General features: G+C 43.3%; 2 protein-coding genes across 2 annotated transcripts in view; both read right to left on the reverse strand.

Annotated features, from left to right (window-relative positions):
* The window catches only part of LOC139000091 (zinc finger protein 211-like), an 11,971-nt gene extending 543 nt beyond the window's left edge, over positions 1–11,428 (reverse strand). The window contains exons 1-3 of the mRNA XM_070402369.1: positions 11,215–11,428; positions 10,201–10,327; positions 1–3,860 (exon numbers count right to left, since the gene is read on the reverse strand). The exon at positions 1–3,860 is cut by the window's left edge and continues 543 nt beyond it. Of these exons, the coding sequence (XP_070258470.1) occupies positions 2,383–3,860; positions 10,201–10,327; positions 11,215–11,247 (1,638 nt within the window). The 5' untranslated portion in view covers positions 11,248–11,428 and the 3' untranslated portion in view covers positions 1–2,382. The remainder of the gene's footprint in view (positions 3,861–10,200; positions 10,328–11,214) is intronic.
* Positions 11,429–15,615: 4,187 nt separating this feature from the next.
* LOC139000313 (zinc finger protein 737-like) lies at positions 15,616–49,609 on the reverse strand. The gene is made up of 5 exons (XM_070402551.1): positions 49,577–49,609; positions 48,358–48,484; positions 27,846–28,003; positions 26,216–26,342; positions 15,616–17,272 (listed from the first exon to the last, which is right to left on the reverse strand). The coding sequence occupies exons 1-5, from the start codon at positions 49,607–49,609 to the stop codon at positions 16,023–16,025; spliced, it is 1,695 nt and encodes a 564-aa protein (XP_070258652.1). The 3' UTR covers positions 15,616–16,022.
* Positions 49,610–72,089: the final 22,480 nt, after the last annotated feature.

Raw genomic sequence — 72,089 nt, forward strand, 5'->3', positions numbered from 1 at the left:
TTGATATAAAGAATTATACAGAAATGTTTGTATCAGTTTTATTAGAAACTAAAGGCCTGATGCACGAAATTCATGCAAGGGGCTCGGTCCTCACAGCTGCAGTGGCTTCCCTCAGCCCTAGGGGCCCTGGCTTTGTCCGGAAGGTCACCTGGAAGGACGTACAGAAGGTTGTCTGGTTGACTGGTCTAATTAGCATATAACGCTTTTGTTATTATAGATAACAAATGATTCAAAAATGGATAAACTATTGGTGATATATTCAAAGGTAAGAATATTTATCAGAAAAAAATGAGTTAATGCCCTAACTGGTTTGGCTCAGTGGATAGAGCGTAGGCCTGTGGACTGAGGGGTCCCAGGTTCGATTCCGGTCAAGGGCAAGTACCTTGGTTGCGGGCACATCCCCAGTAGGGGGTGTGCAGGATGTTTCTAACTCTCTATTCCTCTCTGTAAAGAATCAATAAAATATATTTCTTTAAAAAAAAAAAGAAAGAAAAAAATGAGTTACTAATATATCTTTACAAAATTTCCAAGTATTTATGAAACATAAATTAAAGCAGAAAAATACTTAGAAAATGCAAAGAGATCTATTAAAATGGAATTTAAGTCAATGGTTACTTGGAAAGCTGGAAGAACAGGGACAGATTTAAAAAAGGTCATAAAGCAAGTGCACAGTGACAGATATGGTCAGTGTTACGAGTATGAGAATGATTTCACTTTCACGCACACATCAAGATTTATGAAACGCTATACTAAACACATGTATTTTACTCATTATAGCTTTTAAAAATGGTTCCAGATTAAGAAGTGTGTTTGTTCCACTGTATTGGAAAAATAGGCTTGGCAAATCTATATTCAATCCACCTTCTTATACCCTCTGGGCAACTGTCTTGCCTAGTGACAGAAAATTTAACAAACAATGGAGCACTTTCAACCAAACCAACAAGAATGCTGGCTGGGTCACAAAAGCCACATCCCTGGACTAAAGACACCCTTTACCTTCATCTTTGTTTTTCTGCCAGCTCACCAATGGCTCTGAGGGGAACATCTGAGAGGCTACAGGAATCCACAAAACCTCTTGATGATAACCAATGACAATGACTGCATCCACAGAAGATAAACATGCCTGGAGACCCTAGATGCTCCTATACACTTTTCCTCAGAACATTCCTGGATGCACGTTTCTATGAGGAACATTCCATCTAGTGAGCTGTATTCACCTCCAACACCAATTATGCCAGTGGTTCTGCATGGAAATGGTTTCCACTAACTGCTATGGTCCTCCAATCAGTTACCATCACCCATGGAAATGTAGGCATTAGGGCACATGGCCCTTTGTAAGACATGGGGAGCAGGTTCCCTTCAAATGTCTTAGCATCTCTTCCTTGAAAACAGGAAAAAAAATTCAGTGCTCCCAGACATACTTGAGGCTGTCACAGCTACCCCCTCTTTGGAGTGATCTGTGTCTCAAAACATCCATCTTCACATGAGGACCAGAGAGTCCACAGTGATTCCTGGGAAAATATGGGTAGCAGTGTAATTTAGGCAAAAACTGCTGAGCTAATTTCTGCACCATACTGTTCCCTCCAGGGCAAAAAATGTTTGAGATCTCAAAAACGCTTCTCACCTCATCATGCTTGGAGAGCCCAGATCTCCTTATAAACTAACCCACATAGTAAATGGAACATCCAAGATTAAAGACGTCTTAGTAAAAAGCCTTCATTATTTTACAAACCAAAAGACACATGAGACTGGCAGTTCGCCAACACTAACGTGTTCTACGTGGCAACTCCTGAGAGTGAAAAGAATTCACAGTTCCTAAGGGATCAGGTATTCCTAATTTTCGTCAACAAACCAGACAACAGAGTTAGCTTCCCCGAGCACATGAGGATGGTGACCAATACCATCTGTAGGGACCTTACACGGGGTGCAGATGAAATACCTTCAGCAACAGAAATACGCAGTGACGATATGGCAAGACATTTGTATGTTAGAAAGTGCAACATACACATATGGTTCAAGTATAAAAAACAACAGCAGAAACACTTGTGGGGACTTTACATAATGTAAGTGTTTAAATATGAGATATAATGCAGACAAATTAGATTTTGCAATTTTTTTATGCTATTGTTAAGACCTGAGGAACATATCCTACAAAACTAAGAAACGTCTCACAAATTTAGAATTTGGATGAGAGATATCTTATGTTAACTGCACTCATAAGGGGTTTCTCCAGTATGAACTCTCTGATGATATTGGGAGACCATTGATACTTGTAAAAGACTTCCCATATTCACTGCTTTTATAAGCCTTTTCTCCTGTATCAACTCTCTGATGACTATGAAGATAAGTCTTAGTGGTAAAAGATTTCCCACATTCACTGCATTAGGAAGGCCTTTCTGCAGTGTGAAATTGGTGATGATAATGGAGGCCATTCCAAGTGGTAAAAGATTTCTCACATTCACTGCATTTATAAGGCTTTTCTCCAGTGTGAACTCTCTCATGACGCCGAACCTCACTGCTAGTCATAAAAGATTTCGCACATTCACTGCATTTATAAGGCTTTTCTCCTGTGTGAACTCTCTGATGACAACGAAGATAACTGCTAGTGGTAAAGGATTTCCCGCACTGACTGCATTTATAAGGCTTTTCTCCAGTATGAACTCTCTGATGACGGCGAAGATCACTGCTAGTGGTAAAAGATTTCCCACATTCACTGCATTTAGAAGGCTTTTCTCCAGTGTGAACTCTCTGATGACACCGAAGGCAACTATTACTGGCAAAAGATTTCCCGCATTCACGGCATTTATAAGGCTTTTCTCCAGTGTGAACTCTCTTATGACGACCAAGGTCAGTGCTAGTGGTAAAAGATTTTGGACATTCACTGCATGCGTAACGCCTTTCGCCAGTGTGTAAACTTTGATGATTACAGAGACTACTGCTCCGGGTAAAAGATTTCCCACATTCACTGCACTCATAAGGACTTTCTCCAGTGTGAAGTCTCTGATGACAATGAAGGCTATGCATTGTCGTAAAAGATTTCCCACATTCACTACATTGGAAAGGCTTTTCTCCAGTGTGAACTCTTTGATGACGATGAAGGGTAGTGTTACTGGTAAAAGAATTCCCACATTCACTGCACTGATAAGGCCTTTCTCCAGTGTCAACTCTCTGATGACAACGAAGGCCACTGCTACTGGTAACAGTATTCCCATATTCACTGCACTCATAAGGGTTTTCTCCAGTGTGAACTCTCTGTTGATAATGAAAGCTAGAAAACTTGGTAAAATAATTTCCACATTCACAGCACAGAAAACACTGACTTCCAGCATGGAAACCTTTATCCTGTATAAACGTGTGATTGCAGCCAACTACTTTGTTATATTCTTTTCTTGTGTAGTTTTTTTTTCTCCTTTGAAACTTTACCCCACACTTCGAAATCTCTTTTGGCCTGTCCCTGGTCTGAGTAGCCATTAGGTGAAGATGTCCTGGCCAGGAATGTATACCCTGACCAACCTCCCCACAGGTGAAATGACTCTGAGACACCTTGAAATTGCAGCTATTTGCAAGTGAGATCCTTTCCAGGCCTCTAATGGAAGTCTTCTCTCTCACATGCTGCTGGTGACATTTTGCACTGAAATAAAATTGTTTTGCACATGTCCCACACCTCAACAGTATCTGTCTGTATTGTGTTCCCTGCAGCTCCATCACTTGGAAAATATTTCCCAAGACTACCCCACAACTCTCACAGGGGTGGCTCTTCTGGGAAGACAAGGCTAACTTGGGAAGCCTTTCCTGTGACAATTTTACAGAAATCTTCTGTTCAGTCGCTGCCTCCACATTCTCTGCTCCACAGCAGCAACCTGAATAAAAGAAAACGCTGGTGAGGTATATGCTGACCTTATGAAAACAGACTATCTTCAACACAAATGTTTATTGGTCATGACTAGGCCTGATGCGATAGGAAATGGCTGTTATACACTTCTTGGCCCCAAAGGTCAGTCAATGGTGAAAATCTCCCCCAAGGGAAGGACAGAAGCACAGGACGGGACACAAAGAAGAGAGGGACACAAAGAAGAGAGGAAGGGTCTGCTAGTTGTTCCTCCACAAATGGCTTCCGATAGGACCTTTCATGCTGGTGATGTGAGTCTGTGTAGAATAATTCGAATGTGCTCAAACCCATAAAAAGCAATTGTATTAGAGCACTTGATGTTCTACCTCAATACAGTAATAGGTGTGCACTCTAAGGCTCTGCAGGCATGAACCAACAGTGGAGGACACTAAAGAGAGACCCGTGAACGAGGTAGAGGTGAAAAGTTTAGAGAGGTTAGGTTATCCAAGGACTGGGAATCCGAGTAGAATAAGACTGATCACTATTAAAACTGAGTTGTTGACAAAGTGTCAACAAGAAGCAAGGACAAGTAGAATTGTGTGAGAAATGAGCAATGGTAACAAAACACTGTTGAACCAAATGGGTTCCTAGTTATGAATCTAACAAAGCCCAGGTGTAAAAACCTCCCTAACAGCCCTTTACTCAGGCAAGACAGCCTGTTGATCCATTGTGTCATTCATAAAGTCATGTTTCTACTGTGATGAAGAAATGATTATTCCACCTAATTCCCAGTAGAGTCATTGCACAGGATAAATGATAGAAATCGTAAAAGAAACATTGAAAAGATCGATGGTTAACACTGTGGTACAAGAGGGAAGCACAGATGAGATCACAGGCAAAAGAGCTATGGGAGTGACATCATCAAGAGGGCAGAATAAGAGATATGAGAATCTTTCCCCATCCCAGAGTAAGGAGACAGCTATCCATGAACAAAAACCCACAGGAAATGGGAATAAGAGTACAATGAAAACAAATAGTATTACAGAACACCAAATAAGGACAACTGCATAGAACAAGTGACTGGAAAGACTAGGTGAACAAACGTATTTGAAGACAGCTAAAGTGAGAAACAACGATCAGAGTTATCTCTATCAACCACTGTGCTTCTGTTATCATTCACCATAGTGGTCTATTACTCAAAAAATACTGGAAATTTTGTTTTCAAAAATCAAAGAATGGCTCTAGCCAGTTTTGCTCAATGGATAGAGCATAGGCCCACAGACTGAAAGGTCCCAGGTTGGATTCCAACACTAGGGTCCCAAATTCAAGTCCGGTCACAGGCACATGCCCAGGTTTTGGACTCGATCCCCAGCAGGGGGCGTGCAGGAGGCAGCCAATGATGATTCTCTCTCATCATTGATATTTCTCTCTCTATCTATGTCCCTTCCTGTCTGAAATCAATAAAAATATATGAAAAAACTAACAACCACAGAATACCCTGGCCAGTGTGGCTCAGTTGGTTGAAGTACCATCCTGTGACCCTAGGGGTCTCGGATTCAATTCCCAGTCAGGGCACATATCAGTATGCAGGTTCCATTTCCAGTTAGGATATGTGTGTACACAATCGATTGATATTTCTTCCTCATACTGATGTATGTTTCTCTCGCTCTCTCTCTCTCTCTGCCCCCCACCCCCACCTCTCTTCCTCTCTATCTGAAACTGAATATAAAAAATAAATAAGAGCTCTAGCAGGTTTGGCTCAGTGGATAGAGCGTTGGCCTGCGGATTGAAGGGTCCCAGGTTCGATTCCGACCAAGGGCACATGCCTGGGTTTCGGGCTCAATCCCCAGGAGGGCACATGCTAGAGGCAGCCGATCAATGATTCTCTCTCATCATTGATGTTTCTCTCCCTCTCCCTCTCTCTTCCTCTCTGAAATCAATAAAGAAATATATATATTATATATATTAAATAAATAAATAAATAAGAATTCCAGCCCTAACCGGTTTGGCTCAGTGGATAGAGTGTCGGCCGTCGGCCTGTGGACTCAAGGGTCCCAGGTTCGATTCCAGTCAAGGGCATGTACCTCGGTTGCGGGCACATACCCAGTAGGGAGTGTGCAGGGGGCAGCTGATTGATGTTTCTCTCTCATTGATGTTTCTAACTCTCTATCCCTCTCCCTTCCTCTCTGTAAAAAATCAATAAAATATATTAAAAAAAAAAAAAAAAAAGAATTCCAAGGTAGTCAAATAAAAAAGAGAACTCAAAAAGGTCTAGGGACAAAGTAAATGAAAAGACTCCTACCAAAGCTCATGTATAAAATTCAGAAAATGCAATTCTAAGGGGCAATTTTATAGGGATAAATGCCTACAATATGAAAAAAGACTTAAAAAAATACTGGCACCTCAGAAAACTAGAAACACAACAAGAAAGTAAACCCAAAGGTTGCAAAAGAAAGAAACAATAAATATTAGAAAACATAAATAAAAAGAACACAAGACAAAATGCAAGAATACCTAACAGGTATTTTTTGAAAGATACAATATTGGAAAAACTTTAACTACACTAATGGGAAAAAAAAACCCCAAATCAAAAACCAAGCCTCAAATAAACTGTAAAGAAATGAAAGTTAAGACATTTCACCTGACACTATGAACCACAATGCATCCTAAGAGATGTTGATATTAGCAGATGACATGACCCTCCATAGAGAAATTTGTCAAGATCTATGAGCTTCTGAAATTAATAAACAAATTCAGAGGCCCGGGCAGGTGGCTCACTTGGTGAGTGTGTGGTCCCTATGCACCAATGTTGTAGGTTTGATCCCCCATCAGGGCACATGCAGGGGAAAGCCAATAATGCATAGATGGGTAGAACAGCAGATTAATGTTTGCCACTCTCTCTTTCACTGTCTCGCTTCCTGTCTTTAAAATCTATATATATAAAAGCCTAAGTGACCAGCTGACAGGCTGACCAGCTGATACCTATGATGTGCACTGACCACCAGAGGGCATATGCTCAACACAAGAGCAGAAACCCCAGGCATGAAAACATGGAACAGACCGGTGAATCACTGAGGGAAAGGGAAGAGGAGAGGGAAGGAAGAGATTACCAAGGATATTATATGCATATCAGAGGTCCAGTGCATGGATTCGTGCACCAGGAGAATCCCTCGGCCTGGCCTCCAGGGTTTGGGCCGAAACCATCTCTCTGACATCCCCTGAGAGGTCCTGGAATGCAAGAGGGTGCAGGCCATGTTAAGGGACCTCCCCCCCCCCCCCGGCCCCAGTGCACAAATTGATGCACCAGGCTTCTAGAAAATAAATAATGGATTACTAGTATGGCTCAGTGATTAAGCATCAACCCACAAACCACTAGTAGGAGGTCACAATTAAATTCATTGTTCAGACATATGCACAGGTTGTGAGCTCAATCACCAGTGTGGGTAGTGAAGGAAGCAATCAATCAATGACTCTCTGTCATCACTCCTGTTCCAATCTCTCTCTTCCTCTTCCTCTTCCTCTCTAAAATCAATATATATATACATACACATACATACAGTTTATACAACGAATAAATAGCCCTGGCCCATGTTGCTCATTGGTGAGAATGCCGGCCTGTGCACTGGAAGGTCATGGGCTAGATTCCCAGCCAAGGGCAGGTACCCTGGCTGCAAGTCTGATACTGCTACCAGTATGGGCAAATGTGGAAGGCAACCAAGCGATGTTTCTCTCTCTCTGTCTCTCTCAATTTTCTCTCTCGAAAAGAAAATCTATGGAAAAAATATTCACACTACCTGAGTGAAGATAAAAAAAGAATAAAGAATTAAATTCAGAAAAGTTACAGGATGCAAAATAAACATACAAACATTAGTTCCATTTCTACACATTAGTAATAAATTCTTTGATAGAAAAATGAAGATAGTCAAATTTAAAATAGCATGAAAAAAAAATAAGATAAAATATAAATAAATTTGACCAAAAGGTGGAACATCTATACATTGAACCCAATAATCCTATATAATAAAGAGCTAATCAGGAAGCGGCTGATCGATGTTTCTCTCTCATGGATGTTTCTAACTCTATCTCTCTCCCTTCCTCTCTGTAAAAAATCAATAAAATATATTTAAAAAAAAAAAAAAAAAGAAAATGGTCATCACACCCTCGTGCTGTAATGACTCAGACACTAAACACTGGGGAAGGACACGAAGGGGGGGCAGTTGGAGGAGATCAAACTGGCAGGGGGAGCAGTTGGAGGCAATCAGGCCGGCGGGGAGGGGGCGGGGAACAGTTGGGGTGATCAGGTTGGCAGGCAGAGTGGTTAGAGGCGATCAGACAGGAAGACAGGTGAGAGGTTAGGAGCCAGTGTTCCTGGATTGGAGAGGATGCAGGCTGGGCTGAGGGACCCCCACCCCTGTACACAAATTTTGTGCACCGGGCCTCTAGTACAGAGATAAAAGAAATGGAAGAAAACACAAATAAGTTGAAAGACATCCTGTGTTCATGAATTTGAGAAAGAAATATCGTGAAGATAACTATAGTACACAAAGCTATCTACAGATTAAATGCAATCCTGATGATTACTCCAATGGTACTTTATGGGCACAATCCCCAGTGGGGGACTTGCAGGGGGCAGCCGGTCCATGATTCTCTCTCATCATGGATGTTTCTATCTCTCTCTCTCTCTCTCTTCCTTCCTCTCTGAAATCAATATATATATATATATATATATATATATATATATATATATAAAAGAGAGAGAGAGAGAGAGAATGAATCTTGAAATGTATAGAATGAAGACATCCACTAACAAATGAAATCTTGAGTGAGAACAAAGCTGGTGGCATCACACTTCCTGACTACAATTTATTATAAAGAGAAAACAAGCAAACAGTGTGTTATTGGAGAAACACAGACCCATAGATCAATAGAACAGAACAAAAAACAACGAAATAACACCCAACACATACTTTCAAGTAATCTGTGACAAAGCTGCAATACACAGAAGAAGGGAAAGATAGTTTCTTCAATGAATGGTGCTGGTAAAAATCAACATTCACATGCAAAACAACAAAACTGGACAACACTGATAAAATTTAACTCAACCTGCAGGACAGAATTAAATGCCAGTGCTACAACCCTAACTGGTTTGACTCAGTGGATAGAGCGTCAGCCTGTGGACAGAAGGGTCCCAGGTTCGATTCTGGTCAAGGGCATGTACCTTGGTTGTGGGCACATCCCCAGTAGGAGGTGTGCAGGAGGCAGCTGACCAATGTTTCTCTGTCATTGATGTTTCTAACTCTCTGTCCCTCTACCTTCCTCTCTGTAAAAAATCAATAAAATATATTTTGTTAAAATAAAAAGTCAGCGCAACTTAAAGGTCCTTCAAGAGAACCTAGAGGAAAAGTTTTGGAGATTTGTTTTAGACAGGATTTCCTGAATGTGACACCAACTCACCAGAAAAAATAGAGAAAACAAACATTCCAGACAGCAAAAAATAAAGAAAAAGCTTCTTTATTGCACAACAGCAATAAACAAAATGAAATGAAAGGCAACCTAGAGGGTTGGAGAAAATACTAGCAAATCATATGAAGGAATCATTTGCAGAGGTTGTGGATTCAGTTCTGATCAGCACAATAAAGAGAATATTGAGATATAGATAGAAATTCACACAAATAGTTGAAGTTCCCCAGGAATAATAAAGGTATGTTAACACTATACTGCAGGCTAATAACAATGCAATAACTCTGTCTCAAAACAAACTCTACATAACTTCATTAAAAATAGTTTATTGCAAAGCACTAGTAACAAGCATCTGAGCTTGCTAGAAACATGGTGGCACTAGAGTTGCTGAACACAGGGTTGCCAAAAACATGGACTTTGTAGAAAAGCGAGTGTGGGGAGCAATATCTGCAAAGCACAATTAAGCACATGCAAAATTATGTGTTCCTGTATGTAGTAAGCAATTAATATATAAAATATACAAGGTAGTTAGAAGACTCTTTAGCCAAAAAATAGTTAATAAACAGGATAAGGATGTAGAGACAATTCTCCAAAAAATATGTATAAGTGACCAACAGGAATATAGAAAATGCTTTCCTCACTAATCAAGGTGGAATCCCTGAGGCTTCCTGTAACACTACCAACCACAAGTCCTTCCCTGTGAGTTTAGTGCATCGGGGAGTATTGGGACTTCAGGAATAGAAGGGAACAGAAGAAACAGACCAACCCTCCCCTGGACAGCAACTACCCAGAAAAGTGGAAAAATCAAGCAGTACCACAGTCTACCTGGGAGGACAGAGGACACCCTGGGGGATGGGGCCTGGGAAATGGCAAAGCCAAGTCCAGGTCACAGGTGACAGTGAGGGTCTTACCCTGCGAGGATATCAGTTCAAAGTTCTCCAGCATCACATTCAGGTACAGCTGTCTCTGACCCTCATCAAGGAGGCTCCATTCCTCCCTGGAGAAGAACAGGGCAATGTCCTCAAAGGTCACGTCAACCTGTCAGAATTGAGACAATTGAACCCAGAGCTGCCTTTCTGAGAACCAGTAATTCTATTCCTTACACATCTGCCCCGCCCCCCGCCCCCCCCCCAACCACCTGCAGGGCACCTGGTTAATGTGGACACCAGGCCCTAATGCCAGTGCAGGCTGCTCTCTCATCACAGTCCCATTACTCACTGCATAGCCCTCAGCAGAGCAGCTGGGTTGGGTGGGAAGGATTGGGGGAGGGGAGGGGAGAGAGCAATGCCATTTAAGGTCTGGGCGATGCCTGCAGGGTCCCAGCCTTCCTACCAGGCAACACCACTGCAGTCTCCTAGATCCTGCCTCCAAGACAAAGCCAAGCGTGGGTTTATGCTTCATCTTTAAATCCACACACCAGGTCCCGGGACCATCAGCTCACACTTCCCCCAGATGTGCACACCACTGGGTAATGTTTACCCCCTTCCCATGTTCAGACCCCAGGTTCACTCCCTCAGCTCTGCCCACTTCCTGCTCCAATGCCACTGGATCTCGCTGGACTCACCCATGAACCTGGCATATGGCGTGTAGAGAGCTTGTAGTCCAGCCGGATCCAGGACCACCCCAGGCCCCGGATGGACCCCACAGCCGGGAAAGCCCCGAATGAGGCTGTGCCGTCCTCCCTGCAGCCTCTGCTCTTTCCGTCAATACTCACAGCCACATCCTCAGGGACCTTCAGATGCAAGTCAGCCCCGTCCTCTCTGCCCGGCACTTGCTGTGTCCTCAGAAGCCACAACACTCCTCTCTCCCCTCCACCTTCCTCACGGTCCTCCACGCGGGACTGAGCTGCAGGACGGGACAGGCGCCCTCCCCAGGCTGTGGTGTCTGTGTGAGGAGGCGGTGAGGGCCTGGGGGACTCAACTCACCTCAGCCCGTCTCCTCGGCGGGGGCGCCGCCATTGCCCTCTGTGGGCTGAGCCGGGCGGGAGCAGCGGGAGGAACCGCTCAGGAATGGCGGTCCCGTCCGAGGCCTGGCGCTTCAATCCCACGTGTGAGCTGTGCGCACCCCTGCAGGCTCCTACCACGGCCTGTGAGGCGGAGACCACCACTCTCCAGCCTTCTCCCCGGGACCCTGCGACCAGGAACTCCTGAAACGAGCCGCCAGACGAAAGAGACAGAACACAAAATCCGACCAGGACTACCGGTCCCGCCCTCCAGAACTGGAAAAACGGAAACGCCTTTTCTGAGCTTCCATTGGCTCAGCCTGGTGGCATTCCACGCGCGGCCTTCTGGGTAATGTAGTTCTTATGCTCCACGGCCAGGATCCTGTATTTCCTCAGCTGCCCCCAGGACTGGTTTTGAGGGCAAATAGCCCAAGGACACACCAAGTATACTCAGGGCCCTCCAGCGCCTTCAGGGGAGGGGATTATCAGGGAAAGTTTGTTTCTGAGTAGCCTGCGTGGCTTCATTTAGCTGCGGGTTTTGCATATCTTTCTTTAGGACCTTCTCTTTCTGAATGGCAGGCATTGTTTCTTCATTCATGACTTTTGGCATGTGTCTCCTTCAGGCAATATGTAGCTGGGGGAGGTCACTCAAGTCTCTAATTGCTTCTACCTGCCTCTATTGACTCCATTATACAAAGTTAATGTCACAGAATAGACACTCATACTTTAAAGGCATCTGCCTCTGATGCCATCCGAAGTGCAGCTCTGCCTTCTGCTGCAGTGTGGATAAGATGGCCAAGAGACATGTGAAAAAATGCTCCAAGTTACTGATCATCAGAGAGATGAAAATTCAAACAACAATTAGGTATCTTCCCCACCCTCAACCTCCTCCAGGGCTCCCCAGTTTAGTGTGGACACCACACCCTAATGCCAGTGCAGGCTGCTCTCTCATCACAGTCCCATCAATCACTGTTATTGCCCTTGGCAACAACAGATGGGATAGGAAGGACAGCAGAGAAACACCATCTAAGCTCTGGGTGATGCCTGTAGGGCGTCAGCCTTCCTGCCAAGCAATACCACTGCAGTCTCCAAGATCATGCCTCCAGGAAAAGACAAACCTGGGCTTATGCTTCACCCTATACTCCCAACACCAGTCCTAGCTGGTTTGGCTCAGTGGATAGAGCATTGGCCTGTGGACTGAAGAATCCCGGTTAGATTCTAATCAAGGTCCCATGCCCTGGTTGCAGACTCCATGCCCAGTAGGGGGTGTGCAGAAGGCAGCCTATGGATGATTCTCTCTTATCATTGTTGTGTCTCTCTCTCTCTCCCTCTCTTAAATCAATAAAAATATATATATTTTAAAAGTCCCGATACAAGGTCTCCAGGACCATCAGCTCACACTTCCTCCACATGTGGGCTGGGGGGCATGGATCCAGGCTGCTGCTCGGCACCTGCACAGGCACAAGTGGCCACGGGGCAGGAACATCCACTTGGCACCTGCGCCCATAGGCCCGGAGTGGCCGGGGGCATTCTGGGACCCTAGCTGCTCAGGACCTATGTGCGGGCCTACAGGCTAGGAGTGACCTAGGTCCCGAGGATGTTCCCAGGACCCAGGCTGCTTGTGCCTATGTATGCAAATTAACCACCATCTTTGTTGGGTTAAATTTGCATACTCTCCTGATTGGCGTAGTGAAGGTATGGTCAATTTGTATGTTTGTCTATTATTAGGTAAGATAGACTAGCGGCCCAGTGCACTTGGAGGGGGGTTCCTCAGCCCAGCCTGCATCCTCTTGCACTCTGGGAGCCCTCGGGTGATGTCCAACTGACGGACATCCTTAGCGCTGCCACAGAGGCAGGAGAGGCTCCCACCACCGACTCTGTTCTCACCAGCTGTGAGCAGGCTTCTGGCTGAGCGGCGCTCCCCATGAGAGCGCACTGACCACCAGGGGGCAGCTCCTGCATTGAGCTTCTTCCCCTTGGTGGTCAGTGCGCCTAACAGCGACACGTCTTTCTGCAGTTCAGTTTATTTGCATATTAGCCTTTTATTATATAGGATGCTTTGTACCAGCTTTTTAGAAATGACCAAATACTCATTTGGATAAACTACTGGTGATATATTCAAAGTAAAAATATCATAAAAAAAAGATGAGTTACTAATATATCTTTAATAAATATCCAAAAATTTATGAAAAGTAAAGCAGAAAAATACTTAGAAAATGCAAAGTGATCTACTGAAATGGAATGTAAATCACTGGTTACTTGTTAGTCTGTGAAGCACATGCACACATTAAAAAAAGTCATGAACCAAGTTTACAGTGACAGATATGGACAATATCTACGTATAGAAAAGCCTAAGAGACCAGGCGCTATGATGCGCACTGACCAGCAGGGAGTAGACGCTCAATGCAGGAGCTGCCCCCTGGTGGTCAGTGCGTACCCAAAGCAGAAGCGCCACTCAGCTCACCTATGGGGCTAGATGCCAGGCTTTCAGCTGGCAAGCGCAGCTGTGAAGACATGAGCCTCTCCTGTGTTCACTCCCCCTGCACACCCCTACCCCATCCTGACCAGGACCAGGATCAAGACCAGCATTGAAACTGACTGAGCACGAGCTCACTGCTGCTTCTCAGACATGGGCGTGCCAGTATTACCTTAGAATGGGTGCGCAGAGACCACAGCGGTGCAGTAGCACTGAATCAACTGAGCACCGGTGGCAGCAGCAGCAATGGGACCAGGATGAGTGGGAGCATCATGGCACCTGGCCTTGGCTCAGGCTCCTCTCTGGCCACCTGCCAGTTGGTACTTGGGAGATGATGGATGCGTTTCAGATCAATCCCCGCAGACCACACCAAGTGACCTCACCAGTGTATGAATCTGTGCACCAGGACTCTTATGAGTATAATAATGGTTTTAGTTTCATGAACACATCATGATTTATGAAACAGTATACCTAACCTGTACTTAACTCATTATACCTTTTTAAAAATGATTCAAAATTTAAAAACGTGTATGTTTAACTATATTAGAAAAATAGGTTTGGCAAGTCTATATTCAATACACCTTATGCCCTCTGGGCGCAAGTCTAGCCTCAATGACAGAAATGTAACAATAAAGAACTTTCGCCCAAACCAACAAGAATGCTGGCTGGGTCACAAAAGCCACATCGCTGAACTACACACTCTTTGCCTTCGTCTTTGTATTTCTGCCGGTGCACAAATGGCTCTGATGGGAACATCTGAGAAGATACAGGAAGCCACAAAACCTCTTAATTATACTGAATGACAATGACTCGATTGACAGAAGATAAACATGCCGGGAGATCCTCAATTCTGTGTACTCGTACACACCACTCCTGTTTTTTCCTCAGAAACATTCCTGGATGCAAATTTAGATGAGGAACATTCCATCTAATGGGCTGCAATCCTCAGCAAAACTCACTAGGTCACTGTTTCTGTAGTGTAATGGTTTCCTCTAACTACTATTGTACTCCCAACCGTGACAGTCACCCATAGAATTGTAGGCTTTAGGTCTCAAGGCCCTCTGCAATACCTGGACAAGAGATTCCCTTCAAGTGTATGGGGATCCCTTGAAAAACAAGAAAAAAATTCATGCTTCTGGAATATATACTTTAGGTTATCACAGCAACATCCTCTTTGGAGTGATCTCTGTGTCCCAAAGCATCCAGACATCACATGAGGACTAGAGAGTTCACAGTGGTTCCTAGGAAAACAGGGCAGGAATGAAAATTTGGCAAAAACTGCTCTGGAAATTTCTGCACCATACTATTCCCTCAAAGGCAAAAATGTTTGAGACCCCATATATTTTCACCTGATCATGCTAGGAGAGCCCAGATCTCCTTATAACTCATAAACAGCAAACCCAAGATGAGAGAAGTCTAAGGAAAGAGCCTTTATTACTTTACAAACCAAAGGGACATGAGACTAGCAGTTCTTGCATTGATGACTTAGGCTCTCGATAAATTCATCACTGGCATCTAGGGAAAGTGTGCTCTTAAGAATGGCAGTAGCTCTGTAATATTATGTTTTATGGGGCCAAAACTAATAAGTCCTATGTGCCAACTGGTGAGAGGGAAAACAATTAAGAAGGGCTCAGGTAATCCTAATTTTCTTCAACAAACTACACAACAGAGTTACCTTCCCTGGGAATAAGAGGATGGTGATTGATGCCATCTGTAGGGGCCTTATAGGTAGTTCAGGTGAAATACCTTCAGCAACAGAAATATGTAGTGACATAGATCTGGCAACACATCTCTGTATGTTAGAAAGTGAAACATAGATACGTACAGTTCAAACAAAAATAAAAACAACAAAAACACTTATGGGGACTTTATTTTATTTTATTTTTTTAAAATATATTTTATTGATTTTTTACAGAGAGGAAGGGAGAGAGATAGAAAGTTAGAAACATCAATGAGAGAGAAACACCGATTAGCTGCCTCCTGCACATCTCCCACTGGGGATGTGCCCGCAACCAAGATACATGCCCTTGACCAGAATCGAACCTGGGACCTTTCGGTCCGCAGGCCGACGCTCTATCCATTGAGCCAAACCGGTTTCGGCTTATGGGGACTTTATATAATGTAGGTGATTACATGTATGAGATACAATTCAGGCAAATGAGACTTCACAAATTTTCTTATACTATTGTTAAGACCTAACTAAAAAACTACATTTTGTACACATCTAAGTAATTATTCTCATTTGGACTCATATGTGCAGAGCAAATTTAGAAATTTGGCTAAGACATATCTCATAGTTTTCTCCAGTGTGAACTCTAATGATACTGGAGACCACTGCTACTTTTGAAAGATTTCCTACATTCACTATAAGACTTTTCTCCAGTGTGAGAACGTTTATGGTAACAGAAGCTACTCCAATCAGTAAATGACATCCCACATCCACTGCATTTATAAGGCTTTTCTCCATTGTGACATCTCTGATGACGACGAAGCTCACTGCTAGTGATGTAAGACTTCCGGCATGCACTGCATTTATAAGGCTTTTCTCCAGTATGAACTCTCTGATGACGAACAAGGCAGGTACTCCAGGTAAAAGATTTCCCACATTCATTGCATTTATAAGGCTTTTCTCCAGTGTGAATCCTCTGATGACAATGAAGGGCAGTGCTACTGGGAAAAGATTTCCCACATTCACTGCATTTATAAGGCTTTTGTCCAGTGTGAAAACTTTGATGATAACGAAGGCCGTTGCTATGGGTAAATGATTTTCCACATTCACTGCATTTATAAGGCTTTTCTCCAGTGTGAACTCTCTGGTGACAATAAAGGTACCTGCTAGTGGTAAAAGATTTCCCACATTCACTGCATTTATAAGGCTTGTCTCCAGTGTGAACTCTCTGATGACAATGAAGGTGAATGCTAGTGGTAAAAGATTTCCCACATTCATTGCATTTATAAGGCTTTTCTCCAGTGTGAAGTCTCTGATGACGACGAACCTCACTGCTAGTGATAAAAGATTTCCCACATTCACTGCATTTATAAGGCTTTTCTCCAGTGTGAATTCTCTGATGACAATGAAGGTAATACCTCATGGTGAAAGATTTCCCACATTCATTGCATTTGTAAGGCTTTTCTCCAGTGTGAAATCTCTGATGATGACGAAGCTCACTACTAGTAATAAAAGATTTCCTACATTCAATGCATTTATTAGGCTTTTCTCCAGTGTGAGAACTTTGATGATAACGGAGGCTACTCAAATTGGTAAATGATTTCTCACATTCACAGCATTTATAAGGCTTTTCTCCAGTGTGCACTCTCTGATGACGACGAAGCTGACTGCCAGTGATAAAAGATTTTCCACATTCAATGCATTTATAAGGTTTCTGTCCACTTTTAAAGCTTTGATGATAATAGAGGCCACTGACACTGGTAAAAGATTTCCCACATTCAATGCATTTATAAGGCTTTTCTCCAGTGTGAACTGTCTGATGATGATGAAGATTACTACTGCCAATGTCTTCCTCAAATTCCTTTCTGGTGTAAAAACTTTTTCTCCTTTGAAACGCTAATCCACCCTTTGAAATATCATTTGGCCTGTCCCTGGTCTGAGAAGCCTTAAGATGAAGATGTCCTGACCAGGTAAGTGTCCCCTGCCCAACCTCCCAACAGGTGAAATAATTCTGGTAAACATTGAAATTGCAGATGTTTGAAAGTGACATCTTGCCCACACCTCTAATCAACATGTTCTCTCTCACATGCTGCTGGTAAGATTTTGCACTGAAATAAAATTGTTTTGCACATGCCCCACACCTCAAAAGTATCTGTCCCTGCAGCTCAGTCAAGTGGAAAATGTTTCCCCAAACTAGTCCACAATTCTCACAGGGGTGGCTCTTCTTGGAAGACAAGGCTAACTTGGGAATACCTGCCTGTGACACTCTTACAGAATCGTTCTGTTCAGTGGGTTCCTCCACATTCTCTGCTCCACAGCAACAACCTGAACAAAAGGAAACGCTAGTGAAATACATGTTGACCTTATGAAAACAGAATATCTTTACTACAAATGTTTATCTGTCATGACTAGGCATGATTTCATAGAGTGATTTTCAGACAAATGAGTTGGACTCTAAGGAAATAGCTGTTATACATTACTTGGCCCCAAAGATTAGTCAATGGTGAAAATCTCATCAAGGTAGGGACAGAAACAGAGAATGGGAAACACAGAAGAGAAGAAGGCTCTGCTCACTGATCCTCTACAGACGGCTTCTTTTAGGACCTTTCATTTTGGGAATCTGAGTCTGGGTAGGAGAATTTGAATGTGCTCAAACTCACAAAAAGCTAATGTATTGGAGCACAAGATGTTCAAGGTCAACACAATAATACATGTGTACTCTAAAGCTCTGCAGGCATAGACTAAGGTGGGCTGGCCATAAACAGAGAACTGTCAAAGAGGTAGAAAGGCAATGTTTAGAGAAGTTAAAGGTATCTGTGCACTTGGAATCCAGGTAGAAATGAACACTCTTACAACTGAGGAGTTGGCAAGGTGTCAACAATAAGCAAGTACAAGTAGAATTGGGTGATGAATGGGTCATGGCAACAAAATGCATTTGAACAAAATGGGTTCCTAGTTATAACTCTCGCAAAGCTTTGGTGTCAAAACCTTTCCAACAGGCCTTCACCAAGGCAAGACCACCTCTGGGTCCACGCTGTCATTCATCAGGTCGTGTTTCTTCTGTGATGCACAAATGATTCTCCCCCATGAATCCCAATTGATTCAGCACATGGGATTCAGATGATATAAGTCCAGAAGAAAAAACCAAAGAGATGCATGGTGAGCATTGCGGAAGAACTGCAAAGTGCAACAGTGATCACAGGAAAAGAAATCTATGTGAATGACAACAGCAAGATGGCAGATACATGATAATCCTTTCCACTCTCAGAACAAGTAAACAGCTATCCAGGAATAAAAACCACTACAAGTGGTTAAGAGTACAATGAAACCTTGGCCGGTTTTGCTCAATGCTTGGAGCACACACAGAAGGGTAGAGGATTGATTCCTTGTCAAGGTCACACCGGTGGAGGTTAGCTCCTGCCCCATCAAGTGGGTGTGGGAGGCAACTAGTCATTATGTCTCTCTCATATCAATGTTCCCCAATCTCTCCCTGTTCACTCCTTTCCACTCTCTCTGAAAAGCAGTTGAGGACAAAAGAGCGAGGATTAAAAAGAAAAGAGTGCAATTAACACTCAAAGGAATTCAATAGAGCAAAAAAAAGCTGAAATACAAAGAGCTGACCAGAGTGGGTTACTAAACATATTTGGCTAGGGTCAAGGTGGGGGCTCTGTCCAAAGTACATGGGATGTTCAAGGCCAATCTGAGCTTGGGAATCCTTATCAGAGTGTTCAAGGCTAATTTGATATACATAGGCACAAAAGCATGGACATAGCAAGCTATACACTGTGCAGGCGTGCCCTTCTATATATAATGTCACTATTTTGCAAGAATCCACTTTTGTCTAAGTTGATGTGAAGTATGTTACTGACCAGCTAATAAACAGCTACTCGTTTGGATTACTGTGTTTGCAATGCTTGCTATGTTAGCAGCAGCTACTTAGTATGGCTCCTATGTTGGGGGCTGCTTTGTAGGGAAGATACAGTGTTAACCAGCCGGCATGCAGCTGTCTACTTTACAGACTACTTGTAGGACTTTACTTTGAAGAACTGTTTTGTCTAATGGCGCCTCGGTAACAATGGCTGCTTAGATTTCAATAAAGACTCTCTTATATACATATGACTTCTCATATCTTCCCCATCTAATATGCGGCATCCATAAAGGTCCAGTTCCTGGCAGAAAAGGACCTGTACTCTCACAGTAAAAAAAAAAAAAAAAAAAGTGTCAGTGTTTCTTCTGTCAACCACTGCACTTGTACTAATGTTGACTTTAGTGGCCTTCTCTGTGAAAAACACTGTAAACTCAATCAGCAGACCCATAACATTTATCAGCATGCATCCCAAAAGAAATCCCTTTGGCAACAACCTATCCCAGGAATAAAATAAAAATCAACATGTGCCAAAGAGTATTTGCCACCAAAGACTCTAAAATCATCACTTGTCATTAAAAAAAAATATGTATTTGCTGCCAAAGCCATTGTGGACCCATAGACTTTTTGTTATTCTAACCTCAGCTCATGGAGCTTCAAGGAGACTAGGCTACTGGGACTTCCTCAAACCTTAAACAACACTCCACCCAATCAAAACCCTTGATTCCATATGCTGATGAATATATTTCTTGAGCTAGAATTGGTCCTAGAGTGGAAAGGAGTAACTGCTTCATCGAATGTGTAGACATCAACACAGGACTAAAAAGAAGGACACTATCAAGACAACATAATAGTTTTCTACTAATCGATACCAAATAAATGGAGATCTACATACAGCCTGATAAAGAATCCAAAATATTTACATTTTAAAATGTTTGCGAGCTCCAAGAGAACACAAATAGAACCAACATAATGAAGACATCAACAGAGAACAAAAGAATATCAGATAGACAGAAATCATAAAAAAAGAATGAAAGAGAAATGTTGGAGTTGCCCGATTACAATGAATAAAATGAAATAATGCCATAAAGAGTATCAAAAGCAGACATAAAGTATATGGGATGTCCACAACAGGTCACTCGACATCATTCAGATGGAGAAAAGAAAAATAAATTTAAAGAATACAGCAAGTAAAATTAAGTAACACCATAAAGTTTTCCTATATTTGCATTATGGGAATCCCAGGAAACACTAAGTGTGCTGGTCATGGAACGAGACAGAAAGACAAAAGGGAGAAAGGAAGAAGAAGGGTAGAACATTGATTTTTCAGAAATAAACTGAAACCAACTTCCATAATCTGAAAAAACAGATGTGAATAATCAAATGCATGCACTCTCACAGGTTTCTGTACAGATTCAAGACACTAACCATACTTCATCAAGATACGTTATAATAGAACAGTAAAAAGTCAAAAGGCACAGGGAATTGTGAAAACACAAAGAAAATAGGAACACCTCTCACACAGGGGAACAACAGAGGAAGGGTATCAGTAGATTCCTCTGAAGAAACCTTGCAAACTAGAAAATAAAATGATGTATTGAAAACACTCAATGAAAACCATCAACACTTTATTCAGAAAACCTGATCTTCAGAAATAAGTATTTTCAAAGAAACACAAAAGCTAAGGAAGTTCATTGCCACTCAACCTAACCTTTTAGACACGCTGACAAAAGTTCAAGATAAAAAAAAAAAAAAAACTAAGTAGAATCATGAATGCATAGGAAACTATAAATATCACTGATAAAGGTTGAGAACAGAATCAAATTCACAATACTGTCAGAGCACTGCATTTGTGGAATGAACATTAAGTAACTTATAAAAATTAATACATTTGAACTAGTAAAAAAGATGAACTTGACATCATGTACCTTAATACCTACACAACATGAAAAAAATTTACTTGAGACATCATTAATCTATAAAAAGTGTGTGGTGCAGAATCCAAGGGGAGAAGTTTTATATGCAATTGAAGGTGTTGTTAAGATGAAATGGACTGCAAAGAGTATGACTTGTTTTATGTTAGTGTCTTGAAAAACACAAACACAATGTAATAGATATACAAAAGAGAGAGGGACCAAATCACTGTACAAAATCATCAAATCACAATAAAACAGGAGACAAAGGAACTATAAAAGTGCCAGAAACCATGAAGAAGTGGCAATAGCTGCTCCATAAACAAATTCTTCATTCAGAATACAGAGAGTCACTGAAGGGATAAAAGAAATGGAAACTGGACTCAATATACGTTCCCTACAAAGACACTCAACCTTTATGAACCCAAATAGGAAGGGAAAAAAAGATGCAAAAAATACCCCATGCAAATAAAATTACCAAAACAGAGCAGGGATGGAGAAAATTCTATCACACAAAACAGGTCTCCCCAAAAAATTTGTCACAAGAAAGTTCATCATAAAATGGGCTTTCATATGATGTGTGAATCAAATGATGTATCAGTCAATTCATCAAAAGGATAACAATTTGAAGTATTATTCACTAAAAAACAGAGTAAGTAATTATATTAAGCAACTAATATCAGATCTGAAGGCAGGAAAAAAACACACAATGTTAGTAGGCAACTTCAACATTGCCCCTTCAACAACAGGTAGACATCCCATCCAAAAGTAATAAGGAATAATTGAAGTCTGATTAGACTATAGAGAAAACAGAATAAATATATACAGAACATTCCAGCCAAGTGCAGCAGGAGACACATTCTTGTCAAGCGCACATGAAACATCCTCTAAGCCAGGGGTGGACAAACTTTTTGACTCGAGGGCCACAATGGGTTCTTAAACTGGACCGGAGGGCCCGAACAAAAGCATGGATGGAGTGTTTGTGTGAACTAATATAAATTCAAAGTAAACATCATTACATAAAAGGGTACGGTCTTTTTTTTTTTTTTAGTTTTATTCATTTCAAACGGGCAGGATCCAGCCCGCGGGCCGTAGTTTGCCCACGACTGCTCTAAGCAGATCACATGGTTAGGTCAAAAAATTAGTCTCAAAGTTTGAGAAGAAATCACATCAAGGACCTTATATAGTAATAATATATAAAACTAGAAATCAGTTTTAGTTTCAAGAAAGCTGGAAAATACACAAATATGTAAAAATTAAACAACACACTTCTGAAGGATCAGCAGGTGAAAGAAAACCCAGAAAAGAGATCTGAAATAAATAGACAAAGTGAATTCAAACACAATCTACCAACACTTTTGTATACAATGCAGGAAATACAATTCTACGAAGAAAGTTTAGAGCAGTGGTTCTCAACCTTCCTAATGCCACGACCCTTTAATACAGTTCCTCATGTTGTGGTGACTGTAATTTTGCTACTTTTATGAATCGTAATATAAATATCTGATATGCAGGATGTATTTTCATTGTGATAAATTAAACATAATTAAAGCATAGTGATTAATCACAAAAACAATATGTAATTATATATGTGTTTTCCGATGGTCTTAGGCGACCTCTGTGAAAGGGTCGTTCGACCCCCAAAGAGGTCGCGATCCACAGGTTGAGAACCACTGGTTTAGAGCAATAAATTTCTACATTAAGAAAAAAGATCTCGCCCTAACCGGTTTGGCTCAGTGGCTAGAGTGTCGGCCTGCAGACTGAAGGGTCCCAGGTTCGATTCAGGTCAAGGGCATGTACTTTGGTTGTGGGCACATCCCCAGTTGGCGGTGTGCAGGAGGCAGCTGATCGATGTTTCTCTCTCAACGATGTTTCTAACTCTCTATCCTCGCTTCCTCTCTGTAAAAAATCAATAAAATATATTTACAAAAAAAATCTCAAATAAACAACCTAACCTTGCACCTTAGAAAACTGGAAACATAACAAGAAAGTAAACCCGAGTATCAACCTATGAACTAGGATATCACAGTTCAATACCCCATCAGGTCATATGCTGGATTGTGGGCACGATCCCCAGTAGGGGGAATGCAGCAGGCAGATAAACAATGATGCTCTCTCATCATTGAAGTTTCTGTCTCTCTATTCCTTCCCCTTTCCCTCGCTAAAATCAATTAAAATATATTTTAGAAGAAAACAAAAAAGGACAGTACACCCAAAGGTAGCAAAGAAAACAAACAATGAATATTAGAAAAACCAATAATAAACTAGAGACAAAAGTATATCATAACTAAGAGCTAACCTTTTTGTTCTTGTTAATCCTCACCCCAGACTATATTTTTCACTTACTTGTACAGACAGTGGAAGGGAGAAAGAGAGAGAAAAACACACGGAAACATACACGTGATAGAGACACATTGGTTGGGTGCCTTCCACAGGTGCCCCAACAAGAGAGGAGGATCAAAACGGCAACCCAGGTTCATGCACTTAATCAGGAATCCAACCCGTGACCCTTTGGTGCTTGGGCCTATACTCTAATCACCATGCCTGACATGGCTAAGAGCTATTTTGTTAAAGATGCACAAAACTTGCCGAAACCGGTTTGGCTCAGTGGATAGAGCGTCGGCCTGCGGACTGAAGGGTCCCGGGTTCGATTCTGGTCAGGGGCATGTACCTGGGTTTCGGGCACATCCCCAGTAGGAGGTGTGCAGGAGGCAGCTGATTGATGTTTCTCTCTCATCCATGTTTCTAACTCTCTCTCTCCCTTCCTCTCTGTAAAAAATCAATAAAAAAGAATGTTTAAAAAAAAAAAGATGCACAAAACTGGCAAACCTTTATCCAAACTAAAACAAAAGAAACAACACTAAAATGAATTTAAAAAAGAAATGAAAGATGAGATATTACACCCGACATTGAAGCACAACCCACAAGAGATATTGCCAAATGACATGAACTTACATGGAGGAAATTGTAAAGAACTCACTATAAACTCCAAAAATTAATTTTAAAAATGCAGAGCCCAACTGGGTGGCTCAGTTTGTGAGAGTGTGGTTCTGATAGACAAAGGTCCATAAGTTCAGGTAACCTATGACAAAACCACAAGAAATGTTAAGAAAGGACAGTTTCTTCAATGAGGGGTATTGAAAAAAATAGATATTCACATGGAAAACAACAAAACCACTGATAAACATTTACTCAGATTGCATGAAAGAATTAAAAGTCCAGTTTAAAACTTTAAAATCCTGCTCTAACCTGTTTGGCTCAGTGGATAGAGCGTCGGCCTGGGGACTGGGGGGGGGTTCCACGCTCGATTCCGGTCAGGGGCATGTACCTTGGTTGTAGGCAGCTGATGGATGTTTCTCTCTCATTGATGTTTCTGACTCTCTATCTCTCTCCCTTCCTGTCTGTAAAAAATCAGTAAAAAATATTTTTAAAAACCCAAACTTTAAAATCCTTCAAGACAACCCAGAGAAAATGCTTTGGAGATTTGTTTTGGACATGATTTTTGGGATGAGGCACCAACCACCAGGCAAACAGGAAAAATCAACAGTCAGGGCTAAAACAAATGAAAGTGCTTTTCCCCAGCACAATAGCAATTAACAAAATAAAATGCAAAGGCCAACAATAGGAGGATGGGAGCCCTAGCAGGTTTGGCTCAGTGGATAGAGCGCTGGCCTGCGGACTGAAGGGTCCCAGGTTCGATTCCGGACAAGGGCATGTACCTTGGTTGGGGGCACATCCCCAGTGGGGGGGTGTGTAGGAGGCAGTTTGTCTCTCATCGATGTTGCTAACTTTCTATCCCTCTCCCTTCCTGTCTGTAAAAAATCAATAAAATATACATATATATATATTTTTAAATAGGAGGATGGGAAACGATACTTGCAAATCACATGAACATTTTGAAGATATTATGGATTTGGTTCAGGTCAACGAAATAAAGGTAATATTGTGATACAGAGAGAAAGTCATGTTATGGCAACACTATAATGAAGGCTATGAAGAAGACAATAGTGTTGCTGAAAAAATTCTACATAAATTCATTAAAAACACTTTATGGGTAAACACTGTTAACCTGCCGAAAAAATAGCCACACTACACTTCCTGAATGCAGAATTGCCAAAAACATCAAATTTGTACATAAAACAAGAATGCAATATTTGGGGAGCACAATTTAGCAAATGCAAAAGGAGATGTATTTTCTTAAAATATATTTTATTGATTTTTTACAGACAGGAAGGGAGAGGGATAGAAAGTTAGCAACATCGATGAGAAACAAACTGCCTCCTACACACCCCCCACTGGGGATGTGCCCCCAACCAAGGTACATGCCCTTGACTGGAATCAGGCCCAGGACCCTTCAGTCCGCAGGCCGATGCTCTATCCGCTGAGCCAAATCGGTCAGAGCAAGGAGATGTATCTTATTATAAACTAGAAAAATATTCAAAACACTCTTTAGCCAATAAATATAGTTTAAATTAGGACTAAAGCCCTGGCTGGTTTGCCTGTGGTTGAGCAACCATCCATGAACCGAGGAGGTCATGGGTCGGTTCCTGGTCAGAATTCATGCCCAAGTTGTGGGCTCATCCCCAGTAGGGGGCATGCAGGAGATACCCGATCAATACCTCTCTCATCATTGATGTTTGTGTGTGTCTCTCTCTCTCTCTCTCTCTCTCTCTCCTCCCTTCCTCTCCGAAATCAATAAAAAAATATTTACACATAAAATAGGACTAAGGATGTATAGATACTTTTAAAAAATATATGTACAAATGACCAACAGGAATAAAGAATATGCTTTTGCTCACTACTCAACTGGAATCCATTAGGCTCCCTGTCACACAACTAACCACAAACCCCTAAGAGTTCGGTACAGCAGGTGTTGTGACTAAAGGTGTAGAAGGGAGCAGTGCAAACAACAAACCCTGCCAGCCACAGGAAGAACCCGAAAACTGGAAAAATCTAGCAATGTATATAGTCCACAGGTGAGGACAGAGCACCCCCAGAGATGAGGGGGTATGGGGAAATACAAAGGCAGGTCCCCGGAACCAGCCAGAGTGATGGTCTTACCCAGGGAGGATATAAGTTCAAAGTTCTCCAGCATCACATTCAGGTACAGCTGTCTCTGACCCTCATCAAGGAGGCTCCATTCCTCCCTGGAGAAGTACAGGGCAATGTCCTCAAAGGTCACGTCAACCTGTTAGAATTGAGACAATTGAAACCACAGCTGACTCTCCTAGAACTCACACTCCTACTCCTTACACATCTTCCCCACCCTCAACCTCCTCCAGGTCTCCCCAGTTTAGTGTGGACACCAGGCTCTAATGCCAGGGCTGGCTGCTCTCTCATCACAGTCCCATTAATCACTGTTGTTGCCCTCAACACAACAGATGGGTTTGGAACGGGGACAGCAGCTAAGCTCTAAGCCATGCCTGCAGGGCCCCAGCCTTCCTGCCAAGCAATACCAAGGCAGTTTCCCAGATCATGTCTCCAAGAAAAAGACAAACCTGGGCTTATGCTTCACCTTATAGTCCAAACACCAGTCCTAGCTGGTTTGGCTAAGTGGATAGAGCATTGGCCTGTGGACTGAAGGATCCCGGGTTCGATTCTAATGAAGGGCACAGGCCCGGGTTGCAAACTGGATACCCTGTAGGGGGCGTGCAGGAGGCAGCCTATGGATGATTCTCTTTCATTACTGTTGTCTCTCTCCCTCTCCCTCTCCCTTCCTCTCTGAAATATACATGTATATACATACACACACTTATTTATTTTTAAGTCCCAATACCAGGTCTCTGGGACCATCAGCTCACACTTCCTCCAGATGTGCACACCACTGTGTAATGTCTACCTCCATCACAACTTCAGACCCCAGGTTCACTGCCTCAGCTCTGCCACCTTCCTGCTCCACAGCACAGGACCTCTCTGGACTCACCCATGAACTTGGCACATGGCACCCAGAGAGAGGTTGTGAGGGTTCAGAAGGATCTACCGCAACCCAATTCCTGGTGGACCCCACAGCCTGGGGAAGGCAGGGCTTGAGGCTCTGAAATCCTCCCTGCCGGTCGCTGATTTTTGCTTTAATACTCACAGCCCACACCCTCAGGGGAATTTCAGATACGAGTCACCCCTGTCCACTGAGCCCTGCATTTCCTGTGTCCTCAGCAGCCACAACACTCCTCTCTCCCCTCCACCTTCCTCAGGGTCCTTGGCGGGGACCTGAGCTGCAGGACGGGACAGGCGCCCTGAGCCCAGGCTGCAGGGTTGAGGATACGGAGGCGGTGAGAGCAGGTGTGGGGGGCGGGGACCCGAACTCACCTCAGCTGTGCAACTGGGCAAGGCCATTGCCATTGGACGCCGTGCGCGGACCCAGGCAGCAGAGGCCGGAGAGGCGGGTAAGAAGCAGGGGCAGCGGAAGGGGGTACAGGGGGTCTCTGTTCCGTCACAGACGTGGGTAACCCGGTGGCGTCAGCGAATTTCACTCCCACGTGCGGGCTGAGCCGGTGAGGACTCGGGGCTTCTCCCTCCGAGTATCCGCCCCTGTCCCCGCCCACCTGGAACCTTCCGCCCCGACCTGGAGTAGATTCTGGGTGAAGACCAATAGCCGCCTAGAGAACACCGGAAGTCCCGCCCCTTCCCGCCGGTGACGCAAGAGAAAGGCTATTTCTGACCCTTCATTGGGTAAGCTGGCGGTAGTCCTCACAAGGTCTTCTGGGTAATGTGGGTTCCAGCGTCCAAGATGGTGGTGGAAGGTTTTTCCATATCGCCTCAAGGACAACAGCGACATCTGCCGGTAGGGACGCTGGGAAATGACCTTCCTCAGGTAAGAGACACCTTGAAAACGGCTAGAAGTCATTTTTCCTAGTAAAGGGACTGGAGTCCAGGTTTATGAAAACACAATATCTGTGGCTCGTTAGAAGTATGTCTGCATTACAGTCTTGAAATTTACTTATTTTTTTTAAATCCTACCTCAGGTATATTTCTCACTGATTTTTGTATAGAGAGGGAGAGACAGAAACATTGATTTAAAAAAATATATATATATTATTGATTTTTTACAGAGAGGAAGGGAGAGGGATAGAGAGTCAGAAACATCGATCAGCTGCCTCCTGCACACCCGCCACCGGGGATGTGCCTGCAACCCAGGTACATGCCCTTGACCGGAATCGAACCTGGGACCTTTCAGTCCGCAGGCCGACACTCTATCCACTGAGCCAAACCGGTTAAGGCAGAAACATTGATTTTAAAGAGACACATTGATTGGTTGCCCCCTGCACAGGTCCCAACCAGGGCCTGGGAGGAGCCTGCCGTCCAGGTAGGTGCCCTTGACAGAAATGAGCCCGGGATCCTTCAACCCTTCACTCCATAGGCGGATGCTCTATCCTCTGAGCCAAATGAACCAGGGTGAGTCTGGAAAGTTTGATCACATAAACGACCTAGTTACACCATCATAAAGGTATGTGACACATATAACAAGAATGTGGGGCAGCCCTATCCAGTTTAGCTCACTGGTTAGAACGTGGACCTGCAGACTGAAGGGCCGAGTGTTTGATTTCAGCCAGTGCTTGTACCTAGGTTGCAGGCTCTGTTCGGATGTGGCCTGAGTTAGTGTAGGGGCTAACAATTGATGTGTCTCTCTCATATCTTTGTTTCTTCTCCCTGTCTCTAACTCTCCATTCTCTCTCTAAAAAAAAAAAAAAAAGTTAAAAAATGCAGGACATATCTTTGAACTAAAAAAGAACTAAAAAGCATAATATAAACTTTAAATGGAATTATTTAATCTGACAAAGTTATTGGTTTTTGTTAATGTGAAGATGCCACTGTAATTATCATAGTGAAAGATATTTTGTCCATTCAGATATATCAAAGGTGTCAGCTGAATTGTTTCAGGCATTCTCAATGTGATAACACAAATATTCACAAATTATATTTAGGATAAATGAAATACATATTCATACTAAAAGCTGACCTATATATAGCTCAAAAACTTTAAAATCACATGAAATAGTATAAATAATAATTACGGGCATGCATATGTGTAGTGAATCTTAAATTTCATAATTCTGTAAGAAGCTTGTCCTGCCCTAACCGGTTTGGCTCAGTGGATAGAGCATCGGTCTGCAGACTGAAGATTCCCAGGTTCGATTCTGATCAAGGGCATGTACCTTGGTTGTGGGCACATCCCCAGTAGGGGGTGAGCAAGAGGCAGCTGATTGATGTTTCTCTCTCATCAATGTTTCTAACTCTCTATCTCTCTCTCTTCCTCTCTGTAAAAAAATCAATAAAATATATATTTTTTTAAAAAAAAGCTTGTCCTACTTAAAAATTAGGACCCAGCCCGGTTGTATGAGCATCACCCTATAAAAGGGGGTAAGGTTTTGATTCCAGGTTGAGGCACGAGTCTGGGTTGTGCGTTAGATCCCCACTGAGAGTATGCAGGAGGCAGCCTACCGCTGATTCTCTATTATCACTGATGTGTCTATCTCTCTCTCCCTCTCCCAACCTCTCTGAAATCAATGCAAATCTATTTTTGAAAATTCAGAGTAAAAAGGACAGTGAAGCATAAACCTAAATGTGAACATGTCATAAAGACATAAGTAATGAAGCAGAAGTGTTGAAAAAACTTTAAAAACTTATGAGAAATTATATGAGTCACTTCCTTTTTTAAAAAAAGATATGAATGGCAGGAAGAAGCTGAGCAATGATTCTCTCATTGATGTTTCTATCTCTCCCTCTCCCTTAATCTCTGAAATCAATAATAAATAAATTAATTAACTTTTAAAAAACAGAAAAAATATCGAGTGAGGACTAAAAAAAATTAAGCCGTAACCGGTTTGGCTCAGTGGATAGAGCGTCGGCTTGCGGACTGAAGGGTCCCAGGTTCGATTCTGGTCAAGGGCATGTACCTTGGTTGTGGGCACATCCCCGGTAGGAGGTGTGTGGGAGGCAGCTGATCGATGTTTCTCTCTCACTGATGTTTCTAACTCTATCTCTCTCCCTTCCTCTCTGTAAAAAATCAATAAAATATATATTAAAAAATAAGAAAAAAAAATTAAATACAAGCCCCAAAATAATTGATGTTTCCATCTCTCTCCCTCTGCCTTCATCTCTGAAATCAATAATAAATAAGTAAAGAATAAATAAATAAAATGTTTTTTTTATCAATAAAATAATATGCTTGAGTGAGGATTAAAAGACAAAAATAAACAAACCCCCAAATCTTCTGACTTGGGAACCCGGTACAGAGCTTGTTATGCCCAGATTTCAAGATCCCCCATAGGACACCACCAGGGAGCGCCGAGTCCGATGCAAAAGCATAGAGTCTTTTATTCAAGCTAGCTTGGTCCCCCTCTGCCTCCATCACTGGATGCGAGGGAGAGAGCCCAGAGTCTTGGATAAACAAAGACTTTATAGGGTTGGTGTGGGGGCTGGGGGGTGAGGGCTCACTGGGACCACTGATTTGGCCGATTCTGGTTGGTTGAGTGAGGGCCGGGGGCTAGTGACGCAGGGGTAGGGTGCAGCTAGGGTCTGGTTACACAAAGACAGGAGGATGTTCAGCATGCTTTTGGCCTTGGGCTAGTTTCCTTGCGTTCCTATTGGCTGAGATAAGGGCGGGCTGAGTAACTGATACATTCTATGGCTTTTGCTGGAAGAGGAGTTAGGAACACAGCTATCAGTCCCATTCTGTCCTTTCAAGCTCTTGCCCATAAAACATATTGTTGATGAAATCAAATCTCTTTCTCACCTCCTCTGAATGTGGACTTTAACATCTAATGCTAGTCATTCCTGAGTGCTGCTCAATTCATATCTCCACAGCCCCCGTCACCCAATGATTCACTATCACATAGAATATTTTCTTTTTCAATGATTGGCTCCTCCTTCAATAAAGCCTTTAAACAAGCTTTGTGGGGAAAGACCTATCTCTATGCACTGCTGTATAACACAGGCCCAATCAGCCTCAGAAGCAGATGAGACCATTAGTAAAGAACTGTTGAACAATGAAACGACATGTGGTGTCTTTCCTTCCACAGTTCTAAATTGTTTTGCTCACACCTTACAAATATCTTCTCAAGCTCACTTTTTTTCCTCAAGTTGTCATGAATGAGGAGACCTCACATGTACGAGCGCCTATAGGATTAAGCCTGGGACTGACCTGTTGGCAAAGCCGCAAACAAGTCCCAGCTTAGAGGGCACAGCCCTCTTAGCATAATTAGGCTTGACCTTATGAGGCTCCCTAGGTCTTATCTGGGTAGCTAATAGGCTGCTCCGGAGGTGCAGCAAGTGCTGCCAAAACAAATGAAACTCACCAGAAATTGTAACTATGGTGACCACTACCTTGTTTACCTCTGGCTATAAAATAAAGCATCAGCTTGCCCTCTGGATCCCCCTCTGTGGCCTTAACCAGGCACAGGAGATCCACCTAGACCAGTGGTCGGCAAACTCAGTCAACAGAGCCAAATATCAACAGTACTTTTTTTTTTTTTCAACAGTACTTCTTCAAAACAGACTCGCCCAGGCCGAAAACCGACTTTTGCGCATGGGCCACAAAGTTTCAATCGCACTGTACGTGCGCGCCCGCACGTGGTATTTTGTGGAAGAGCCACACTCAAGGGGCCAAAGAGCCGCATGTGGCTGGCGAGCTGCAGTTTGCTGACCACGGACCAGACCCAGCTTCTTCTCTTTGTCTGTCTTTTCTAAATCCTTCACTGCCCCCACCCCCGCCTCAGGCTCCCCGAACCCTTGGCTGTGCTGGCCCGGCACACTCACATTTGTAGAAAAAAGAATGTCATGGTAGCCAAGTTTCCAGCATAGCCATATGTAAAGTTAATTCTCTCACCTCTTGAGACTCAGTGTCTTTAATTTACCCCTTATTGAGATCTACCTGTTGGCAGGCTTCATAGAGCCTCTGGTCTTCTAGCTATCTAAGCTCTGCTCATTGTATAACTCCATTGTGCCTTTCTGTAGTTTGCTCAAGCAATAGTCTCTTCCATTAATAAAGTTCATTCCACATGCAGACACTGTAACTGCATTAACAGGTGAAATAATAATTATTTCTGATCAAAGTGGTTGAGATCCTAGGATCCAAAATCTTTGTGACAGGTTCAGATGTCCACTTTCAACACCTTCAATGGTGCCAACATGGTAGCCATCTTGGCAACAAATGTAAATTTGTGCCCTGGCTGGTTTGGCTCAATGGATGGAGCCAAACCAGGGATCATGGGTTAGATTCTGGTCAAGGGCCCGTCTCGCAGATGGAGGCTCCATACCTGGCCAGCTCAGAGCATGTGCGGGAGGCCACCAATCCATTTGTCTCTCACGCATTGATGTTTCTCTCTTTGTGTTTCTCTCCCCCTCCTTCCACTCTCTCTAAAAATCAATGGAAAAATCACCTCAGGTGAGGGTTAAAAAAAAATTAAAATGTAAACTGCTATGTAAACTTATTTCCAGATACATGTTATAGTCTTAGGAAAAATATACAATATCCCAGAAAATACAAGCAATGTTATGTAAAGTATTTTGGGGTGCAGAGCACAAACGCAGAGAGCCCCATGGGATAAATTCTGAGAAACCAAAAGACATGGTCTCACACTTTCTATTTGCTTCAGGACTGCCTAATGTATCACCTTCATGTTTCCTCTGGACCTGTCTGGAGGATTGTTCTCTCATCAATGACTGAATACACTGGGCCTCCTGATGCTCATCTTAAGAGATTTGCTCCCCATAAATTAAAGAATATGAAGACTGTGAATCTTGTTAAGTATTTGCATCCACCTTAGTGTCTGTATAGCAATTGGTGATCATGCACTTTTGGCCTTTTAGGACCATGAATTACAAGTGCATGTTGCAGCCCTACCGGTGTGGCTCACTGGATAGAGTGTTGGCCTGTGGACTGAAGGGTCCCGGGTTTGATTCCGGTCAAGGGCATGTACCTAGGTTGCGGGCACATACCCAGGAGGGAGTGTGCAGGAGGCAGCTGATGGATGTTTCTCTCTCATCGATGTTTCTAACTCTCTATCCCTCTCCCTTCCTCTCCGTAAAAAATCAATAAAATATGTTTTTTTAAAAAATAAAATAAAAAATAAGGAGCAATTTGACAACAGCTGTCAAGAATGTTAAAAAAACAAACACACAAAAAAAACAAGTGCATGTTGCAGAAGCATCTAACAAGTTTCTGATGAAAGTACCTGTTAACACTTCCTACTAGAGTGGCCGGCGTAGCTCAATGGTTGAGCATCCACCTGGCAACTAGGAGGTCACCATGTGTAGATAGAGGAAGACTAAAAAGGACAAGAAATGTTCAGAATATGCTGCAGGGAAGACATGGTGAGCACAGTGGTCTCATACAGCCATTCTGGACAGAGAGGGCAGAATAGTGTGAGTAGTGGGGCCTGTGCATACAGGAGACTTGAGCGCTCACACAATCAGACCAGAATGCTGCAGGTCTCCAGGATCACTTCTGCATATGAGGTTCCATAATTCACATCCTCACTTCCCCTCTCTTTCAGCGAGAATGTCCGAGCCATGTACCAACACTGTAAGAGACAGAGTGAGGTATGGAAGTTACCTCAGTGGATGGGGCCACAGCCTGTCAGCCAAAAGGTGGGTGAAGGTGCCGAGATCCAGCCCAAATCACTGGGGCTTCTGGAGGGTCATTCTCCAAGGTGACATCAAAGGGAGACAAAGTACAGGTCAGATTCAATAAAGATTCCCCTAAATCCCACTCCAGCTGACAGATGATGGTGTCCTAGTGAGGACTGAGGGACAGGGAAGAAGAGCTCTGATATTTTACAAAATTTGGGGAGGAATCATTTCAACAATGGAAATAGCAGCTACACCTGAGCCGCCGACCCAGAGGGCTTGACCAGCACTGGTAGACATTGTCTGTGGCTCTGGAGCCGGAATCTTGGGTTGCAACCCAGCCTCTTATATCTGACACTTGTTTGCCGGGTAAACTTGGAGAACCTACTTCAGTTCTGTAATCGTGCATCTTCCCAGCAATTCCATAGTCGTTTCGACTTCCCAGGTTGTGAGAATGAAAAGAGGAAATACTCAAAAAGGGAACACTGGAATCTTGGTACAGGAAAGTACTCAGTTTAGTACTGTAATTGGTCCTCAGAGTCCTTCCTGTCACTTGTAACTAACTGAGATGCAGGGAGCTTTAGCAAGTGTGCAGATTTCTCGTTGGAGACCCTACACTGTATTCAGAAATTTGGGATTCAAATCTAGGGCTCCTGAGAAACAGTATTACTGCCATACCATTTCCACCTCACTGGGCTGTGGGACTTTAACACATTAAGCGCCGTCAGTCAGTCATCGGTGACTGACACTATTACTTTCCGTCCGGAAGACAAAACAGGCTGGGCACTTAACGTGTTAAACCTCTGCCTGTCAGCATGCCAAGATCCTGCTGAGACTTCTTTTTTAACCAAAGAACCCTCATGACAACAAAGAAGATACCCAACACTACAAAGCAAGGGCAAATTGCATCATCAGATGACTGGTCTTGTGAAAGTGATAGAGAACGTTAGTACTGTGCACTAAAATGTAAAATATTCACTGCATTGTGCATAGCATTTAAAAACAAACAAAAAATGTTCCCATGGTGAGGCTAGGTGGTTGAGTATCGAAGCATGCACAAAGAGCTCCCCCATTCTATTTGGAGTGAGGGCACATGCCTGGGTTGAGGGCCCCATCCCCGGGAGTGGCGTGCAGGAGGCAGCCAATTGATGTTAATGCACTCATGTTTCTATGTCTCCCTCCCTCACTCCTCTTTCTGTAAAATCAATAAAAAAACATTTTCTTTTAAAATGTTTTTATTTATTTTTAAAAATATCTTTTTATTTATTTCAGAGAGAAAGGGAGAGGGAGAGACAGAAACATCAATGAAGAGAATCACTGATTGGCTGCCTTCTGAACACCCCCTACTGGGGACCGAGGCGGCAACCCAGGTGTGTGCTTGTGACTGGAATCAAACTTGGGGCCCTTCAGTCCACAGGCTGATACTCTACCCACTGAGGCAAACCAGCTAGGGCTAAAATGTGTTTTTATTGACTTCACAGAAGGGAGAGGGAGAGAGAGATAGAAACATCAAAGATGAGAGAGAATCATTGATCGGCTCCCTCCTGTACGCACCCTACTGGGGAAGAAGCCCACAATTCGGGCACGTGTCCTTTTTTTTTTTTTTTTTTTTTATTTTAATAATTTTTATTTCTTAAAGTATTACAAAGAGTATTACATATGTCTCCTTTTTCCCCCCCTTGACATTTCCCCAGCCCCTACCCCCCGCCACCCCCCCCCGCCCCGTGTCTTGTGTCCATTGGTTAATCTTATATGCATGCATATAAGTCCTTCAGTTGGTCTCTTAATCCCCCCCCCCCCCAACCCTCCCCAGGCTTCCCACTGTAGTTTAACATTCTGTTCAATGTTGCTCTGCTTCTGTATCTAACGGGCACGTGTCCTTGACCAATGTCAAACTAGGGCCCTTCAGTCTGCAGGCCAATGCTCTACTCACTGATCCAAAATGACTACAGCTATATTTTTTAAAAGGTAAAAAAAATTAAATCATATCATTTCAATATGAAAAAATTATTTCCTAAATCAAAAATAGAACAAAATGAGTGAAATTCCAACATTCACCTTTGTCGTTCCAATGTGTTTTTGTTAAAGAAAATTGCCAAAAATAATAGCACATTAGGCAGAACATATGATCAGCAGTTTTAATAAAGATACAGACACAGCAAATACACATCAGACAAAAGACTCACCATAAATTTCTAGAAAAAAATACAACCAAACAGTGAGGTAGCAGGACAAAGTTACCAAAAAAATTGTTTACCTAAAGAATGACTGACCAAACAAAAGATTCTCTAGAATGTGAATGTGTATCCCTCACAGACTGTTGTAGAAATGCAAAAACGTACAATCAGTTAATGCTTATTTTTTATTCTTAAAGAAGAGTTTACTAATTTTTAGGGAGAGAAGGGAGAGGAAGAGAAACATTGATGGAAGAGTGCCATATTGGCCAGCCACCTCCTGCACACCCACTTCCGTGGATCTAACCCATAACCCAGGCACATATCCCCACCGACAATCAAATCCATAACCCTGTGGTGTATGGGAAGATGCCCAAGCACTGAGCCACACCAGCCTGGGTAGTATATGCAGTTTAGACGACAATTTGCTAATCTCTGTAAATGTAAACATTCACCCAAAAACTCAGATTATACAAATATCTGACAAAAGTCAATAACACTTATCCTATATAATAAAAGCCTAAAATGCTAAGTGTCTAGTCAGCCATTCAACCAAAGTGTAATATGCTAATGATATGCTAAGGCTGCTCAATCGCTTGCTATGATGTGCACTGACCACCAGGGGGCAGACACTCCTACAGGTAGGTAAGCTTTCAGCTGGTCCAGCTGATCTGGACTGAGCAAGACAGGCCAGACAAGCCCTGAAGCCCTCCCCAGATCCCTCCCCGGCTCCGATCATGCACTGGTGGGGTCCTGTGGCCTGGCATGCGCCCTGCAGCAATCCAGGACCCCTGGGGGATATCGGTGAGCTGGTTTCAGCCTGATTCCACAGGCCAGGCTGAGGCACCCCACTGGTGCATGAATACGTGCACTGGGAATCTGTATTCTATAAGGATTTATACAGAAATGTTTGTATCAGCTTTATTAAATAAATATTTATAAAAAATGGATAAACTGTTGGTGATAAATTCAAATATACGATTGTTTCTCAGAAAAAAAAAAAAAGATGAGTTACGCCGAAACCGGTTTGGCTCAGTGGATAGAGCGTCGGCCTGTGGACTGAAGGGTCCCAGGTTCAATTCCGGTCAAGGGCATGTACCTTGGTTGCGGGCACATCCCCAGTAGGAGATGTGCAGGAGGCAGCTGATCGATGTTTCTCTCTCATCGATGTTTGTAACTCTCTATCTCTCTCCCTTCCTCTCTGTAAAAAATCAATAAAAATATATTTAAAAAAAAAAAAAAAAAAAAAAAAGATGAGTTACTAATTTATCTTTAATAAATCTCCAAGTGTGGATGAAACATAAATTAAAGCAGAAATATATTTAGAAAATGTAATCTATTAAAAAGGAATGTAAATCCATGGTTACTAGGAAAGCTGTAAAGAACAGGGAGAGATTAAAAGAGGTCATGAAGCAAGTTCACCGTGACAGATATGGTCAGGATTATGTGTATAAATGATGGTTTCAGTTGCACGCACATGTTAAGATTTATGAAGCACTATACTTTACAAAAGCGACATCCCTGGACTAAAGACTTCCTTCGTCTTTGTCTTGCTGCCAGCACACCAATGGCTCTGATGGGAACATATAGGAGGTGTCAGGAAGCCACAAAACCTCGATTATATTCAATGACATTGATTGCTCTACAGAAGATAAACATGCCTGGAGTCCCTCAGATCTGTGTACATACCACTCCTATAGTCTTTTCCTCAGAAACATTCCTGGATGCACAGTTAGATGAGGACCATTCCGCTTGATGGGCTGCAGTCTCATCCAACAACAACTAGGTCAGTGTTTCTGCAGTGAAAGGGTTTCCTCTCACTGCGATGGTCCTCCAACCAGTGACCATCACCCATGGAATTGAAGGCATCAGGACACATGGCCCTCTGCAAGACCAGGGCAGGAGGTTCCCTTCTATTGTCTTAGTATCCCTTCAACAAAAGAAAAAAAGTCACGCTGCTCCCAAACATACTTGAGATTGTCACAGCTACCCCCTCTTTGGAGTGATCTCTGAGTCTCAAAGCATCCATCTTCACATGAGGACTAGAGACTCCAGTGTTTCCTAGGAAAATATGGGCAAGAATGTAAATTTAGAAAAAACTACTGAGTTAATTTCTGCATCATAGTCTTCCCCCAAGGGCAAAAATGTTTGAGACCTCATATAAGTTTTTCACCTCATCATGCTTGGAGAGCCCAGATCTCCTGATAAACTAACCCATAGAGTCAATAGAACACCCAACATTAAAGCCATCTTACGGACAAGCCTTCATTATTTCAAAAACCAAAGAGACATGAGACTGGCAGTTCTTCCATTGATGACTTAGGCACTCAATAAATTCATCACTGGCATTCAGGGAAAGCATGTCCCTGAAAATGGCAGTTCCTCTGCAACATTATGTTTCCTGGGGCCAACAGTAATGAGTCCTATGTGGCAACTCATGACAGGAAAAGAGTAAGAACTAAAGGGCTCAGGTATTCCTCATTTTCTTCAACAAATTAGACAAAGAGTTAGCTTCCCTGGGCACATGAGAATGGTGACTGATGCCATCTGTAGGGACCTTATAGGTGGTTCAGGTGAAATACCTTCAGCAACAGAAATATGCAGTGACATAGACCTGGCAACACCTCTCTGTATGTTAGAAAGTGCAACATAGATACATATGATACCAACACAAATACTAACAAACACAACAACAAAAACAGTTGGGGGGATGTTACATAATGTAGGTGGTTAAATGTATGAGATATAATTCAGACAAATGAGACTTCACAAATATTCTTATTCTATTGTTAAGTCCTAACTAAGAAACTACATTTCCTATACATCTAAGCAATTTCTCACATTTGGGCTCTTTTGTGCAGAGCAAATTTAGAAATTTGGCTGCGAGAGAACTCACATTAATTACACTCATAATGGCTTTCTCCAATGTGAACTCTCTGATGATATTGGAGACCATTGCTCCTGGAAAAAGATTTCTCACATTCACTTCATTTACAAGGCTTTTCTCCTGTATGAACTCTCTGATGACGACGCAGGGTAATGCTCCAGGTAAAATGTTTCTCACATTCACTGCATTTATAAGGCTTTTCTCCAGTGTGAATTCTCTGATGACAATGAAGGGCAGTGCTACTGCTAAAAGATTTTCCACATTCACTGCACGTATAAGGCTTTTCTCCAGTGTGAATTCTCTGATGACAATGAAGGTCACTGCTAGTGGTAAAAGATTTCCCACACTCACTGCATTTATAAGGCCTTTCTCCAGTGTGAACTCTCTGATGACGACGAAGGTCAGTGCTTCTGGGAAAAGACTTCCCACATTCATTGCATTCATAAGGCCTTTCTCCACTGTGAACACTCAGGTGATAATGGAGGCCATTTCTACTGGTAAAAGCTTTCCCACATTCAGAGCACACAAAACACTGACTTCCAGCATGTACACCCTTTTCCTGAATAAAGGTGTAGGTGCAATTAATGTCTTTCTTACATTCTTTTCCGCTGAAATAATTTTTTCTCCTTTGAAACGCCATCCCTGGAGTTGAAATAGCATTTGGACTGTCCCTGGTCTGAGGAGCCTTTAGGTGGAGCTGTCTTGATTCGGTAAGGACACCCTGCCCAACCTCCCCGCATGTGAAACGATTCTGGGACACATTGAAATTGCAGCTGTTTGCAAGGGAGATCCTGTCCACACCTCTAATGAAAGTCTTCTCTCTCACATGCTGCTGGTGAAATTTTACACTGAAGTAAAACCGTTTTGCACACGCCCCACACCTCAACAGTATCTGTCCGTGTTGTGTTCCCTGCAGCTCCATCACGTGGAAAATGTTTCCCAAGACTAGTCCACAACTCTCACAGGGGTGGCTCTTCTGGGAAGACAAGGCTAACTTGGGAAGCCTTTCCTGTGACACTCTTACAGAAATGTTCTTCTCAGTCGCTGCCTCCACATTCTCTGCTCCACAGCAGCAACCTGAACAAAATGAAACGCTGGTGAGGTACATGTTGACCTTATGAAAACAGTATCTTAACCAGAGATGTTTACCTGTCATGACTGGACATGATTCCATAGAAAGATTTTCAAGACCAGTGAGTTATACTCTGAGGAAATAGCTGTTATACTTTTCTTGGCCCCAAAGGTCAGTGGATGATGAAAATCTCACCAAGAAAGGGACAGAAACACAGGATGAGACACAAAGAGGAGAGGAAGGGTCTGCTAGTTGTTCCTCCAGAAATGGCTTCTGTTAGGAACTTTCATGCTGGTGACGTGAGTCTGTGTAGAATAATTTGAATCTGCTCAAAGCCATAAAAATCAATTGTATTAGAGCACATGATATTCTACCTCAATACAGTAATAGATGTGCACTCTAAGGCTCTGCAGGCATGGACCAAAGGTGGAAGGCACTAAAGAGAGACCTGTGAAAGAGGTAGAGGTGAAAAGTTTAGAGAGGTTAGGCTATCCATGGACTGGGAATCCAAGGAGAATAAGCACTGATCACTATTAAAACTGAGTCGTTGGCACAGTGTCAACAAAAAGCAAGGAGAAGTAGAACTGGTTGAGGAATGGGCAATGGTAACAAAACACTGTTGAACCAAATGGGTTCCTAGTTATGAATGTAACAAAGCCCAGGTGTACAAACCTCCCCAACAGCCCTTTACTCAGGCAAGACAGCCTGTTGATCCATTGTGTCATTCATAAAGTCATGTTTCTACTGTGACGCAGAAATGATTCTTCTGCTTAATTCCCAGTTGAGCCATTGCACAGGATAAATGATAGAAATCGTAAAGGAAACATTGAAAAGATGGCCGGTCAACACTGTAGTACAACAGCAAAGCACAGATGAGATCACAGGCAAAAGAGCTATGGGAGTGACATCATCAAGAGGGCAGAATCAGAGATATGAGCATCTTTCCCCATCCCAGTGTAAGGCAGACAGCTGTCCATGAACAAAAACCCACAGGAAATGGGAATAAGAGTACCATGAAGACAAACAGTATTACAGACACAAAGAAAGGAGAACTGTACAGAAAGGATGACTGGAAAAGACTGGGTGAACAAACATATTTGCAGATAGCTACAGTCAAAAACAAGGGTCAGATTTACCTCCATCAACTATTGTGCTTCTGCTATCATTGACAATAGTGGCCTGTTATTTGAAAGATACTGGAAATTTTGTTTTTAAGAACCACAGAATGGCCCTAGCCGGTTTGGCTCAGTGGATAGAGCATAGGCCTGCAGACTGAAGGGTCCCAGGTACAATTGCGGTTAAGGACACATGCCTGGGTTTTGGGCTCGATCCCCAGTAGGGGGCGTGCAGGAGGCAGCCGATCAATGATTCTCTCCCATCATTAAAGTTTCTATCTCACCCTCTCCCTTCCTCTCTGCAATCAATAAAAATATGTTTTTTAAAATACCCACAGAATACCCTGGCCAGTGTGGCTCAGTTGGTTGGAGCATCGTCCTGTGACCCTATGACCCTAGGGATTTTGGATTCGATTCCAAGTCAGGGCACATATCAGCATGTAGGTTCCATTTCCAGGTAAGACATGTGTGTAGACAATCGATTGATGTTTCTCCCTCACAATGATGTTTCTCTCAGTCTCTCCTCCCTCCCTCCCTCTCTCTCTCCATCTCCATCTCTATCTCTCTTCCTCTCCATCTGAAACCGATAATAAATAAATAAATAAAGAGTCCAGGGTAGCCAAACAAAAAGGAGAACTCAAAAAATCTAGAGACAAAGTAAATGAAAAGACTACCTACTAAAGCTCACGTATAAAATTCAGAAAATGCAATTCCAAGAGGCAATTTTATAGGGATAAACGCCTACATTAGGAAAAATGATCTCCAAAAATACTGGCTCCTCAGAAAACTAGAAACACAACTAGAAAGTAAACCCAAAGGATGCACAGGAAAGAAACAATAAATATTAGAATAAACATAAATAAAAGGGAGACAAGACAAAATACAAGAATACCTAACAGGTATTTTTTTTTAAAAGATACAAAATTGGAAAAACTTTAGCTATACAACCGGAAAAACAAAACAAAACAAAAACCAAGCCTCAAATAAATTGAAAAGAAATGACAGATAAGACATCACACCTGACACTATGAACCACAAAGCATCATAAGAGATGTTGATGTTAACAGATGACATGACCCTCCATAGAGAAATTTGTCAAGATCCCAGATGAGCTTCTGAAATTAATAAACAAATTCAGAGACCCGGCCAGACAGCTCAGCTGGTGAGTGTGTAGTCCCGATGCACCACGGTTATGGGTTTGATACCCCATCAGAGGACATGCAGGGGACAGCCAATGAACACTTAGATAGGTAGAACAGCAGATCAATGTTTCCGTCTCTCTCTTTCTCTGTCTCCCTTACTGTCTCTAAAATCAATAAATGAAGGATGGCTAATACGGCTCAGTGATTGAATATTAACCCATGAACTAGGAGGTCACAATTCAATTTCTTGTCCGGGCACATGCACAGGTTGCGGGCTCAGTCACCAGTGTGCATCATGCAGGAGGCAGCCCATTAAAGACTATCTCTCATCACTGATGTTTCAATCTCTCTCCTCCTCTTCCTCTCTAAAATCAACAAAAAAAAATGTTTTAAAAATAATTTAAAGTATGAATAAATAGCCCTGGGCCATGTGCTCAGTGGTGAGAGTGCCGGACTGTGCACTGGAGGGTCATGGGTTAGACTCCCAGGTACCTGGGTTGCAGGTCTGATACCGCTACCAGTAGGAGCACATGTGGAAAGCGACCAATAGATGTTTCTCTCTCTCTTTCACTCTCTCTAAAAGAAAATCAAAGGGAAAAATATTCACACTACATGGATGAAGATAAAATAAGAATAAAGAATTAAATTCAGAAAAGTTACAGGATGCAAAGTAAACATACAAACATTAGTCCCATTTCTACACAATAACAATAAATTCTTTGATAGAAAAACGAAGAAGGTAGTTAAATTTACAATAGCATGAACAAAATAAAATACTCACAAATAAATTCAACCAAAAAGTGAAACATCTGCACAGTGAGTACTATAATACGGTGATGAAAGGAATGGAAAAAAACACAAATAAGTTGAAAGACATCCTGTGTTCATGAATTTGAAAGGGAAATATCGTGAAGATAACTATCGTACACAAAGCTATCTACAGGTTAAATCTAATCCTGATGATAACTCCAATGGTATTTTACAAGGAAATGAAAAGGGAACCTTGAAATGTATGGAACCAAAATACCCCCTCTAACAAAAACAATCTTGAGCAAGAACAAAGCTGATGGCATCAATTTATTGGAAAGAGAAAACAAGCAAAGAGTGTGTTGCTGCAGAAACACAGACACATAGATCAATAGTACAGAAGAGGAAACGCAGAAATAAACCCAGGCACGTACTTTCAAGTCATCTTTGACAAAGCTGCAAGCCACAGAAGAAATGTGTCAATGAATGGTGCTGCTAAAAATCAATATTCACAAGTAAAACAACAAAACTGGACACTACTGATAAAATTTAACACAACATGCGTGACAGAATTAAATGTCAGCGCTACAACTTAAACGTCCTTCAAGACAACCTAGAGAAAAAGTTTTGGAGGTTTGTTTTGGACAGGATTTCCTGAATGTGACACTGACCATCAGACAAAATAGAGAAAACAAACAGCCCAGATGCAACAAATAAAGAAAAAAAGCTTCTTCACACAGCACAACAGCAATAAACAAAATGAAATGAAAGGCCATCTAGAGGACGGGAGAAAATACTGGCAAATCATATGAAGAAATCGCTTGGAGATATTGTGGATTTGGTTTTGCTCAGCACAATAAAGCGAATACTGCGATAAAGACAGAAATTCACACAAAAAGAGGAAATTCCCAGTGAATAATAAAGGTATGTTAATACTATACTGCAGGCTGATAACAATGCAATGACTCTGTCTCAAAAGCAAGCTTAATATGACTTCATTAAAAATACTTCGTTGCTTTGACTGGAAGCTCGTAGGTACCTGAAGAATCTTGGTCAAGACTTTGTCAGATTACAAATACTAATCCACATTAGTTCCTTGTCTACCGAGCCTTCAACACCACTGAAAAGGTAGCAATGAGATTCAATAAATGAAAAGCATCCAGACGTAATTTCAGACTTTAAGATGTCCACGCTAATGACCTCTTTGCAAGCTCAGGCTGGCAGCATCGTTCAATACTTCACTGAAGACCCACTCTGAAGAATTAGGCTTCCAGGACATATGATAACACCCCCAAGACACTGGGCTCACAAGATGGGGTTGTACTTTGTTTTGACAAGTCTTTAACTGGGGCAGTTCAGAAATATACTCTGTCAGTTCTCCTAGATGGTAGGTCGTGTGATTATAATCAGGTACTATAGCTGGAATTGCGTTATGTTGCTCTTTCTACATTGGCTTAGGTACTATGCATAATTGTAAGAGCTGAGATGTTGAAGAATATGAAATCCAAAAACATAAAGGATGAAATATGCCTATATGAACCCTGCTTTAAGACTGCTCTGGCCGAAACCGGTTTGGCTCAGTGGATAGAGCATCGGCCTGCGGACTCAAGAGTCCCAGGTTCGATTCCGGTCAAGGGCATGTGCATTGGTTGCGGGCACATCCCCAGTAGGGAGTGTGCAGGAGGCAGCTGATCGATGTTTCTCTCTCACCGATGTTTCTAACTCTCTATCTCTCTCCCTTCCTCTCTGTAAAAAATCAATAAAATATATTTAAAAAAAAAAAAAAAGACTGCTCTGGATAGCCCTAGCCAGTTTGGCTCAGTGGATACAATGGGACTGAAGGGTCCCAGGTTAGATTCTGGCCAAGGGCACAAGCCTGGATCGTGGGCTCGATCCCCAGTGTGGGGTGGGCAGGAGGCAGCCAATCAATGATTCTCTGTCGTCGTTGATGTTTCTAACTCTCTCTCTCTCCCCCTTCCTCTCTGAAATCAATAAAAATATATTTTTTAAAAAACCAAGACTGCCCTGGAAAGAAGGCCTTATTATTCCCTTCCATGTATGACTTTTCATAAGAAAATATGCAGGGTGGGGCAAAAATAGGTTTACAGTTGTACATTTGGAAAATCTATCTAATAATAGGGTCATATACAAATTGGCTGGGACACTATCATAGTAACGACCAATCAGCAGGCTGTGTGCACAGTAGGAGTGGGTGTGCAAGGCCTTGCAGCATCGGGAAGGGGGCAGGGCAGAGGCCTCCATCTCCGTGTGCCTGCACCGGGGGTTAGGCACACATGCACAGAGGGAGGCCTCTGCCGTGGACCCACACCAGCCCGGGATCCGCAGGTCTCCCCTGGCTCCAGCCTACCTCTTTGGGACAATCTATCGAGGAGCCCTGGATGGGTGGGCAGGGCCTACCTCTTTAGGGCAATGGATTGCAGGGCTCCTGCACTGTGACAGGGCACAGGCCAGGCTGGGGGACTCCCCCAGGGACCCCTCCCCACCCCCGCCCAAGTACACAATTTTCGTCCACTGGGCCACTAGTAATATAATAATTAACCCTTTGAGCGCCGGGGAGCGACATCACGCACCTCCTGTCTTTCGCCGGGGGCGCTATCGGCAATTTTTTTTTTTCTACTAGTATGTTATAATACAATCAGCAAACAATATATGTCAAAGATGAAAACAAATGTAGTAAAGGTTTCCTTAAGTTTTTGAATATGTAACTTTAAGCCTACTTTTCCCCCCACTCTGTATTCACAGTATATTTCATATCTTAAAGTTTAACCTGTTGTGTAAGTGGTTTCTAGCTCCTACTCCGTTAGACACAGCTGGTAGATTTTGTAATTTATACAGGCTACAAGCTCTGCATTTGCAAATGTGTATGTCCACCTCTTGATGTTTGTCATTGACCAAATCCCATGCACAGGAAGACATTTCGGGGACATTCAGTTCCATATTATCTTTTTTTTTTTTTTTTTTTTATTGCTTAAAGTATTACAAAGGGTATTACATATGTCTCCTTTCCTCCTCCCCCCCCCCCCCCCCGCCCTTGACAATCCCCTGGCCTCCCCTACCCCGCACTGTCTTATGTCCATTGGTTATGCTTATATGCATGCGTATAATTCCTTCGGATATTATCTTTTTAAAAATACATCTTATGTTGGGGATTACCTTCATTTTGTGCATTCATTTGTTCCTGTGGAAACTGATATGGTATGAGTAGTCATGTACATGTTCATGCAAAAATATTTATTGAAGTGATTCCATTAATATTGTGTTCTTTTTTTATTTATTTTTTAAATATATTTTATTGATTTTTTACAGAGAGGAAGGGAGAGAGATAGAGAGTTAGAAACATCGATGAGAGAGAAACATCGATCAGCTGCCTCCTGCACATCTCCCACTGGGGATGTGCCCGCAACCCAGGTACATGTCCTTGACCGGAATCGAACCCGGGACCCCTCAGTCCGCAGGCCGACGCTCTATCCACTGAGCCAAACCGGTTTTGGCAGTATTGTGTTCTAATACTTGAAGAATGAACTTCATTTTTAAAACTTTATTTTTATTTTTATTTTTTAAAAATATATTTTATTGATTTTTTACAGAGAGGAAGGGAGAGAGATAGAGAGTTAGAAACATCGATGAGAGAGAAACATCGATCAGCTGTCTCCTGCATATCTCCCACTGGGGATGCGCCCGCAACCCAGGGACATGCCCTTGACCAGAATCGAACCTGGGACCCTTTAGTCCGCAAGCCGACGCTCTATCCACTGAGCCAAACAGGTTTCAGCAAAAAACTTTATTTTTTTTTAACTGCACGACTAGAAAACCATGAAATGTTCTCCCCTGCCCTTTTTTTAAAAAACACCAAAAACTAATTTTTTTATTGTAAAGTATTTGTAATACTGTAAAGGTGAATCCTATACATGTTCAATAAAAATCATATCGTAGTTTTAAAAAATATATTTCACTGCTAAGCACTAGTAACAAGCATCTGAGCTTGCTAGAAACATGGTGACACTAGACCTCCTGAACGCAGGGTTGCCAAAAACATGGAATTTATAAGGAAGGGGGTGTCGGGGAGCAATATCTGCAAAGCACAATTAAGCGCATGCAAAAATATGTGTTCCTGTATATAGTAAGCAATCCTATATAATAAAAGCTTAATAGGCAGTATCCGACTGTTCATTTGACTTTTCCACCAGTCACTATGACGTTTACTAATCACCAGGGGGCAGACACTCCATTTGGTAGGTTAGCTTGCTGCTGGGATCTGGCTGATTGGGACTGGGCAAGATGGGCTGGACACGCCCTGGAGGCCATCCTCAGTTCCTCCCTGGCCCCAGTCGTGCACTGGAGGGGTCCCTCGGCCTGGCCTGCGCCCTCTCACAATCTGGGACCCCTCAGGGGATGTCCGGAGGCCAGGCCTAAGGACCCCATGGTGCACGAATCCATGCACCAGGTCTCCAGTTAATATATAAAATATACAAGGTATTCAAAAGACTCTTTAACCAAAAAACATAGTTAATAAGCAGGATAAGGATGTAGAAACAATTCTACAAAAAATAGGTACAAACGACCAACAGGAATATAGAAAATGCTTTCCTCACTGAAAGAGGTAGAAACCCTGAGGCTTCCAGCAACACTACCAACCACAAGTCCTTCCCTGTGAGTTTAGTACAGCGGGGAGTATTGGGACTTCAGGAATAGAAGGGAGCAGTGGAAACAGACCAACCCTCCCCAGGACAGCAGCTACCCAGAACACGGGAAAAATCAAGCAGTACCACAGTCTACATGGGAAGACAGAGCAAACCCTGGGACAAGCATGTCAAACTCGGCCCTCAGTCCTCATGCAACCCACAAAGAATATTTTTGCGAACCCAGTCAATATAACCGTATGTAAGAAACATTTTAATAAAAATTTTGTAACTTAATTTTTACAATATACTGTTATACATAATTATTATTAATGAACTAGAACCTTTGCTAGTGAGTGATTAATTGTGTTGCATTCATTTCTCTACTCACCTTAAATGCAGGTGCACCATTTCTCTCCACTAACACTAGCAGCGAATACTTTAGCAGCCTATTGCCATACCATTAGCCTTGCACTGACTTGTTTTGTGTGCAAAATAGGAAATATTTCGCTTCCAGAGAATAAGAAAAATAGGTTTATTTGCGTTACGCTTATTAATTTGTGCAGTTATTCAGTGATAAATTAATGTTCAAGAAAAAATATGAATTTTTATTGAAATGTTCCAATATTTTATGTTAAAGATTACTCATTAATTTCAGCCTTTGTATTCAGCATGTCTATCAAAATAAACCTCTACTTCTATGAAAAATGTATCTTTTGCTTTTTTGCGGCCCACATAAACATAAACCTTGTTTACTTAGACCGTGTTAGCCTTTGAGTTTAACATGCTTGCCCTGGGAGATGGGGCCTAGGAAACCTCAAAGCCAAGTCCAGGTCACTGGTGAGAGTGAGGGTCTTACCCAGGAAGGATAGAAGTTCAAAGTTCTCCAGCATCACATTCAGGTACAGCTGTCTCTGACCCTCATCAAGGAGGCTCCATTCCTCCCTGGAGAAGTACAGGGCAATGTCCTCAAAGGTCACACCCACCTGTCAGAACAGAGACAAAACCAAAGCTGCCTTTCTTCTTCTTCTTCTTTTTTTTTAAATATTTTACAGATTTTTTACAGAGAGGAAGGGAGAGGGACAGAGAGTTAGAAACATCGATCAGCTGCCTCCTGTACACCCCCTAACTGGGGATGTGCCTGCAACCAAGGTACATGCCCTTGACCGGAATCAAACCTGGGACCCTTGAGTCCGCAGGCCGACGCTCTATCCACTGAGCCAAACTGGTTAGGGCGAAAGCTGCCTTTCTGAGAACCAGTAATTCTACTCCTTACACAGCTTCCCCTCCTCAACCTCCTCCAAGGCACCCAGTTAGTGTGGACTCCAGGCCCTAATGCCAGTGCAGGCTGCTCTCTCATCACAGTCCCATTACTCACTGCATGGCCCTCAGCAGAGCAGCTGGGTTGATGGGAAGGATTGGGGGAGGATAGAGAGCAATGGCATTTAAGGTCTGGGCGATGCCTGCAGGGCCCCAGCCTTCCTGCCAAGCAACACCACTGCAGTCTCCTAGATCCTTCCGCCAAGACAAAGCCAAGCGTTGGTTTATGCTTCACTTTAAGTCCCCACAGCAGGTCCCGGGACCATCAGCTCACACTTCCTCCAGATGTGCTCACCACTGGGTAATGTTCATCCCCTTCCCATCTTCAGACCCCAGGTTCACTCCCTCAGCTCTGCCCCCTTCCTGCTCCAATGCCACTGGATCTCGCTGGACTCACCCATGAGCTTGGCATATGGCGGGTAGAGAGCTTGTGGTCCAGCCGGATCCAGGACCACCCCAGGCCCCTGATGGACCCACAGCCGGGAAAGCCCCGAATGAGTCTGTGCCGTCCTCCCTGCAGCCTCTGCTCTTTCCGACAATACTCACAGCCACATCCTCAGGGACCTTCAGATGCAAGTCACCCCCGTCCTCTCTGCCCTGCACTTGCTGTGTCCTCAGAAGCCACAACACTCCTCCCTCCCCTCCGCCTTCCTCACGGGCCTCCACGCGGGACTGAGCTGCAGGACGGGACAGGCGCCCTCCCCAGGCTGTGGTGTCTGTGTGAGGAGGCGATGAGGACCCGGGGGACATAAACTCACCGCAGCCCCGCGCCTCCACACGGGCGCCGCCATTGCGCTCTGTGGGCTGAGCGGGGCGGGAGCGGCGGGAGTAGAAGCCGCTGCGGGAATGGCGGTCCCTGTCCCGGCCCAGACGCGTGTGGGGTGGCGACTCTGACTTTCAATCCCATGTGCGAGCTGTGAGCAGCATTGGAGGCTCCGACCACGGGCTGTGAGGCGGAAAGGACCCGCTCCCCAGCCTCCTCCACGGGACTCTGAGACCAGGAACTCCTGACCCCCTGGGACAAAACGGAGAGAAGACAAAATCCCGCCTGGAGGACTACAGCTCCGCCCACAATCGGGAGAACGGAAACGCCTTCTCTGAGGCCCCATTGGCTCAGCCTGGTGGCATTCCATGCAAGGCCTTCTGGGTAATGTAGTTTCTAGGCTCCAAGGCCAGGATCCTGTATTTCCTCAGCTGACTCCAGGACCGGTTTTGAGGGCAAATAACCCAAGAAAACACCAAGGGTACTCAGGCCCCTCCAGCGCTTTCAGGGGAGGAGATTTCTAGGGCTAGTTTGTTTCTTGTGCACCTGCTGCGGCTGGTTTTGCATATCTTTCTATAGGACCTGCTCTTCTTGAATGACAGGCACTGTTTCTTCATTCAGGACACTAGGGGAGTGTCTCCTTTCAGGCCAAATGTAGCTGGGGGAGGTTGTTCAAGTTTCTAACGAATTCTAACCTGCCTCCATTGAATCCACTGTACAAAGTTAACAAAAGAGACACTCATACTTAAGAGCATCTGCTTCTGATGCCACCGGAAGTGTCAGCTCTGCTTGGGCAGCAGTGTAAATAAAGATGCCCAAGAGACATGTGAAAAAATGCTCAAAGTCACTGATCATCAGAGACATGCAAATTAAAGCAACAATTAGGTGTCACCCCACCACTGTAAGAATGACAACCATGAACAAATGACAAGTGCTGGTGAGAATGTGGAAAAAAGGGAACCCTAGTACACTGCTGGTGGGAATGCAGATTGGTGCAGACATAATGGAAAACATAGGGAGTTTCCTGAAAAAATTAAATATGGAACTGCCATTTGACCTTGAGATCCACTTCTAGGAATATATCCTAAGAAACCTGAAACAACAATCAGAAAGACTGGATGCACTGCTATGTTCATAGCAGCACAATTAACAATAGTTAAGATCTGGAAACAGCCCAGTGCCCATTAACAGATAAGGGGATAAAAAGGCTGTGGTACATTTATACTATGGAATACTATGCAGCAGTAAAAAAGAAGACTCTCTTACCAACTCAGACAGCGTGGAGGGACCTGGAGAGCATCGGGCTAAGTGAAAAAAGTCAGTCAGAGAAAGGCAAGTATCACTGCATCCCACTCATATATGGAATCTAATTAACAAAATTAACTGACGAATGGAGTGGACACAGAGACATGGAAGCAAAAAACGTCCAACTTGTAGAGAATTTTTCTAAGTTTATCTGACCCAACACAGGGACAAATGTCAGGACACAAAATAACAATAAACTGAGTAATGCTCCAGATAATGGCAGTTTTGCACCTTTTTTTCTTTTTTTCGTAAATCCTCACCCGAGGATATTTTCCCATTGATTTTTTTTAATTTTTTTTAAAAAAATATTTCATTGATTTCTTACAGAGAGGAAGGGAGAGAGATAGAGAGCCAGAAACATCGATGAGAGATACATCGATCAGCTGCCTCCTGCACATCCCCTACTGGGGATGTGCCCGCAACCCAGGCACATGCCCCCGACCAGAATCGAACCTGGGACCCCTTTGTCCACAGGCTGATGCTCTATCCACTGAGACAAATCGGCTTCGGCTCCCATTGATTTTTTTAGTGAAGGTGGAAGAGAGAGGGAAAGACCGAGAGAAACATGGATGTGAGAGAGACACATCAATTGGTGGCCTCCTGCATGTGCCCTGACCAGGGCCCAGCCAGGAAGGAGCCTGAAACTGAGGTACATGCCCTTGACCGTGTCCTTGTCGAGAACTGAACCCGGGGACCCTTCCGTTTTCAGTCCGACACTCTATCCCCTGAGCCAAACCAGCTAGGGCATGCACCTTTTTTATACATTAGACTCAAAGGAGAAGACATAAGGAGGATACATGAAATCTGCTGGTGATAAATTAGGGAATGGGGGACTGAAGAGGTAAATCTCTGGGATGGGATAAAAAGTAAAAAAAAAAAAAGACACAAACTTATTTTTAAATGTTATCAAATAGTTAACACTTAGTATTTAACACAGTAACAATAATAATTAGGGCTCTGTGGTCTTCTGCGTTGGGATATTGTGCCCTGAGGAGTCAGTAAAAAAAAGAAGTTTCCCTGAAATTCCAAAGGTACATTATCCTAGATGCAAAAAGACAATAGAGAGTAACCGTCTGTTAAATGGACCCTGCGTCACTGGCTCGGAGTTGGCTGATCCTGATGGGGATCCTGGAGGAAGCATAACGGGGAGAAACCAAGATGGCGGCATAGGTAAACACCGGAGATTGCTGCCTTGAACAACCACTTCAAAAATACAACTAAAAGACTGAACGGACATCATCCAGAACCACAGGAAGGCTGGCTGAGTGGAAATTCTACAACTAGAAGGAAGAGAAAAGCATACGGAGACTCAGAGGAGGCGCAGTGTGGAGGTAGAATACTAAGGTGCGGAGTGCATGCGGAGAGGGCTGGCAGCTGAGGGCACGGTTGTCGTTTTCAATCGGGAGGGAGTCTCAGGCTCTGAGCTCCAGTTCTGGGCGACTATCTGGAGACCCAGACTCATACGGGAGAAGCGGGACTGTCAGTCATCGGTCGGAACTCCAGGGCAGCTTTCTCTCAGAGGGGCTAGCAGTGATTGCCGAGACACTGAGAAGTGGAGCCTCTGAGAGCAGCCATAACTGCTAGCCCTGCCCTGTTGATCCCATGGGACCCGCCCCGCCCAAGCCCTGAAGGGAGGCTTTTGCTGGATAGCCTAAGGCAGAGGCTAGATTAGCACCTCCCTAGAGATCCAGGAGCCAATGTACCGAGAGGTCAGAGTGGGACCATCCAGCTTGCAGCTCCTTGGATCCATAAAGGACACACTCAGGGGGCAGACTCAGTAAGCACCAAAGCCCCACTGAAGCAAGTCTTGCCCTGGAGGGGTGTCTTCAGCACAGAAGTTCTCCCACTGCAGACACAGCTGATTCTCACTGCCAATTGGCCTGGAGGTCAATTCCTCCCAGTGATACCTACAACAATCAAGGCTTAACTACAAGAAGACTGTGCACAAAGCCCACAAGGGGGTGCACCAAGAGTGTCCTCCTCAGGTAATTTGGGAGCCTGAACCACTGGGCCCTAGAGGACACTCAGCACAGAAAACCACTTTATCAACACAGGGAAGCATAAAAAATGCGGAGACAAAGAAAAAAGACAGAAATGACAGAAATGGAGGAAAGCAAACTACTGGATATAGAGTTCAAAACCACACTTTTAAGGTTTTTCAAGAATTTCCTAGAAACTGCCGATAAACTTAATGAAACCTACAAGAAATCTAATGAGACCCTTGAGGTTGTGATAAAGGACCAACTAGAAATTAAGCATACACTGACTGAAATAAATAATATTATACAGACTCCCACCAGCAGACCAGAGGAGCGCAAGAATCAAGTCAACAATTTGAAATACGAAGAAGCAAAAAACACACAACCGGAAAAGCAAAATGAAAACACAATCCAAACATACAAAGATAGTGTGAGGAGCCTCTGGGACAGCTTCAAGCGTACAAACATCAGAATTATAGGGGTGCCAGAAGATGAGAGAGAGCAAGATATTGAAAACCTATTTGAAGAAATAATGACAGAAAACTTCCCCCACCTTGTGAAAGAAATAGACTTACAAGTCCAGGAAGCGCAGAGAACCCCAAACAAAAGGAATCCAAAGAGGACCACACCAAGACACATCATCATTAAAACGCCAAGAGCAAAAGACAAAGAGAGAATCTTAAAAGCAGCAAGAGAAAGAAAGTCAGTTATCTACAAGGGAGTACCCATACGACTGTCAGCTGATTTCTCAACAGAAACTTTGCAGGCCAGAAGGGAGTGGCAAGAAATATTCAAAGTGATGAATAGCAAGAACCTACAACCAAGATTACTTTATCCAGCAAATCTATCATTCAGAATTGAAGGTCAGATAAAGAGCTTCACAGATTAGAAAAAGCTAAAGGAGTTCATCAACACCAAACCAGTATTACATGAAATGCTGAAAGGTATCCTTTAAGAAGAGGAAGAAGAAGAAAAAGGTAAAGATACAAATTATTAACGACAAATACACATCTATCAACAAGTGAATCTTTCTTCAACAAGTGGCTTTCTCACTCAACAAGTGAATCAGAAAATCAGGTGAATAAATTATCTGATGAACAGAATAAACTGGTGATTATAATAGAATCAGGGGCATAGAAAGGGAATGGACTGACTATTCTTGGGGGGGAAAAGGGTGTGGGGGATGCGGGAAGAGACTGGACAAAAATCGTGCACCTATGGTTGAAGACAGTGCACCTATGGGGGGAAAAAGAGGAACTGTAATAATCTGAACAATAAAAATTTAATTTAAAAAAAAAAGAAGAGATAAAGAATTATAAAAAAAAAAAAGATGAGAGGGAACCAAGATAGCGGCGTAAGGTACAGACCTGTGCGTGCTGCCTCCCACAACTACATTGAAAATACCAACTATAAGACAAAACAGCTCTCATTCAGAATCATAGGAAAGCTGGCCCAGTGAAAGTTGTACAACTGGAAGGAAAGAAAGAAGAGCATTGAGACTGAATAGGATATGCAGAGGCACCAAGAACAGAGGTATGAAGTCTCGTGCCAGGCGGGCTGCAACTGGATGTGCGTTTTTTTTTCAATCGGAAGGGGTTACAAACTCTCCAATCCAATGAGCTTGTTTGGGGCGGGTTCCTGAGGTCCCAGACGCCTACAGGGAGAGGCGGGATGGCCTTGCTGTGGGTCGGAAATCAAGAGTGGCTTTCTCGTGCAGCTGCTCGCCGGCAATAGGGGACACGGAGACGCAGAGAGGCTAGGAGTCTTGGAGACGCCATTGCTGTTTCCTCCGCCCTAGTTATTCCGAGACCCCACCCTACTGAATTTACATCCCAACCCAAGCTGTGCCAGAGACACAAAAGGAACCACCTGCGCTTTTACAGCATAACCCAACAAACTGCAGATTTCAACTCCTTGCATCCATAAGGGACACACTCCAGAAGCGGGTTTTTTTCTCAATCAGAAGGGGTTACAAACCCTTGAATCCACTGAGGTTGTTTGGGGCGGGTTTCTGAGGTCCCAGACCCCTACGGGGAGAGGTGGGACGGCCTTGCTGTGGGTTGGAAATCAAGAGTGGCTTTCTTGCGGAGCCGCTCAGTGGTACTTGGGGACGCAGAGACCCGGAGTGGCGAGGAGTCTCGGAGATGGCATTGCTGTTTGCTCCGTCCTGGTGATTACCTGAGACCCCGCCCTACTCAATTTACATAGCTGCCCAAGCTGTGCCAGTGGCACAAAAGGAACCACCTGAGCTTTTTCAGCTTAACCAGACAGACTGCAGAATTCAACTCCTCGCACCCATAAGGGACACACTCAAGAAGCAGAATCAGGTTCGGAGGAAGCCGGAAACGGACCAGGCTGGGCCGGCAACATGGACCCACTGTACCAGCAAAAGCACAAACAGGTCCACCAGATCCAGTCTCCCAGATCCGGGAGAAGGCAGACAAGCAGTCTGTGCACTTAGTAGAAAACGAAATCCAAGCAAGCAACCAGATATTCAGCCAGCAAGAACGCCTGGAGTATTTGTCCAGCCAGGAGCCACCGAACGAAAGACAGAATGCCAAACTTCGTGTTGACCAGTTAAAGTATGATGTCCAGCACCTGCAGACTGCTCTCAGAAACTTCCAGCATCGGCGATATGGAAGGAAGCAGGAGGGATAGTGAGAGGAGCTTCAGTCTTGCACCTTCACTCCCAACGTGGGATGCGGCGCCCCGTGAGGCTGCAACGACCCCTGCGAGGTTGAGACAGCCCCTCTGAGGCTGGGACGGTCCCTGTGAGGCTGAGACGGCCCCTGTGAGGCTGAGACGGTCCCTGTGAGGCTGCGACGATCCCTGTGAGGCTGCAATGGCCCCTGTGAGGCCGAACACAGGGACAGTTGGGTGGGGGGCAAGGGCAGAGGGTGGGGTTGGAACTGGGTGGAGGGGAGCTATGGGGGGGGGGGGGAAGGGGAGCAACTGTAATAGTCTGAACAATAAATTTTTTTAAAAAGATGAGTTACTAATATATCTTTCTTTAATATATTTTATTGATTTTTTTAAAATATATTTTATTGATTTTTTACAGAGAGAAAGGGAGATAGATAGAGAGTTAGAAACATCGATGAAAGAGGAACATCGATCAGCTGCCTCCTGCACATCTCCTCCTGGGGATGTGCCCGCAACCCAGGTACATGCCCTTGACCGGAATCGAACCTGGGACCCTTCAGTCCGCAGGCCGACGCTCTATCCACTGAGCCAAACCGGTTTCGGCTTTTATTGATTTTTTTACAGAGAGGAAGGGAAAGGGATAGAGAGTTAGAAACATCAATGAGAGAGAAACATTGATCAGCTGCCTCCTGCACACTCCCTACTGGGTATGTGCCAACAACCAAGGTACATGCCCTTGACCAGAATCAAACCTGGGACCTTTCAGTCCGAAGGCCGACGCTCTATCCACTGAGCCAAACCGGTCAGGGCAAGTTACTAATATATGTTTAATAAACCTCCAAGAATTTATGAAATATAAATTAAACCAGAAAAATACTTAGAAAAAGCTAAGATCTCTATTAAAATGGAATGTAAATCCATGGTTACCAGAACAGCTGTGAAGAACAGGGACAGATTAAACGAGGTCCTGAAGCAACTACAAAGTGACCGATGTGGTCAATATCATAACTGTAATGGTGGTTTCAGTTTCATGCACATGTCAAGATTTATGAAACACTATACTTAACGCAGGTAATTTACTCATTACAGCTGTTAAAAAAAATGGTTCAAAATGAAACAGTTCACCTATTCTGGAAGAACAGGTTTGGCGCCTCTATATACAATCCCTGTACTTATGCCCTCTGAGTGAGAGTCTCATCACAGTGACAGAAAATGTAACAAACAATGAAGAACGTTCACCCAAACCCACAAAAGCCACATCCCTGGACTAAAGACGTCTTTGTATCCACCTTGCTTTTGCTGTCAGCACACAAATGGCTCTGATGGGAACATCTGAGAAGCGACAGGAGCCACAAAACATCTTGATTATAATCAATGACAATGACTGCTCCAGGGAAGATGAACATCCCTGGAGTCCCTCAGGTCTGTGGACACACAGCTCTTGTTGTCTTTTCATCAAAATAATTCCTGGATGCACAGTTAGGTGAGGACCCTTCCGTCTAATGGGCTGCAGTCTCATCAAACAACAAATAGGTCAGTGTTTCTGCAGCGAAAGGGTTTCCCTCACTCCTATGGTCCTCATACCAGTGACCATCACCCGTGAAATTGTAGGCAAAAGGGCACATGGCCCTCTGCAAGACCTGAACAAGAGATCCCCTTCACATGTATTGGCATCCCCTGCAAACTAAAAAATTCATGCTCCCAGACATACTTGAGGTTGTTACAGCCACCCCCTCTTCGGAGTGATCTCTGTGTCTCAAAGCATCCAGCATCACATGGGCACAAGAGTCCACAGTGCTTCCTGAAAAATTATGGGCAGCAATGTAAATTTGGCAAAAACGGCTGAGCTAATTTCTGCACCATGGGCTTCCCCCAAGGGCAAAAATGTTTGAGACCGCATAAAAGTTTTTCACATCATCATGCTTGGACAGCCTAGATTTCCTTAGAAACTAACCCAAACAGTAAATAGAACATCCAAGATTAAAGACGTCTTAGGAAAAGGCCTTCATTATTTTGCAAAGATGGAGGCCTGAGACTGGCAGTTCTATCATTGATGACTGAGGCACTCAATAAACTCATCATTAGCATATAGGGAAAGTGTGTCCCTAAAAATGGCAGTTCTGCAACATCATGTTTACTGGCGCCAACAGTCATCAGTCCTACGTGGCAACTCATGACAGGGAAACAAGGGAGAACCAAGGGCTCAGGTATTCCTCATTTTCTTCAACAAATTAGACAACAGAGTTAGCTTCCCTGGGCACATGAGGATGCTGATTGATGCCATCTGTAGGGTCCTTATAGGTGATTCAGGTAAAATACCTGCAGCAACAGAAATATGCAGTGACATAGGTCTGGCAACATGTCTCTGTATGTTAGAAAGTGCAACATAATTACATAGTGTTCCAACATAAAAACACACAAACACAACACCAAAAACACTTATGGGAACTTTACATAATATAGGTGATTAAATGTATGAGATACAATTCAGAAAAATGAGGATTTACAAATTTTCTTGTACTATTGTTAAGTCCGAACTAAGAAACTACATTTCCTACACATGTAAGAAATTTCTCACATTTGTACTCTTATGCAGGGAGCGAATTTAGAAATTTGGCTGAGAGATACCTCACATTAATTGCACACATAACGCCTTTCTCCAGTGTGAACTCTCTCATGCCAACGAAGGGAATATCTCTGGGTAAAACACTTTCCACATTCACTGCATTTATAAGGCTTTTCTCCTGTATGAAGTCTCTGATGACAACGAAGGGTATTGCTCTGGGCAAAAGATTTCCCACATTCACTGCATTTATACGGCTTTTCTCCTGTATGAACTCTCTGATGCCAACGAAGGGAATATCTCTGGGTAAAAAACTTTCCACATTCACCGCATTTATAAGGCTTTTCTCCTGTATGAACTCTCTGATGCCAACGAAGGGCAGTGCTCCGGGCAAAAGATTTCCCACATTCACTGCATTGATAAGGCTTTTCTCCTGTGTGAATTCTCTGATGACAACGAAGGGAACTGCTCCGGGTAAAAAAGTTTCCACATTCACTGCATTTATAAGGCTTTTCTCCAGTGTGCACATTCCGATGACGACGAAGGTGGCTGTTAGTGGCAAAATTCTTCCCACATTCACTACATTGATAAGGCTTTTCTCCAGTGTGAACGCTCTGATGACGACGAAGGTGGCTGTTACTGGTAAAATTCTTCCCACATTCACTACATTGATAAGGCTTTTCTCCTGTGTGAACTCTCTGATGATAATGAAGGCGAGAGCTACTTCTATAAGATTTCCCACATTCAGAGCACACAAAACATCGAGTTACAACATTGACAACCTTTTCCTGAATAAACATGTGGGTGCAACTAATGTCTTTCTTACATTCTTTTCTGGCGTGACAATTTTCTCTCCTTTGAAACATCATCCAACGTGTTGAAGTAGCATTTGGACTGTTTTTGGTCTGAGTAGCCTTTAGGTGGAGATGTCCTGATTCGGTCCAGACACCCTCCTCACAGGTGAAACGATTCTGGGACACATTGAAATTGCAGCTGTTTGCAAGTGAGATCCTGTCCACCCCTCTAATGAGAGTCTTCTCTCTCACAAGCTGCTGATGAAATTTTACACTGAAGTAAAACCGTTTTTCACATGCTCCACACCTCAATTGTATCTGTCCGTGTTGTGTTCCCTGTAGCTCCAGCACGTGAAAAATGTTTCCCAAGACTACTTCACAACTCTTACAGGGGTGGCTCTTCTGGGAAGACAATGCTACCTTGGGATTCCTTGCCTGTGACACTCTAACAGAAACCTTCTGTTTTGTTGGTGCCTCCACATTCTCTGCTCCACAGCAGCAACCTGAACAAAAGAAATGGAGGTGAAGTACATGTTGACCTGATAAAAACAGAATATCTTCACCATGGATGTTTATCTGTCCTGACTAGGCATGATTCTATAGAAAGATTTTCAAGATGAGTGAGTTACACAGTGAGAAAATTGTTGTTATAAATAACGTGGCTCCAAAAGTCAGGCAATGATGGAAATCTCACCAGAGAGGGACAGAAGCAAAGGAGTAGATACAAAGAAGAGAGGAAGGTTCTACTCCTTGTTCTTGCACAAACGGTTTCCTTTAGGACCTTACATTCTGACCATGTGTGACTGTGCGGAATAATTTCAAGCTGCTCAAAGACATAAAAATTAATTGTATTGGATCACAGGATATACAAGTTCAGTAAAATAAAATGTGTGCTCTCCACGGTGCTGCAGGTATGGATCAACATTGGCTTGCGGTAAAGAGAGACCTGTGAAAGTGGGAGAGGTGCAAAGTCCAGAGAGGTTAAGGTTATCCGTAAGCTAGGAATCTAAGTAGAAATGATCACAATTAGAACTGAATAGTTGGCAAAGTATCAACAATAAGCACAAACAAGCATAATTTCGTGAGGAATGGGCAACTGTAACAAAACACTGGCTTTCTAGCTATGAATGTAACAAAGGCCAACGGAGAATTCTTCCCCAATGACCCTTCTCCAAGGAAGGACCGCCAGGGGATCCACTGTGTCATTCATAAAGTCATGTTTCTTCTGTGATGCACAAATGATTCTTCCCCTTCAATCCCATTTGAGGCATTGCTTGGGATAAATGATGCGAAGAACATGGAGGGTCGTCGAAACCGGTTTGGCTCAGTGGATAGAGCGTCGGCCTGCGGACTGAAGGGTCCCGGGTTCGATTCCGGTCAAGGGCATGTACCTGGGTTGCGGGCACATCCCCAGTAGGAGATGTGCAGGAGGCAGCTGATCGATGCTTCTCTCTCATCGATGTTTCTAGCTCTCTATCTCTCTCCCTTCCTCTCTGTAATAAACCAATAAAATATTTTTAAAAAAAATTAAAAAAAAAAAAAAGAACATGGAGGGTCAATACTGTGGTAGAACAACAAAGCACAAATGAGATCACAGTCAAAAGACCTATGTGAGTGACATCAGCAAGATGGAGGGATCAGAGATATGAGCTTCTTCCCTTTTCCCAGTGTAAGTAGACAGCTTTCCATGAACATAAACCCCATAGGAAATGGGAATGAGTACCATCGCCCTAACCGGTTTGGCTCAGTGGATAGAGCGTCAGCCTGCAGACTCAAGGGTCCTAGGTTCGATTCCAGTCAATGACATGTACCTTGGTTGTGGGCACATTCCCAGTGGGGAGTGTGCAGAAGGCAGCTGATCGATGTTTCTGGCTCTCTAACCCTCTCCCTTCCTCTGTTAAAAAAATAAAAAAAAAGAGTACCATGAAGACAAACAGTATTACAGACACAAATAAAGTAGGACTGTACAGAAAGAATGAATGGAAAGACTGGGTCAACAAACATATTTGAAGATACATGCAGTCAAAAACAAGGGTCAGAGTTACCTCCAGCAGCCACTGTGCTGCTGTTATCACTGACCATAGTGGCCTATTCTTCAAATAATACTGGAAATTTTTGTATTTAAGAACCACAGAATGCCTTGGCCAGTATGGCTTAGTTGGTTGGAGCATCATCCTGTGTACCAAAGGGTCCAGGATTCAATTCCCAAGTCAAGGCACATATCGGTATGTGGGTTACATTTCCCGTTAACTTGTGTGCAGGAGGGAGCCAACTGATGTTTCTCCTCACACTGACGTTTCTCTCTCTCTCTCTCTCTCTCTCTCTCTCTCTTTCTCTCTTTCTCTCCATCTCTCTTCCACTCTATCTGAAACCAATAATAAATAAAAAAGAATGTCAAGGTAGCCAAAAAAAAGACAGAACTCAAAAATGTCTAGAGGAAAAGTAAATAAAAGGACTACCTATCACAAATCATGTATAAAATTCTTAAAACGCATTTGTAAGAAGAAAGTTTATAGGGATAAATGCCACATTATAAAAATAGATCCGAAAAAAACTGACCTGCCATCTCAGGAATATAGGCTCAAAATAAAAAGTAAATCCAAAGGTTGAAAAGTTATTGTTTCCTTAAACAATGACTATTTGAAAAAGCATCAATAAAAGGGAGATAAGAAAGAATAAAAGAATACTAACAGGTACTTTTCTAAAACATACAAAAATTGGCAAAAAGTAAGCTAGAATAAAGCAAAAAACAAAAACAAGCCTCAAACAAATGAAAAAAGAAATGAAAAGTAAGACATTATACCTGACACTATGAACCACAAAGCATCGTAAGAGATGTTGATGTTAGAAGATGACATGACCCTCCATAGAGAAATCTGTCAAGATCCCATATGAGCTTCTGAAATTAATAAACAAATTCAGAGCCCTGGCCATGTAGCTCTCTTGTTGAGTGTGTGGTCCCGATGCACCACGGCTGTGGGTTTGTAGGGCACATGTAGGGGACAGCCAATAAATGCTTAGACGGGTAGAACAGCAGATCAGTTTCCCTCTCTTTCTCTGTTTTCCTTCCTTTCTCGAAAATCAATACATAAAGGCTGTGCAGCGCAGTTCAGTGATTACGTATCAACCCATTACCCAGGAGACAAAAATTCTATTTCTTCTTAGGGGACATGCACAGGTTGCCAACCCAATCTCCAGTGTGCAGGAAGCAGCTGCTCAATGAGTCTCTGTCATTACTCAGGTTTTAATTGCCCTCCTCTTCCTCTCGGAAATCAATCACATATCTTTTAAAAATAAGTAAATAAATAACTTAAAGAATAAATAGCCCTGACCAGTTTGGCTTGGTGGATGGAGCTTCAGTCTGCGGACTGAAGTGACCCAGGTTCGATTCTGGTCAAGGGCATGTACCTTGGTTGCGGGCACATCCCCAGTAGGGGGTATGCAGGAGGCAGCTGATCAATGTTTCTCTCTCATCGATGTTTCTAACTCTCTATTCCTCTCTGTAAAAAATCAATAAAATATATTTAAAAAAAAAAAAAAAAGAAAGGTCATACACCATGACCAACTGGGATTTATTCCAGTGACGCAAGGATGGTACAATACTTGCAAATCAATAAACAGGATACACCACATAAAAAAACTGAAAACCAAAAATCACATAATAATATCAATTGATGCAGAAAAAACATCTTACAAAATCCAACACCCTTTCTTTATAAAAACTCAGCAAAGTGGGGAGTACAGGGAGCATACCTCAAAATAAAAAAAAGTCTTATATGACAAACCTACAGCCAACACCATATTCAATGGGGAAAAACCTAAAACCATTTTCTCTAAGAACAGAAACAAGACAGGATGCCCACTTTCACCACGCCTGTTTGATATAATACTGGAAGTGCTAGCCATAGTGATCAGACAAGAAGAGGAAATGAAAGGCATCCAAATTGAAAAAGAAGTAGTAAAACTGTCATTATTCGCAGATGATATGATATAGTACATAGTTGGAGGGATCACGATACCACATACCAAGCTATATTACAAAAATGCCTGGTACTGGCACAACAACAGACACGTAGAAAAAGGCAACAGAACAGAGAATCCAGAAATCGACCCAAAACATTTTGCTCAATATTTGACAAAGGAGGCAAGAGCACAAAAAGGAGTCAAGACAGTCTCTTCAATAAATGGTGTTGGGAAAATTGGACAGATACATGCATAAAATCAAACTAGACCAACAACTTATGTCATATACAAAAATAAACTCAAAATGGATAAAGGACTTAAAGGTAACAGGGGAATCCATAAAAATCTTAGAAGGATCCACAGGCAGCAAAATATCAGATATATGTCCTTGTAATATCTTTCTCGATGCAATTCTGAGGGCAATGGAAAGTAAGGAAAAACTAAACAAATGGCACTACAACAAAATTAAAAGCTTCTGCACAGTAAAAGAAACCATCACAAAACAAGAAAGCCCAGTGCATGGGAGAACATATTTGCCAATTACATTTCAGATAAGGGTTTAATCTCCAAAATTTACAGAGAACTCATACAACTTAACAAAATGAAGATAAACAATCTAATTAAAAAAATAGGCAAAGGACCTGAATAGACACTTTACGAAGAGGACATACGGAAGGCTGAGAGAAATATGAAAACATCCTCAAAGTCACTAATCATCCTACATGTAAATAAAAACAACAATGTGGTACCATCTAACACCTGTCAGAATGGCTACCATCAACAAATCAACAAACCACAAGTGCTGGCGAGGATGCGCAGAAAAAGGAACCTTGGTGCACTGCTGCTGGGAATACAGACAGCTGCAGACACTTGGAAGACACTATGAAGTTTCCTCAAAAAGTTAAAAATGAAACTCCCATATGACCCAGTAATCCCACTTCTAGGTATATATCCCAAGAATCCAGAAACACCAATCAGAAAAGATATCTGCATCTTTATGTTCATAGCAGCACAATTTACAATATCTAAGATTTGGAAACAGCCTAAGTGCCCATCAGCAGATGAGTGGATTAGAAAACTGTGGTACATCTAAACAATGGAATACTACGCCGCTATAAAAAAGAAGGAATTACCCTAAAAGGTTTGGCTCAGTGGATAGAGCATCGGCCTGCAGACTGAAGGGTCCCAGGTTCGATTCCGGTCAAGGGCATGTACCTTGGTTGCAGGCACATCCCCAGTAGGGTGTGCAGGAGGCAGCTGATCGACGTTTCTCTCTCATCGATGTTTCTAAGTCTCTATCCCTCTCCCTTCCTCTCTGTAAAAAATCAATAAAAATTTTTTTTTTTTTTAAAAGAAGGTACTTAAACCATTATCAACAGCGTGGATGGAACTGGAGAGCATGATGCTAAGCGAAGTAAGTCGATTGGAGAAAGATAGTTATCACATGATCTCACTCATATATAGGATATACTGATCAACATACTTTGATGAACAAGAATAGATCCAGAGACAAATGGCAGGGGAGGGGAGGTTAAAGAACAAGGAAAGAACTTGCATGCATGCATATTAGCATAACCAATGGACACAGACTCTGGGGAGGCGGTGGCTTGACTGGGGTGGAAATGGCTGGGGGGGGGGGCGGTCAAGCAGAGAAAAAGAAGACATATGCAGAACTTTAGACAATAAATGGATAAATAAATAAGAAGAAGATAGCCCTAAACGGTTTGGTTAGGTGGACAGAGCGTCGGCCTGTGGACTGAAGGGTCCTGGGTTTGATTCCGGTTAAGGGCATGTACCTTGGTTGCAGGCACATCCCCAGTAGGGAGTGTGCAGGAGGCAGCTAATTGATGTTTCTCTCTCATGGATGTTTCTAACTCTCTATCCCTCTCCCTTCCTCCCTGTAAAAAAGCAATAAAATATATATAGATACATATTAAAAAAAAGAAGATAAACCATTAAATCAAAAAATGGGCAAAGGACTTAATCAGACACTTTTTTGAAGAAGACATACAGAAGGCCAAGAGACAAATGAAAACATGCTCAAAGTTAATAATCATCTGAGAGATGCAAATCAAAACGACAATGAGATATCATCTCACACCTATCAGGATGGCTATCATCAACAAATCGACAAAGGACAAGTGGTTGAGAGGACGTGGGGATAAAGGGACCCTTGTGCACGGCAGGTGGGAATGCAGACAGGTGAAGCCAATGTGGAAAATAGTATGGAGTTTCCTCAAAATATTAAAAATTGAACTCCAATTTGACCCAGTAACCCAGGAATATACCCCAAGAAAAGAGAAAGGACATATGCACCCTGTAGCTGGACATTTGTCAACAAGGATCTGAAGTCCTGCCAAGAAGCGAATGTTCACGGCATGACTTGCAAGCAATCACTCTGGGTCAAGATTGCACACAATCTTGAGTTCCCAGAACATTTACCTCCCCGAGAACGGATAAGATTAAATAATCGTGGGTAGAGCAGAAAGGGAGTGCACAGCTGCAAGTTGTCTTCAATGCGCTATTGTAATACAGAACAAAAGAAAATTTTGTTGATTAACTGCTGGCGCATTAACCTCATGCCAAACCCCAATAAAAGGAATGGTTGAGGTACAGTGTTGCTACATGCCTGAGTGAGCTGTAGCCCTCTGTCCAGCATCAATTGCCTGTGTGCTCGTCTTACCTCTGCGTCTTCGGTTCATTAAGCATCTCACAACACGTGGTTCCTACAACGTGGGACCTTAAGGTAAGTGCGGGGAACGCACAGGACCGAAAGGGAAAAAGTCTGCAATGGTTTATGCAAAACTTTCAACAAGCCAGGCAGAGCAATGGGGAACTCCCTGACAGCAGAGAGTCATTATATGACTCTGCTGCGTTCAGTGCTTAAAAGCACTGGGGTTAGTGTGTCTCAAGGCACTTTTAGGAAAATTAGCTAGAGAAATAAGAAGGCAGTGTTATTGGTTTGAGACGACAGGCAGAAATCAGTTCAATCTAAATGTTTGGCTGAAACCGGTTTGGCTCAGTGGATAGAGCGTCGGCCTGTGGACTGAAAGGTCCCAGGTTCGATTCCGGTCAAGGGCATGTACCTGGGCAGCTGATGGATGTTTCTCTCTCATCGATGTTTCTAACTCTCTATCTCTCTCCCTTCCTCTCTGTAAAAAAATCAATAAAATATATATTAAAAAATAAAAATAAAATGCCAAACCGGTTTGGCTCAGTGGATAGAGCGTCGGCCTGCGGACTGGGGGGTCCCAGGTTCGATTCCGGTCAAGGGCATGTACTATGGTTGCGGGCACATCCCCAGTGGGGGGTGTGCAGTAGGCAGCTGGTGGATGTTTCTCTCTCATCGATGTTTCTGGCTCTCTATCCCTCTCCCTTCCTCTCTGTAAAAAAATCAATGAAATATATTTAAAAAAAAATAAATAAATAAAATAAAAATAAAAAAATAAAAAATAAATAAAAATAAAAATAAATGTTTGGAAACAGGTTGTTCGCGCGCTACGGCGTGCTCATCAGAATGGAGATGCTATCGGACATGAAGCTGGTCCTTGTGTACTTCGATTACTATGGCTCTTAAACCTTTGCAGTCAGAATCAGATTATGAGGCTGCTCTAGTTAAAGTTACTAGCTCTGGTTCTCGCTCCGCTTGTGAAACTGATAAAGACATGCCTAATGGACCATTACCTTCCTTGCCTCATGAAAATAATATGGAGCAAAAACGAAAGATTTTGAACAGAAGCTGGAGGGATATGAAGATATAGAAGGGACTGATAAAGAGGGCATTTAGGATTTCTCAGAAAGTGAAACTAGTAGCACTGATTCTAGCGGTAGCGAACAGAAGAGAATATTAAAAAAGAAAAGCAAGTCAAGGGATGACGAACAAGAGTTATTAAAAGATTTGCTGATTCATATGAAGGCTTTAATCTGTGGTATCCCACCGCCTCATGTTCAACCCACTAATAAGTTACAGGAATTAATCAAAAATGCTTTTTCAGCTCAACAGCCACTGTCGGAGGAGCCCAGAGTAACTCCCACAGTTCCATCTCCAGATCTACCACATTATTCCACAGGGGCACATCGGCAATTCCAGCTGCCCTTGCCTACTGAAATTAACAAAATGTTATTAGATTTAGAACCTGGGGATGAGATTGTTCCTCCCACATGGAGAAGAAATGACGACTTCCTTGCATTTCCAATACAGCTATAGCAAATGCCACTGGATCTGCAACAATATCCCCAATATCCAAATGGTTAATGCAGAAAAGGAGGGGGGCGTTGGCAGGGAGAGCAGGGAGAGAGAGTTTTTGTACTTATCTGAACTATGCTGGACTCAAGGCCGAAAGCTGCTATTAAGCACAAGTTTTTCTCCGCCCCGTTTTGTTCTCTTTAACCCTTCCTAAAGAAAAATTAGAAGTGCTACATCAACTAATTAAAGAACAATTAGACCAGGGTCATACTGAGTATTCCTCTAGTCCCTGGAATTCATCTGTGTTTGTTATGAAGAAAAAAATCTGGCAAGTGGAGAATGTTAACTGATCTACGAAAAATTAATGAAGTTATACAATCAATGGGACCCTTACAGTTTGGGATTCCTAACCCCTCACTAATTCCTAAATATTGGTCCATTGTCATAATTGATGTAAAAGATGGTTTCTTCCCTATTCCTTTGCAACCTCAGACTGTGAGAAATTTGCATTCACTGTCCCAGCTTTAAATCAGGCTCAACCCACGCAACGGTATCAATGGAAAGTCTTACCACAAGGAATGTTACAGTCCCACTAGGTGTCAGACTATGTGCATCAACCTTTAGAAATAGTCAGAAAAAGATTTCCTAATGATCTAATTTATCATTATATGGATGATATTTTAGTTGCTTCTGAAATTCAATCACAATTACAGGAGATTTACCAATACCTCCTTGAAAAACTCCAAGACTGACAAACCAAGATGGTGGCATAGGTAAACACCGGAAATTGCTGCCTTGCACAACCACTTCAAAATTACAACTAAAAGACAAAACGGACATCATCCAGAAACACAGGAAGGCTAGCTGAGTGGAAATTCTACAACTAGAAGGAAAGAGAAAAGCACACTGAGACTCAGAGGAGGTGCGATGTGGAAGTAAAGTGCAGAGGTACGGAGGCACACGCAGAAAGGGCTGGCAATGGAGGATGTGGCGCACTCGGAAAGGGCTGGCAGGTGAGGACGCACGCACATGGAGAGGGCTGGAAACTGAGGACACGGTTGTCTTTTTCAATCAGGAGGCAGTCTCAAGCTCCAGAATGCTCTGAACTCCAATTCCGGGTGAGTCTCTGGGGACCCAGACACATATGGGGAGAAACGGGACTGTCTGGCAATGGGCAGAACTTGAGGGCGGCTTTCTCTCATAGGTGCTTGCAGCGACTACCGGGAAACTGAGAAGCAGGGCCCCTTAGGGTAGGACTGGGGAGCAGCCATAGCTGCTTGCTCCGCCCTGTTGATCCCCAGAGACCCCACCCCGCCCAAGCTATGCACAGATGCTTTTGCATATGAAAGGCCTGTCCCTTTGTATCCTGAAAATTACCTAACAAACTGCAGCTGGGTCAGAGAGACCCAGAACTTCCAAAAGAGGGTCCAAGGCCCCACAGGAGCTTGCATTGCTTCACAGCTGGGCCTCATCTGGGCACCTCCAAACCCCAAACAAAGAAGAGGAATCTGCAGATCTCTCCATAGCTCCTGCTGGGTAACCTCAGGCAGAGGCTAAATGAGCACCTCCTTAGAGATCCAAGAGCCAGTGTACCCAGTGGTCAGAGTGGGACCATCCAGATTACAACTCCTCAGATCCATAAGGGACACACTCAGGGGGCAGACTCAGTGAGCACCAAAGCCCCACTGAAGCAAGTCTTGCCCCAGAAGGGTGTCTCCAGCTCAGAAATTCTCCCACTGCAGACACAGCTGATTCTCACAGTCAATTGGCGTGAGGTCAAATCCTCCCAGTGTTACCTACAACAATCAAGGCTTAACGAAAACAAGACTGTGCACAAAGCCCACAAGGGGGTGCACCAAGAGTGTCCACCTCAGGTAATTGGGGAGGCTGAGCCACTGGACCCTATAGGACACCTAGCACAGAAAGCCACTCTATCAACACAGGGAAGCATAAAAAATGCGGAGACAAAAAAAAAAGTCACAAATGACAGAAATGGAGGAAAGCAAACTACTGGATATAGAGTTTAAAACCACACTTATAAGGTTTTTCAAGAATTTTCTAGAAACCACTGATAAATTTAGTGAGACCCTCTAGAAATCTAGTGAGACCCTTGAGGTTATAAAAAAGGACCAACTAGAAATTAAGCATACACTGAGTGATATAAAGAATAATATACAGAGTTCCAACAGCAGACTAGAGGATCACAAGAATCAAGTCAAAGATTTGAAATATGAAGAAGCAAAAAATACCCAACTGGAAAAGCAAAAAGATAAAAGAATCCAAAATTATGAAGATAGCGTAAGGAGCCTCTGGAACAACTTCTAGCGCACCAACATCTGAATTATGGGGGTGCCAGAAGAAGAGAGAGAGCAAGATAAAACTTCCCCTACCTGGTGAAAGGAAGAGGCTTACAAGTCCAGGAAGCGCAGAGAACCCCAAACAAAAGGAATCCAAAGAGGACCACACCAAAGACACATCATAATTAAAATGCCAAGAGCAAAAGACAAAGAGAGACTCTTAAAAGCAGCAAGAGAAAAACAATTAGTTACCTACAAGGGAGTACCCATACGACTGTCACCTGATTTCTCAACAGAAAACTGCAGGCCAGAAGGGAGTGGCAAGAAATATTCAAAGTGATGAATAGCAAGAACCTACAACCTAGATTACTTTACCCAGCAAAGCTATCATTCAGAATTGAAGGTCAGATAAGGAGCTTCACAGATAAGAAAAAGCTAAAGGAGTTCATCACCACCAAACCAGTATTATATGAAATGCTGAAAGGTATCCTTTAAGAAGAGGAAGAAGAAAAAGGTAAAGATACAAACTATGAACAACAAATACACATCTACCAACAAGTGAATCTAAAAATCAAGTGAATAAATAATCTGATGAACAGAATGAACTGGTGATTATAATAGAATATGGGACATAGGAAGGGAATGGACTGACTATTCTTGGGGGGGGGGGGAGGTGTGGGGGATGCGGGAAGAGACTGGACAAAAATCGTGCACCTATGGATGAGGACAGTGGGTGGGGAGTGAGGGCGGAGGGTGGGGTGGGAACTGGGAGGAGGAAAGTTATGGGGGGGAAAAAGAGGGACAAATGTAATAATCTGAACAATAAAGATTTTTAAAAAAAGAAAAATAATAATTGCAAATCCTATGAAGAAATTGCTTGGAGAGTTTGTGGATTCAGTTCTGATCAGCACAATAAAGCAAATATTGAGATATTGAGATATAGACAAAAATTCACACAAATAGTTGGAGTTCCCAGGAAATAATAAAGTTATGTTAAGACTATGCTGTAGGCTAAGAACAATGCAATGAGTTGTCTGAAAACCAAAGTCTATATAACTTCATTAAAAATACTTTATTGCTAACCACTAGTAACAAGTATCTGCGCTTGCTAGAAACATGGTGGCACTAGACTTGTTGAATGCAGGGTTGCTAAAAATGTGGACTTTGTACAAAAGCAGGTTGGGGCAGCAATATCTGCATCTGAAAAGCACAATTAAGTACATGCAAAAATATGTGTTCCTGGATGTGATAAGCAATTAATATATAATATATACAAGGCAGTCAAGAGAATGTTTAACCAAAAAATAGAGTTATTAAGCAGAAAAAGGATATAAAAAAAATTCCTCAAAAAATAGGTACAAATGACCAAAAAGAACATAGAAAATGCTTTCCTCACTGATCAAGGTAGAATCACTCATTCTTCCAAACACACTACCAAGCACAAATCCTTCCCTGTGAATTTAGTGCATCGGGGAGTATTGGGACTTCAGGAATAGAAGGGAGCGGCAGAAACAGACCAACCCTCCCCAGGACAGCAACTACCCAGGAAACTGGAAAAACAAGCAGTACCACAGTCTACACGGGAGGACAGAGCACACCCTGGGGGATGGGGCTTGGGAAATGGCAGAGCCAAGTCCAGGTCAATGGTGAGAGTGAGGGTCTTACCCAAAGAGGATATAAGTTCAAAGTTCTCCAGCATCACATTCAGGTACAGCTGTCTCTGACCCTCATCAAGGAGGCTCCATTCCTCCCTGGAGAAGTACAGGGCAATGTCCTCAAAGGTCACACCAACCTGTCACAATGGAGACAATTGAAACCAAAGCTGCCTTTGGAAGAACCAGTAATTCTACTCCTTACACATCTCCCCCCCCTCCCCCACCTCCTCCAGGGCCCCTGGTTACTGTGGACGCCAGGCCCTAATGCCAGTGCAGGCTGCTCTCCCATCACAGTCCCATTACTCACTGTGATGGCCCTCAGCAGAGCAGCTGGGTTGGGTGGGAAGGACTGGGGGAGGGGAGGGTAGAGAGCAATGCCATTTAAGGTCTGGGCGATGCCTGCAGGGCCCCAACCTTCCTGCCAGGCAAAACCACTGCAGTCTCCTAGATCCTGCCTCCAAGACAAAGCCAAGTGTGGATTTGTTTTTCACCTTTAAGTCCCCACACCAGGTCCTGGGACCATCAGCTCACACTTCCTCCAGATGTGCTCACCACTGGGTAATGTTTATTCCCTTCCCATGTTCAGACCCCAGGTTCACTCCGTCAGCTCTGCCCCCTTCCTGCTCCAATGCCACTGGGTCTCGCTGGACTCACCCATGAACTTGGCATATGGCGTGTAGAGAGCTTGTAGTCCAGCCGGATCCAGGCCCACCCCAGGCCCCTGACGGACCCACAGCCGGGAAAGCCCAGAATGAGCCTGTGACGTCCTCCCTGCAGCCTCTGCTCTTTCCATCAATACTCACAGCCCACACCCTCAGGGACCTTCAGATGCAAGTCACCCCCGTCCTCTCTGCCCTGCACTTGCTGTGTCCTCAGAAGCCACAACACTCCTCTCTCCCCTCCGCCTTCCTCACGGTCCTCCACGCGGGACTGAGCTGCAGGACGGGATAGGCGCCCTCCCCATGTGCTAGGGGGAGGGACTGCGCCATGGAAGGGTTACAGAATGTGACAGAATGTGCTAAGGGGAGGAAATGAGACATGAGAAATTGAATGTGCTGGGAGGGGGGACTGAGGTATGGAGAGGGATTGTGTCAGGATATGGAGAAGGATTGTATTAGGGTTA

Source organism: Myotis yumanensis, unplaced genomic scaffold (assembly GCF_028538775.1).
Source record: "Myotis yumanensis isolate MYYU_CA2020_CCGP unplaced genomic scaffold, mMyoYum1.0.hap1 SCAF_23, whole genome shotgun sequence".
NCBI classification, from domain to species: domain Eukaryota; kingdom Metazoa; phylum Chordata; class Mammalia; order Chiroptera; family Vespertilionidae; genus Myotis; species Myotis yumanensis.

Bases quoted from the DNA above. Each gene is read 5' to 3' on its own strand.
- LOC139000313 (XM_070402551.1), bottom strand. From the start codon at position 49,609: ATGGCGGCGCCCGTGTGGAGGCGCGGGGCTGCG. The intron at 28,004-48,357 runs GTAAGACCCTCA...TCCCTTTACTAG, and splicing joins TGAACTTCTATCCTTCCTGG to GAAAAATGACTTCTAGCCGT. The intron at 17,273-26,215 runs GTAAGACCATCA...AGGGTGGATTAG, and splicing joins TGAACTTATATCCTCCCTGG to CGTTTCAAAGGAGAAAAAGT.